Source organism: Balaenoptera physalus (assembly GCF_965194825.1).
Source record: "Balaenoptera physalus genome assembly, chromosome: 13".
Taxonomy (NCBI): Eukaryota; Metazoa; Chordata; class Mammalia; order Artiodactyla; family Balaenopteridae; genus Balaenoptera; species Balaenoptera physalus.
Genome location: NC_138892.1, coordinates 11,444,928 through 11,516,606, shown reverse-complemented (window position 1 = coordinate 11,516,606; position 71,679 = coordinate 11,444,928). Strand labels below are relative to the sequence as shown.

Here is a 71,679-nt window from a genome sequence, read left to right as displayed (position 1 = left end):
AAGTGAGGCTTTACCAGGGGATGAGGGAGAGGGATAAATTGGGAGATTAGGACTGACATATACACACTACTATATATAAAATAGATAACTAATAAGAGCATGCTGTATAGCACAGGGAACTCTACTCAATACTCTGTAATGGCCTATATGGGAAAAGGATCGGAAAAAGAGTGGATATATGTATATATATAACAGATTCACTTTGCTGTACATCTGACACTAACACAACATTGTAAATCAACTATACTCCAATAAAAATTTTTAAAAAATTAAGTGAGTCTTTCTTGGCCATAACCACATATGTGCAGAGTTTGGTGGTCCAGGTGGAATTTAATGGTGGAATTTGGGGCTTAACAATGGAATCATGGGGGTGATTCTTGGGCCTGGGAGCCCTCGCTCTGCAAAAATAGACGAGGGGCCTTCCCTGGTGGCGCAGTGGTTGAGAGTCTGCCTGCCGATGCAGGGGACACGGGTTCGAGCCCTGGTCTGGGAGGATCCCACATGCTGCGGAGCAACTGGGCCCGTGGGCCACAATTACTGAGCCTGCGCGTCTGGAGCCTGTGCTCCGCAACAAGAGAGGCCGCGACAGTGAGAGGCCCGCGCACCGCGATGAAGAGTGGCCCCCACTTGCCGCAGCTAGAGAAAGCCCTCGCACAGAAACGAAGACCCAACACAGTCATAAATAAACCCAAAGTTTAAGAAAAAAAAGAAAAGCAAGAGCAGCCATTTGAGAAGATAACATACCCAGATTTAGGGGTTTGGAATACAAGGTAAAAAAAAAAAAAAAAAAATAGATGAGGGAGCCTTTTCATATGGAGCTGACACTATGTGAGTGTGAGAGTGTGTGTGTATGTGTGTGTGTGTGTGTGTGTTTGTATGGTTGATATCAAGTCAGGAACCTGTGGTTGGGCTCCTCCTGGGCTGGTCCTGACACTCCTAACTCAACCACCCCCCCTGGAGGTGACCATGCATCTCACCGGCCAAGATTGGAGAGGGAGCTGGGGAGGGAGCTATATTTACCCAGGCCTTGCTGTCTACCAGGTGTGCTATGGTGCTTTATAACTGTTCCTCCTAGGAACCTAGCAAGCTGGCACAGGGCTGCACGTCTGACTCAGCTCTGGCTGCATTGGTCAATTCAACTCTGGAACCTTCAACACCGAGCGCCAGACCCAGCCTGTGGTGTCTGCGCAGGACGGTCGCCCCCCTGCCACTCCCGCCCCATCCTCAGAGGCTAGGCTGAGCAGCTGGTGTCTGGCACCCGGATGCAGGATCACAGCTGGGCCCATGTACAGAACTTGCTGGGCCTGAGTCTCCAGTGATGGAGGGGCCTCTTCCCTCCAGGGGGGAAGGATGCTGCTTTGGGCCAGGTGGACCTCGCTGCCTGGGACTCTGCCCAGAGCAGGAAGGGCCTCGTGCACATCCCCAAGATGGAACAGGAGTGGTGGTGGTACCAGAAACACCGCCATTGGAGCTCACATGTAGCTACCAGGTAGGCCTCTCTTAGTGGGAATCCATGTCTGGCCTTTCCATCATGTAGGCTGCCATAGAGGGGAAATGTAAACCAAATCCAGTAAAGATGGAAATTAGATCCCTTGACTCCCAATGCACACCCCTCCCATGACACCCCCATCACATGTGGAAGGAAATCCCAACTCCTTCCCAGGACCCATGACCTGCAACCTCTGGGTGCTTCCACCCGCCCTCCCTCGGACTTCATCTCCCACCCTGCCCTTCCTTCTTCACTGTGTATTCCAGGGACTCTGGTGACCCTGCTGGTCTCGGGACACAATGCCACGTGTGTTCTTACCTTGGGGCCTTTACCCTAGCTCCTCCCTCCTCCTGGAACCTTCTTCCCCCAGATATCTTACCCTCATGGCACTCTCTAGAGCTTCATCAGGGTCTCTGCGCAAATGTTGCCTCATGCGAGAGGCCATCCCCGGCCACCAAGTCTACGGTGGCATCCAACCCTCCCCTCCACTTCCCTCTGTCTTCACTTGCTTTTGTTTCTTCAAGGCTCTTCGGCTGCTTGCCTGGGGATGGCCTATTCATTTTTCCATCATTTGTCTCCCCCACTAGAAAGAAAACCTCAGAGGTTTCCCCAGAACTGGTGCCTGGCAAAATGAAGCACTCGATAAATATGTATTGAATGAATGGATGGATCCTTGAGAGAGAGGTGGTAACTCAATATAAATGATGTCCTGGTGGCGGGACAATGGCATTTCTTTTTTTTTTTTTTTTTTTATTTAATGAAAAAAAAATTTTTTAACATCTTTATTGGAGTATAATTGCTTTACAGTGTTGTGTTAGTTTCTGCTGTATAACAAAGTGAACAAACCTCCCACCCTCCCTATCCCACCCCTGTAGGTGGTCGCAAAGCACCAAGCTGATCTCCCTGTGCTATGCAGCTGCTTCCCACTAGCTATTTTACATTTGGTAGTGTATATATGTCCATGCCACTCTCTCACTTTGTCCCAGCTTACCCTTCCCCCTCCCCGTGTCCTCAAGTCCATTCTCTATGTCTGCGACTTTATTCCTGTCCTGCCCCTAGGTTCTTCAGAACCTTTTTTTTTTTCCGATTCCATATATATGTGTTAGCATATGGTATTTGTTTTTCTCTTTCTGACTTACTTCACTCTGTATGACAGACTCTAGGTCCATCCACCTCACTACAAATAACTCAATTTCGTTTCTTTTTATGGCTGAGTAATATGCCATTGTATATATGTGCCACATCTTCTTTATCCATTCATCTGTCGATGGACACTTAGGTTGCTTCCATGTCCTGGTTATTGTAAATAGTGCTGCAATGAACACTGTGGTACATGACTCTTTTTGAATTATGGTTTCCTCAGGGTATATGCCCAGTAGTGAGATTGCTGGGTCATATGGCAGTTCTATTTTTAGTTTTTTAAGGAACCTTCATACTGTTCTCCATAGTGGCTGTATCAATTTACATTCCCACCAACAGTGCAAGAGGGTTCCCTTTTCTCCACACCCTCTCCAGCATTTATTGTTTGTAGATTTTTTGATAATGGCCATTCTGACTGGTGTGAGGTGATACCTCATTGTAGTTTTGATTTGCATTTCTCTAATGATTAGTGATGTTGAGCATCCTTTCATGTGTTTGTTGGCAATCTGTATATCTTCTATGGAGAAATGCCTATTTAGGTCTTCTGCCCATTTTTGGACTGGGTTGTTTGTTTTTTAAATATTGAGCTGCATGAGCTGCTTGTATAGTTTGGAGGTTAATCCTTTGTCATTTGCTTCATTTGCAAATATTTTCTCCCATTGCCTTTTCATCTTTTTTATGGTTTTCTTTGCTGTGCAAAAGCTTTTAAGTTTCATTAGGTCCCATTTGTTTACTTATTTTTGTTTCCCATTTCCCTAGGAGGTGGGTCAAAAAGGATCTTGCTGTGATTTATGTCATAGAGTGTTCTGCCTATGTTTTCCTCTAAGAGTTTTATAGTGTCTGGTCTTACATTTAGGTCTCAAATCCATTTTGAGTTTATTTTTGTGTATGGTGTTAGGGAGTATTCTAATTTCATTCTTTTACATGTAGCTGTCCAGTTTTCCCAGCACCACTTATTGAAGAGACTGTCTTTTCTCCATTGTATATCCTTGCCTCCTTTGTCATAGATTAGTTGACCATAGGTGCGTGGGTTTACCTCTGGGCTTTCTATCTTGTTCCATAGATCTATGTTTCTGTTTTTGTGCCAGTACCATAGTGTCTTGATTACTGTAGCTTCGTAGTATAGTCTGAAGTCAGGGAGTCTGATTCCTCCAGCTCCGTTTTTTTTCCCTCAAGACTGCTTTGGCTATTTGGGGTCTTTTGTGTCTCCATACAAATTAAATTTTTTGTTCTAGTTCCATAAAAAATGCCATTGGTAATTTGATAGGGATTGCATTGAATCTGTAGATTGCTTTGGGTAGTATAGTCATTTTCACAATGTTGAGTCTTCCAATCCAAGAACATGGTGTATCTCTCCATCTGTTGGTATCATCTTTAATTTCTTTCATCAGTGTCTTATAGTTTTCTGCATACACGTCTTTTGTCTCCCTAGGTAGGTTTATTCCTAGGTATTTTATTCTTTTTGTTGCAATGGTAAATGGGAGTGTTTCCTTAATTTCTCTTTCAGATTTTTCATCATTAGTGTATAGGAATGCAAGAGATTTCTGTGCATTAATTTTGTATCCTGCAACTTTACCAAATTCAATGATTAGCTCTAGTAGTTTTCTCATGGCATCTTTAGGATTCTCTTGTGTAGTATCATGTCATCTGCAAACAGTGACAGTTTTACTTCTTCTTTTCCAATTTGTATTCCTTTTATTTCTTTTTCTTCTCTGATTGCCGTGGCTAGGACTTCCAAAACTATGTTGAATAATAGCGGTGGGAGTGGACATCCTTGTCTTGTTCCTGATCTTAGAGGAAATGCTTTCAGTTTTTCACCATTGAGAATGTTGTTTGCTGTGGGTTTGTCGTATATGGTCATTATTATGTTGAGGTAGGTTCCCTCTATGCCCACTTTCTGGAGAGTTTTTATCATAAATTGGTGTTGAATTTTGTCAAAAGCTTTTTCTGCATCTATTGAGATGATCATATGGTTTTTATTCTTCAATTTGTTAATACGGTGTATCACATTGATTGATTTGCATATGTTGAAGAATCCTTGCATCCCTGGGATAAATCCCACTTGATCATGGTGTATGATCCTTTTAATGTGTTGTTGGATTCTGTTTGCTAGTATTATGTTGAGGATTTTTGCATCTATATTCATCAGTGATATTGGTCTATAATTTTTTTTTTTTTGTAGTATCTTTGTCTGGTTTTGGTATCAGGGTGATGGTGGCCTCATAGAATGAGTTTGGGAGTGTTCCTTCCTCTGCAATTTTTTGGAAGAGTTTGAGAAGGATGGGTGTTAGCTCTTCTCTAAATGTTTGATAGAATTCACCTGTGAAGCCATCTGGTCCTGGGCTTTTGTTTGTTGGAAGACTTTTAATCACAGTTTCAATTTCATTACTTGTGATTGGTCTGTTTATATTTTCTATTTCTTCCTGGTTCAGTATCGGAAGCTTGTGCTTTTCTCAGAATTTGTCCATTTCTTCCAGGTTGTCCATTTTATTGGCATATAGTTGCTTGTAGTAATCTCTCATGATCCTTTGTATTTCTGCAGTGTCAGTTGTTACTTCTCCTTTTTCATTTCTAATTCTGTTGATTTGAGTCTTCTCCCTTTTATTCTTTATGAGTCTGGCTAATGGTTTATCAATTTTGTTTATCTTCTCAAAGAACCAGCTTTTAGTTTTATTGATCTTTGCTATCATTTCCTTCATTTCTTTCTCATTTATTTTTGATATGATTTTTATGATTTCTTTCCTTCTGCTAACTTTGGGGGGGGGTTTGTTCTTCTTTCTCTAATTGCTTTAGGTGTAAGGTTAGGTTGTTTGAGATGTTTCCTGTTTCTTGAGGTAGGATTGTATTGCTATAAACTTCCCTCTTAGAACTACTTTTGCTGCATCCCATAGGTTTTGGGTCGTCGTGTTTTCATTGTCATTTGTTTCTAGGTATTTTTGATTTCCTCTCTGATTTCTTCAGTGATCTCTTGGTTATTAAGTAGTGTATTGTTTAGTCTCCATGTGTTTGTATTTTTTACAGTTTTTTTCCTGTAATTGATATCTAGTCTCATAGCGTTGTGGTTGGAAGAGATACTTGATATGATTTCAATTTTCTTAAATTTACCAAGGCTTGATTAGTGACCCAAGATATGATCTATCCTGGAGAATGTTCCATGGGCACTTGAGACGAAAGTGTATCCTGTTGTTTTTGGGTGGAATGTCCTATAAATATCAACTAAGTCCATCTTGTTTAATGTATCATTTAAAGCTTGCGTTTCCTTATTTATTTTCATTTTGGATGATCTGTCCATTGGTGAAAGTGGGGTGTTAAAGTCCCCTACTATTATTGTGTTACTGTCTATTTTCCCTTTTATGGCTGTTAACATTTGCCTTATGTATTGAGGTGCTCCTATGTTGGGTGCATAAATACTTACAATTGTTATATCTTCTTCTTGGATTGATCCCTTGATCATTATGTAGTGTCCTTCTTTGTCTTTTGTAATAGTCTTTATTTTGAAGTCTATTTTGTCCAATATGAGAATTGCTACTCCAGCTTTCTTTTGATTTCCATTTGCATGGAATATCTTTTTCCATCCCCTCACTTTCAGTCTGTATGTGTCCCTAGGTCTGAAGTGGGTCTCTTGTAGACAGCATATGTACGGGTCTTGTTTTTGTATCCATTCAGCCAGTCTATGTCTTTTGGTTGGAGCATTTAATCCATTTACATTTAAGGTAATTATCGATATACATGTTCTTAATACCATTTTCTTAATTGTTTTGGGTTTGTTATTGTAGATCTTTTCCTTCTCTTGTGTTTCGTGCCTAGAGAACTTCATTTAGCATTTGTTGTAAAGCTGGTTTTGTGGTGCTGAATGCCCTTAGCTTTTGCTTGTCTGTAAAGGTTTTAATTTCTCTGTTGAATCTGAATGAGATCCTTGCTGGGTAGAGTAATCTTGGTTGTAGTTTTTTCCCATTCATCACTTTAAATCTGTCCTGCCACTCCCTTCTGGCTTGCAGAGTTTCTGCTGAAGGATCAGCTGTTAACCTTATGGGGATTCCTTTATATGTTATTTGTTGCTTTTCCCTTGCTGCTTTTAATATTTTTCTTTGTATTTAATTTTTGATAGTTTGATTAATATGTGTCTTGGCATGTTTCTCCTTGGATTTATCCTGTATGGTACTCTCTGTGCTTCCTGGACTTGATTGACTATTTCCTTTCCCATATTAGGGAAGTTTTCAACTATAATCTCTTCAAATATTTTCTCAGTCCCTTTTTTTCTCTTCTTCTTCTGGGACCCCTATAATTCGAATGTTGGTGCATTTAATGTTGTCCCGGAGGTCTCAGAGATTGTCCTCAAGTCTTTTCATTCTTTTTTCTTTGTTCTGCTCTGCAGTAGTTATTTCCACTATTTTATCTTCAGGTCACTTATCCGTTCTTCTGCCTCAGTTATTCTGCTATTGATTCCTTGTAGAGAATTTTAAATTTCATTTATTGTGCTGTTCATCGCTGTTTGTTTGCTCTTTAGTTCTTCTAGGTCCTTGTTAAATGTTTCTTGTATTTTCTCCATTCTATTTCCAAGATTTTGGATCATCTTTACTACCTTTACTCTGAATTCTTTTTCAGGTAGACTGCCTATTTCCTCTTCATTTGTTTGGTCTGGTGGGTTTTTACTTTGCTCCTTCATCTGCTGCGTATTTCTTTGTCTTCTCATTTTGATTAACTTACTGTGTTTGGGGTCTCCTTTTTGCAGGCTGCAGGATTGTAGTTCCCGTTGTTTTTGGTGTCTGTCCCCAGTGGCTAAGGTTGGTTCCATGGCTTGTGTAGGCTTCCTGGTGGAGGGGACTGGTGCCTGTGTTCTGGTGGATTAGGCTGGATCTTGTCTTTCTGGTGGGCAGAACCGCATCCGGTGGTGTGTTTTGGGGTGTCTGTGAACTCATTATGATTTTAGGCAGCCTCTCTGCTAATGGGTGGTATTGTGTTCCTGTGTTGCTAGTTGTTTGGCATTGGGTGTCCAGCACTGGAGCTTGTTAGTCGTTGAGTGGAGCTGGGTCTTAGCATTGAGACGGAGATCTCAGGGAGAGCTCTTGCTGATTGATATTATGTAGTGCCAGGAAGTCTCTGGTGGTCCAAAGTCCTGAACTCGGCTCTCCCACCTCAGAGGCTCAGCCCTGATGCCCGGCCGGAGCACAAAGACCCTGTCAGCCACACGGCTTTTGGGAAGTCTGAGGTCTTCTGCCAGTGTTCAGTAGGTGTTCTACAGGAGTTGTTCCACATGTATATGTATTTTTGATGTATTTGTGGGGAGGAAGGTGATTTCCACATCTTACTCCTCCGCCATCTTGAAGGTCCTCCTCAAGATATTTTACATATGCCCATCTTTTGGGGCCGCCAACGTAGGTGAAAGTAAAGGTGGAGTCTAAGTATCTGAAATTGGGCAGGGCATGGTCATAGTTGGGCCAGGGGTGCTCAAGGTGGGGCGGGAGCCCGACCACAATTGCATTTCTGAGTGAAGGGAGATGCCAGGAGGCAGGGCTTGACCCCCAGCCCTCAGGACAGATGGGCCGTGGCTACTCTCATCACTCCTCACTGGGGTGCATCTGACACACTGTGTTCACGACTCCAAAGTTTAATTTAGCTGATGCCTTGGCTGCAAGCAAAAGCTGGTAAATTTAGTTGGAGGATTAAGGAACATATAAGATGCACAGCTCCTTAAAAGGAGCTGGATGTCAGGGGAGAAGCAAAGCCGATGCATCCCGAAGTTCGCCGTGAAAGTGGAGGCAGGAGGCCTCCCAGAGCAAAGCAGGCCAAGGGGCCGCAGTTGCTGAATCTTCTCAGGGGGAGCATCCCTGCGTAGGGGTGCTGCAGGGTGAGCACAGGGATGGAGCCAGTCACCGAGTCACTGAGCAACGCAGAGCGACCTGCTGACAAGGAGAGGGGCAGCTCTAAAACCACCGGGCGGCCCGGAAACCATAAATAAATGGACGGAAAAATGTGACTGGAGGAAAATGTAGAACTTCTGCGAGGCAAAAAAAAAAAAACAAACAAAAAAATACAATCAAAAAGCAAACTACAAAATGGACAGAAAAATATTTGCAACACGCACAAGAGAAAAGGAGCTGATTGGTGCTGATTTACAAAGAGCTCATAATCAATGAGAAAATGATGAACAATCTGATAGGAAAAAAGGGTCCTGAGCACAAACAAGAGGGTAAAAGGGAAAGAAATACAGATGGCTAATAAATGTATTAAATTCTGCTCAGTCTCATCAACCATAAAGGAAACACAAATCAAAAATGAAATACTTTTTTTTTTTTTTTATCAGATTGGCAAGAACTTTAAAGTATGAGCCTATCCAGCAATGGCAATGAGGAGAGGAAATGTAAATTTCCCTTTTAGGAGGGAAATTTGGTGATTTCTATCCAAATTAAAAATGCACAAGCCCCTTGATCCAGAAATCCCACCGTGAGGTAGTTATCCTGCGGATACTTATGATGGTTCTCTCAAAGGAATGTTTGTTTCAGAAGGTTTTGGTGATAGCAAAAATAAACTATAAACAATTTAAATTTCCATCAATGGGAGATACCTATGGATTAGCCATACAATGAAATATACTGTGGAGGTTTGTTTTGTTTCTGTTTTTTTACCATATGCATCATTTATTTTTATTTAAAAAAATGTTTCAGGGTATATTCTGGATCACAGGGTGATGAACCCATGTATATTTTCTGACTTGAAAAAAAACCCTATTATGTATATAATATAAGACAAAATAGAAAAACCTGCAACTCGTTTCCAGCAAGCCGGATTCCAGACATGCAGTCTGAAAATTGCATCTGAATGGCTTTGTCATTTATTAGGCTATGGGATGACTCTGGGTAAGTCGTTTCATTTTTTTTGGACCTCACTGGTTTCATTTGTAAAAGGGGAGGGATACTTCCTATTTTGTACTGTGACTTTGGGCAAATGATTTTACTTCTCGGGGACTCAGGCTGTCTATAAGATACGGATAATAATATTACTCACTTTATAGGATGGTTGTGAGGAGTAAATAAAATAATGCATGCAGTATCTAAGTGAGAGGGGCCAATTGCGGGTGATGATGGTGATGATGATGGTGGTGGTGGTGGTCGTGGTGGTGGAACAGGAAAAAAAGAAGGCCAGGAGCAGAGGAGGGACCAAGATGAGGTGAATGAAAAGGAGGGAAAAAAGGAAGGCTAATCTGAGGCTCCTGAGTGTGGGCACTTTACCTTTCTTAGCTCATGCAATTCTCCTAATTATGCCATAAGGTCTACACATAAGGTGATCACTCCATCTGCCTTGGATGATCAAGAAAATAGAGGTCAATGTTGTGACTCGTCCAGCAGCTCCTAGTAGAGCCAGCTTTTGCCTTGTAATTTTTCTTGATAAAGAGTCAGCACGTGAGCATTCAACCCTGAAGATCTTTTTGGTTCCAAGCCTCCCCAGAGCACCCAGCACCGTGCTTGGCACATAGTAGGTGATCAATAAATGTTAGATAAATCAGAATTTATTTCTAAGAGAGTTTTTATCCCTCTAAATGGTGTTTTGGGAGTTGCTCCGAGGCCTGTGGCCCATTTCTTTGCAAGTCCCCAGTGGTGAAGGTAGTCTCGTTATTAAGCTATCATCTCAGGCCCAAACCCACCCTTTTCTATGTCCCACTCTGTGGTGCTGGGGCTGGGATTCTGCAAATCCAGTTCTGTGTTGCCAGCTGCCTCGTGTAGGCCTCTGCCACTAGTGGGCGCTAGAGGGAGGCTGCGGGCTCGTGGAGGTAGAAGGGCCTTGGGTTTTCCCTTCTGCTTGCCGTTCTCGTGAGCATCACCTGGCCTCACATCTGCAGCTTAGCAATGGCCCTTCCTCTCCGTGGCAGCACTTGTTACCATCTCCGGTTTTTCCCAGCACCCAAAACTAGCCCTACTGCATTTCCTTCAGATCCCAGAGCCAGCTGGCTAGTGTCCCTTCTCAGTGCTTCAGATCTCAGTTCTCCAGGGTCCCTTCTCTGAACCTCTAGGTTGTAAGACCTGTCTAAACGATTCCCTCTAGTAAATTCTCTCTATTAAAATAACTGGTGTGATTTCTCCTGTTTGGCTGGACCCTGGGTGATGCACCAGGTAGATTTGATTGGGGGCAGTAGCCATTCTTTAGACCCCAGTCTTGGGAAAAAAGAAGAAGAAGAAGAAGAGGAAGGAGAAGAAGGAGGAGGAGCAAGAGGGTCGAGCTGTCTTTTTTGCATTTTTGTCCATTTTGCGTGAGAAAGAATTCTTCACAATGAAGATATGAGACGGATCTTCTCATAGGACTTACTGAGCTGTCTCCTTCCTCCTGGTTTTGGTTTTCTACTTTTACAACCCTGACAGGAAGAGTGTGAACATAAGGAGATGAAGGTGGAGCCCAGAAAGTCCAATTTCCTCACAGGCATTGGACAGGGTCTTCCCTGGAGTCTGGATCTGTCCTCACCTTCACTCTGGCCTCAAGGGCTGGGAAGGGGATGCTGTGATCCCTTAATGTTCCAACACAACCAGGGACACAAACTCCTTCCTACATTTATCCTTGGAATTCAGACAGAATCATCCTGAAACTGTCAAAAGACTTCCCTGAACCCTAAGGGAGAGCAGTTGAGAAGTAAACACAAAGAGGACATGAATTTAGGCACGTCTTGCTCAGCTCATTATCTGGTGTTTGGAACCTGCTTGCAGCCTGTCACTCAAGAGAATCCAGAGAAAGCTTGCTTTTCTTGGGTCCCTCACTAACTAGCTCTTGGCCTACTTCCCTGGGCTCAGTGCCATTTGCCACCCCGCAACCCTGGGGTGTGGATACCAAGCAAGGGCTCTTGTGCCCGAGATGCAGAAAGCCAAACACTGACAGTGGGTGTTTGTAGCAAAGTAAGGGTTTATTGCAGGGCGCCAAGCAAAGGAGTAAGAGACAAGTCTCAGATCCCCTCCAACTTGGTCTTTGAGTTGGGGGTATTTTTAAAGGAGAAGAACAAAGAAGCTGGGATGAATCGTCATCTTCTGACAGTTCTTTTTTTTTTTTTTTTTTTTTTTAGAAATTCACGTTCTTTTTTATTTATTTTATTTATTTATTTATTTATGACTGTGTTGAGTCTTCATTTCTGTGTGAGGGCTTTCTCTAGTTGCGGCAAGTGGAGACCACTCTTCATCGCGGTGTGCGGGCCTCTCACCATCGCGGCCTCTCTTGTTGCAGAACACAGGCTCCAGACGCGCAGGCTCAGTAGTTGTGGCTCACGGGCCCAGTTGCTCCGTGGCATGTGGGATCTTCCCAGACCAGGGCTCGAACCCGTGTCCCCTGCATTGGCAGGCAGATTCTCAACCACTGCGCCACCAGGGAAGCCCTTTCTGACATTTCTTAATCATAGTCTCGGGAGTCAGGATGTCTCCAGTTTACGATTCTCTGGCCAGGTGGTCCATGGCTCAGGGCCTGTTAACCCATCTTTCCCTGGACAAACAACCTGAGTTTGTATGTTAATGATGATGTCTACAACAGCAATTTTAGTACATCGACGATGTTATCAACAACAACAGTTTTAGTCATTAATGATCTTAACAACAGCAATTTTAGTCATCTGACTCTGGTTGATTGGTGTTCAGTTTGCATAAGATTGAGGTCAGAGGGAGCAAGAAAGGGTTTGGATAGAGACAGCAATCATAAACTCGGGAAGGGAAGTTGGTTTTAGAGGTGCTCGTTTTCAGGTGATGAGGGTGCTGATAATGGTGAGTTAATTCATGTATTAACTCATTTAACCACCCTAGGAGACAGATACTACTCTTAGCCCCATTTTATAGATGATGAAACTGAGTCACAATGAGGCTAAGTAACTTTCTAAAGTCACTCAGCTGGAAGGTAGCATGCTAGGATTTGAACCCAGTTCATCTGGATCCAGAGCCCCCTCTTAGGATGTCCCTCTGCTCCAGGTGTTTCTCCCTACAGGGACCCCCCACTGCACTAGCAGACTGCCATTGACCAAAAGCTTACTGCTTCACAAGGCAGCCTGGCCTGTTAGAAAATGTTTTATATGGAGCTGGCATCTCCTTCTATCCTACCTGGAATTTCCTTTTAACGACACACAGAATGAATTTACGTCTCTTCAAAGCCAGCATGAGTCTCTTTCTGAGTTTTCTCCTCTTCTCACATTGCCTCCTAGCAGCATGACCTTGAACCAGTTACTGACTCTTTGCCTTGGTTTCCTCATCTGTAAAATGGGAATCATAGGAATATATACCTTATTGGTACTTTACATGTAAAGCCCCTAGAGCAGTGCTAGAACACACAGTAAGCACTCAATATAGGTGGGCTACTTTTATTGTTCTGCAGCTTCAACATTCCCAACCTTTCAAATGGGGATGATATTGAACCTTGCTCCATACACAGTGTGGCTGTATGGAATCAGCCAAGGATCTTGTGATCCTGCCTTCTGTCTGTCCTTCTCCTCAGACCCTCCCCTAGATACAGACTCAGTCTACGGCCCAGTCTTCCAGCTTCTCGTCTTGCCCTGCTCCCACACATCTTTCCCTTGGCTTCCTTGATGTTCTAGGTAAAACGCAAATCCCATCCGGTCCCTTCCCTGCTCAGATCCCTCCCCAGCTGTTCCTGGGCTGCTGGATAAAGTTCAGTCTCCTTCGTTTGGCTTTTAAAGCCCTCCTTGGTCTGTCCCCTGCTGCCCTCTCCGCCTCGCCTCTCCTCTCTCTCCGCTTCTGCTCTATTTGCAGCCAAATGAACCAACTCCCAGGTCTCTGAGCTTCACTTGACTTTGAGCTGCACCTGCATCCTGCCTGATTCCCCAGGGCCCAGCACAGGGCCTGGCACACAGCAGAGGCTCCTTGGTCCATGGATGTGCCCGTGGGCTAACGCAGAGAGTGAATGCCCTAAGCCAGCGTGGCATTCGTGTCAGTTAATGTCATTATTTTTTCAGGGGTCCTCTTCAAAATCTGTCACCACAATTGTCTGGTCCGAAGCAGTGTCCTGGAGGCCACCTGATATACCAGGCATTAACCCTTTAGTTGCTGCATTGTGAAGAGGCTCCAGAAGTCCGGGGGGAGTGTTGGGAAGGGGGGCGGTGCACAGGCACCAAGGAGCAGTGCTTTTTAACTGACTGGTGTAGAAGCATATCAATATTTTGACAGTGGCACAGCTGTGCCTGCTTCTCTGGAAAGCTCCTTCCCCATCCCTGGCCCTGTTTCCTCCCCTCTCCCCAGTTTCCTTGCCTAATTGCTCTGTGGCCACCTCCAGCCGATTACTATTTGGAGACTTCTATTTTGAAGACTGTGCAGCATTAGGGTGACCCATTTTTTTCCCAGAGTTTGTCCGCAGGGCTTGGAAATCCTCCCTCCCCACATGGCACTGTGGACACCCATCTGGCCTGGTTCTTTAGCCTAAAAGTCCCTCGGCCCTGGGGCCACACACTCAGGATGGGCGCCAGGGAGCTCCCAGCCTGCTCCCCTCACCCTTCCCCAGCACATGCTACACAAACAGCAGGGGGGCATGCAAAATAATGATTCACCACCTGAGACCTCCATCCAAATAGGTCTGCAAATTGGATTAGCTTTTGAGACACAGTTTAGTCACCACATTTAAGAAGGAAGGGTGTTTTCTCTCATATGGTGAGAATTGAGAGCTCTTGGACGGATGGGAGCCAGTGACCTTGTACCAGGTACTCAGCCTCTCCAGGCCTCTGGGTCTCCTCGGGCCAGGGCAGATGACAGTCTCAAAAGGGAAAACCCTCTCCTATGGTTCTGTTGCTTCACGGTCTCCATGGCACCCGATGCTTGGTGGATGCCTAAGCTAGGTTTGTCGGGAAACCATCTTTGAATTTGTGACAAAGTTAGAAATGTCTGCAAGAGAAGCATCAGAAAATGGTTGAAGTTAGCCCTTCGTGGAGGGGAACTGCCCTTTGGGGATGTGAAGTGTGTCACTCTGGCGAGTCTCTGTTTCCTTGTGTATAAACGGGGACCGTTGCAGCCAGCAGTGCTGAATGAGCCAGGTAAAGCACCTGGTCTGTGTGTGGCCCCTGCATCTGTGTTCTCCATCAAGGAGCGCTCTGGGCCCCAGGCCGTGTGGTGTAGGGGAAGCAGCAGGTACTCTGAAATGAGAAGGATGGAACTCAAGTCCCAGCTCAGCTCTGTGACCTGGGCAATTCATTCCCCTCTCCAAACTGCAGTTTCCTCATCTATGAAATGAGAAAAATAATGCAAATGAAAGAAAAAAATATGCATTGCCAATTTTTAAAATACCTGTTATGCTTCATTCCTGGAGGAGTTGGTAGCAGATGATGACTTCTTAGTTCAGGAAAATACCTTGATTAATTTTTGTGTTGTTACTAGAGAGGCCCCCTGGGCAAAGTCTGGATGAAAGATGTTTATAAACACAAAAAGCCATAAACTACTTTGTAGAAAAAAGGTAGCAGTGTTGGATTCTCCTCCCTCCTGAGTACGAGCTGTCATTATAGAGAAAAAAATATTAACAGTATAATCCCACAAGGACAAAGGGAATAGAAAGGGTGCATTAAGAGATGAGAGATTGCAACACACTTTTAGAAGAGGGATTTGTTTGGAATGATGGTAACATATTTAGAAGGCAGCAGAAACCAGAGCGCACAGAAGGGGACTCTAGTGAGAAGAAAACGAGTGAACCTCCAGAACCCCAACAAGGACCGGGACTTTAGGGGCGCAGGTGGAGGGGATGATGGGGCGAGTTGAGAGCCAGTAGGCAGGGGCTTACCCTTGAGCCTCCTGCAAGAGGTTTATTCTCTGGAGATGGTGGAGGGGAGACTCTCAGGACACCAAAGCCACCAGCATGACAGAGGACAGGGACAAGACCCAGGGCTGAAAATGGTATTAATCGGAAATTTACATTCTGAATGGTCAGGACATCCTTCCGAAACTCTCACCCCCAGTCCACACTTGCCCACTCCTACATTGCAATCGTAGAAGGTCAGCTGCAAGACAAGTACTGGAAAATTGACTAGAGAAACAGACCTATACAGGCTATCTTTGTGAGGGTTCCCAACAACATAGCTGCCTCCCTGCCCCGGCACCCAAATAGACACCTGTCAATCCACATGCCATCACCCACCCTTGCAGAGCTTCTGAGCAGCCTTATTAGTGCATTTGTCTTAAATACTAATGAATAACCAAAGAGCATTAGACACATGAGGAAAACCACCCATGTGAAACAGAGACACCAAACTAAAATGATAAAAGAAAAAGAAACTGGAAGAAACACTGTCCCACTAGATGGGACTCAAGAACAAATCATTGGGGAATTCCCTGGAAGTCCAGCGGTTAGGACTTCACACTTTCACTGCTGAGGCCCAGGCTTGATCCCTGGTTGAGGAACTAAGATCCCACAAGCGTGGCCAAAAAAAAAAAAAAAAGAATGATTCATTGGATCAGAATGACTCCAGTCAAGCCACAGATGTATAAGCAAAAATAAATTGCTTATTGTTATGTGCCACGGAGATTTTTGTGGTTGTTTGTTACACAGCAAAAGCTGATGGATACAATTCATAAAACAAGAATAGGAAACCACTGAACAATCAGAGAACAAGAGAGAGATCTTGAAATTTAACATAAGGTAGCCAAAATAAATATTTCAGTAGCAACTTTGGAAGATAAGTCACAGAAATATCTTTTGGGTATAACAGGAAGAAATGGAGATGGAAAATATGAGGGGGAAAAACAGATTTAGAAAAACAACTCAGGAGGTCTAACATTTGACTTAGAAGAATTAAAGACAGAGAGAGCAAAGAAAATTATCAAAGAAACAAAATTTCCACAAACTGAAGATCGTGAGTTTCCAGATTGAGAAGGTTTACTGGGAACTAGTAAAATGAACGAGAAATAATCCACACCACAAACATCACCATGTAACCTCAGAAGACCAGAGATAAAGAGATGGTCCCAAAAGCTTCCAAAATTTAAAAAAAGTTTTAACACATTGAAACCAAAATAAGAATGGAGTTGGTATTTCTGTTTTTCCCGAGACCTACACAGGATGCTAGAAAACAATGGAAAACTGCCTTTGATATTCTGTTGAAAATGATTTTCAACAAACAAGTCTATACCCAGCTAAGCCCAATCAAGCATGAGGATGGGATGAAGACCTTTTCAGGTATGCAAGGACTCAGAGCATTAACCTCCAATGCATCCTTCAAAATCTTCCTCCTTGTTGTGAAATAAGTGTCTGCATCTTTTGTTCAAATGGTGACACATCAGTGAAAAGAAGTAACAGGTGCAGTCAGAGCCACTGGGTAGGGAGGAGAGTCGGAAAGGAAGGATCATACAAGGGAGAAGATTCCTGCAGTGGGCCATGCATCTGGCCCAAGACAGAGAGCCAGCGAGGAGCCTCTCACCCCTCTGGTCAAGCCCACACCTTCCACCCTTCCATGGAAGCTTGTAAATGCGGTTTGGGGGGAATGAGGGGCAGATCCATGCCCCACATGGGACACTGCAGGGCCCAAGGGGGCAGGGGTAGGGGTGGAAGGGTATGGCTGCAGAGTAGTAGAGATAAGGCCCCTCTTCCTCCTCTTTCTAGGAGATGTGGACTCTTGGAAAGAATCAGGGTTGGGGGCTGGAGAAGGTCTAGATCCTGCTATTAAGTGAAATGGGGAAAGGGTGACCCCTTCTCTCACCACTGCACTGGTTGGAGTGGTCAGAGCATCAGATGTCATTATGAAGGGAATGCCCATGCTGGGATCTGATGAAAGCAGTAACCATGCTTGGTGTCAGCACCCCCAGGGCTCTAGGGTACCCCACACATAACAATCCTAACCTCCTCATCTCAAGCACCTACTGTGTGCCAGGAGATACCACGTTTCTAATCCTTGCGACACCTTTCCTGTAGATGGTACATAGAGTTTTTCAGGAGAAGTGGGAGTTGGTCAAGCAGAGAAGCTGTATACATGCTCAGGGACCAACCTGCAGTGTGGGCTGGAGTTGGGAGAGGAGGGGAATGAGGCCGGGGAGTGGATGGAACCCACAGCCAGAGACAGTGTGAAGGGTGAGAAGGGGGCTGAGGAAGCAGATGGTGAGGAGTCTGGGATGGAGCCCCCAGACGAGGAGGAGATGCTGGAGAGGCGGTGCCAGGGAACCAAGGCTGCTTCATGGGCATCAGAAGAGGCCCAGGATGGAGAAGGGGCCCTATGTAAGGCCTGGAGTGGATGCACCGAGAGCAGCTCCGGCCACCCTGGCAGGAGGTCCCAGGGACTCAGGGGTGGGAGCAGATTGCCAAAGGGGGAGAAGATGGAAGGGCGGCTACAGAATTTCTAGGACCTCATGTTGCAAAGCTGTCCGATTCCTGTGTGTACATTTCCAGGGCAGCGGGGCACTCTGGGAAGCTCTTGCATGTTGTGGGCTAGGAGAGAGGAAGCGCTTCCTTTAACACAGAAGGCAGAGCCATGAGGCAGAGGAAATGCATTACCTCGGTCACCAGGGTCCCAGCCTGGCCCAGGGAGAGGGGAGTTCCTGGGACTGGAAGCCCAGTCCCATCCGGCTGCAAGCCCCTCACCTGCTGTGCCCCCTTCTTCACCTCCTCTCTCCCACCAACTCCTGTTGGCCCTGCTTTGGACATTGGAGATTCATAGATGAATATGACACAGTCCTTGACCTGAATGTGCTCATGGTACATAATCCTCAGCAGGAAGAGGTGGAAAGTCTAGAAGACGATCTGATAGAGACCCCCAACTCCCAGGAGCTAGAGAGAGAGGCCGCCCAGCCTTCAGGGAAAGTCTTTGACCAGCTTAGGTGATACAGAGAGTTAAAAGGATGAGGTAAAGCGCTAGAATCACAACAGTGGGAGGAAAGTGGGGAGAAGGCATGGAGAGAAGCCAAGTTGATCTGTAGGATACAGAAAAGGCAGGAAACAGGAGGAAAACATGCCCTGGGTGCTGGGGCTGGAGGGAGAGCCTGGGCGAGGGAGGCTCCCCTTTTGGTGCCTTCAAGAAAGTCAAGTTAGAGGGAAGGGGGAGGGGCAAGATACGGATAGAGTATGAAGAGGTACATACTACTATGTATAAAATAAATAAGCTACAAAAGTATATTGTACAGCACAGGGAATATAGCCAATGATTTATAATAACTATAAATGGAAGATAACCTTTAAAAATCACGGATCACTATGTTGTACACCTGAAACTTATATAATATTATAAATCAACTCTACCTCAAAAAAAATGTGAAAAAATAAATGGAATCATTAAAAAACATCAATTACCAACATCGCTAGGCTGTACAGACCACAGTCAGAGGAGCCCTTCTTTCCTGGGGCAGAGTTTTAATTAAAGGCAGTGGCATCATAGTGGCACCAAGAAGCAGAAGTAGATCCCCAGGAAGGAGGCGACTTTGGGTGGGGGGCAGGGCAAGCACTTGGGCAGCTGCTCGGCCTCATCCCCACCTGAGCTCTCCTCAGCTCTTAGTAGAATCTCTGTGAACTGTTATCAGGGAGACTCTTGGCTCTTAAGTCTGGTGCAGGGATCTGCAAAGTACGGACCAAGGGCCGCATCTGTGGCCTATTTTTGTAAATAAAGTTGTATTGGAAGCCAGCCACACCCATTCAATTATTTATTGTTTATGACAGCAGAATCCAGTAGTTATGACTGACCGAGAACGGCGCCCTGCAAAGCTTAAAATATTTACTACCTGGCCCTTCACAAATCACGTTTGCCAGCACTGCTCTAATGCATGAAGTAGGACACAGGCTCAGCTGCTGTAAACAAAGGTCAAAATATCAGTGGCTTGAACACAATAGAGATTTCTTTCTTTCTCATGAACAGGCTGAATGTGAGTTGTGCAGCATTGGTCAAAGACCCAAGCTCCCTCGCCTTTGTTGTTCAACCATTTGCTACCGTGGGCCTCTCCAGCCAGCAGGAAGGGAAGGAGGGAAGTGGAGGATACGCCTTCTTCCTGTGAGGGCACAGCCCAGAAGTTGTGCCCATAGCTTCCCCTCCTATCCCACTGACCAGCCCTTGGTCACGTGGTCACGTGTAGCTACAAGGTAGATTGGGAAATGGTACCTTTACCAGGGGGACATGAGTCCAGCCCAACTTCCTTTGGACTGTATTACCAAAGGAAGAAGGGGAACATGGATTCTAGAGCATTCTCTAGTCAAGAACAAAAGCACAGAGTGAAGAGGGAGAGGAATTTGCATTCCCTGTAAGATATTGGAATAAAATTTGTAACATGCCCAAACTGAGCAGGCGTCTGTAACTACTATAAAATGCCTCCTTCCCCCACTTCCTTCCTCAAATACTTATTGAGCCCTCAATTAGATCAGGCTCTAGCTCGGTGCTTTTTACAGATAAAGAAACTGATGGTCAGAGTGGTTAGGTGAGTTGTCCAAGGGCCCGTCCTTCTGTTCCCTGCACAAGGCTCCTCCTGCCTGACCATCTTGCTTCCCTGGGGACATTCTAGCTGGGAGCTAGACTTGTGGCCTGCGAGGCTGGCTGGGTGTTGGGGAAACAGCAGACAAATTATTTTAGCAGTGAGGATTTAATATAGGGGATTGGTTGAACAGATCTCAGAAGACTGAAAAGGCAAAAGGGGACACTGAGGTGACCAGACAGTAACTGCTTCCTACGACCGTGGGAACAGGAGAAAGAGAGTAGGGTTGTCACAACCTAGAAGCTTGGAGGAGGGAGATGGTGGAGGGGGTGTTTTTGCCCAGCTGGTGCTGGTGCCTTAGAAACTTGGAGGAGAGACCTCAGGGAGCTGGGACTCAGAACTTCAGATCGCTGAGGAAGGGGTGAGGTGAGCCTCACACTGGGAATGTGGAAAAAACTAGAAACTAGAATCGATTGTTACTGGGACCACCTACGGCTTCCAGGACAGCACCGCTGGGTACAGTGAACGAATATAAAGGAGTAAATACCTTCCTACTCTCCATCCTTCCGGCCTCCCTCTAGTGCCCCCTAGTGGCAGAGACTACTGGGAATCAGTTGGCAAAGCAGAAATGTGGTTTGGAGACCCAACCTCAGCTCAAGAAAGCTGAGCATAGAATGGTAAGTTTGGAGCTAAGAGGAGATAATAACTAGCCCACAGGCTATGGATGCATTTAGACCCCTAGTCTTTACAGACCCTGTGCCCCTGTCTCTGAGCCACGGCGGATCTGGAACGTTGAACATATATGCCTCCTGTTGGCTGGCTGCCGGGAATGCAAAATGCTGCAACCACTTTCTAAAATGGTTTTCTTAGAAGGTTAAATATGCACCTACCATATGACCCAGCATCTCCCTTTTAGATATTTACCCAAGAGAGATGAAAACTCATGTCCACACAAGCCTTTGTACGTGAATGTTTGTAGCGGCTTTGTTTAAATAACCCCAAACTTGGAAACAGCACTGATGTCCATCAACTTGTGAATGGATACCAAATTGTGGTATATTCGTACAACAGACTGCTACTTGGCGATAAAAAGAATAAATTACTGATGTACACACCAACTCTGATGAATTACACCATGTGAAAAAAGCCAGACACAAAAGACTACATACTCTATAATTAATTCCATTTGTATGAAATTTGAGAAATGGCAAAATAGAATGATAGAAAACAGATCAGTGGTTGCCGGGGCCTGGGGTGGGGAAAGGAGGAGATTGATGGCAAAGGGGCACGATCTTTTAGGGGACCTTTTAGGAATAATGGAAATCTCCTATATTGTGACGTGGTGGTTACATAATTGTCAAAACCCATTGAATTACACTTTAAGTTGGTGAGTTTTATCGTATGTAAATTATACCTCGATAAAGCCAATTCTTAAAAACAATGCTGTTAGAAGGGGGCACATAGTCTGTTTACTTCCAAGGCCACCTCCCGTGAGCCACCGTCCAAGTAGCAGACAAAGGGATCTTTTAAACATTAAGCAGGGCTTCCCTGGTGGAGCAGTGGTTGGGAGTCGCCTGCCAATGCAGGGGACACGGGTTCGAACCCTGATCCGGGGAAGATACCACATGCCGTGGAGCAACTAAGCCCGTGCGCTACAACTATTGAGCCTGCGAGCCACAACTCCTGAGCCCATGTGCCACAACTACTGAAGCCCGCGTGCCTAGAGCCCATGAGGCCACTGCAATGAGAGGCCCTTGCACCGCAAGGAAGAGTGGCCCCCGCTCGCCACAGCTGGAGAGAGCCCGCACGCAGCAACGAAGACCCAATGCAGCCATAAATAAATACATTTTTTAAAAAAGTTAATCAGATTACATCACTCTTTTTTTTTTAAACACTCTCATGGATTCTCTCTCCCCTTTGAATGAAATCCAGAGGATTACTGTGGCCTACAAGTCCCTCTGCCCTACTTACTGACCCCAACACTACGGGCACTGGAGCAGTAGGACAAATGGAGGCCCAGGTACCATGTGTCTAAATACATAAAGCTGCAGAATGAGCCAACAAACTGCAAATAAAACAATTCTGCCCTTCTACCTTGACAAGTAAACCTTCATGGCAAGCTGGAAGGCCAGGTTCAAATTTAGAATTCTTGGAGTCTTTTGGAGTTCTGTGCCAGAAGGTGATGGCATGGAAGGCAGACCCTAAGCCACAGCTTGCCCACCCCCTTGCCTTTCCATCCTGGCTCCATCAGAAACTGAGGATACCTGCCAGGTCCCTGGAGACATTTGTGTTTGCAACCCCCTGGGGGCTGAAGACAGCATTGGGCATGGAATCAGGGAAACTGGATTCTTAACGTGTATCTCCTGATTTCTCCCCATATTGTGCTTTGTTCTGTATGCACGTGTTAATGTGTGGGCATGCATGCATGTGTGTGTGTATGTCTCCATGTGTGCGTGTGCACACACGTCTGTGTATGTTCATGTGTGTGCAGGTGCATGCATGCCCGTGCATATGCATGCGTGTGCGTGCATGTGCACATGTGTATGCATGCATGCATATTTACATGTGTACTTCAACAGGCGTGTGAGCTCCCTGAAGGCAGCACCTGTGCCAGATTCATCTCCGTATCCTTTCTACCTGTGAAGAGTGGACGCTAAATGATTGTGGAATGAATAAATGAATGAATGGGCCAGTAGAGCACAGTTATTAACAGTGTGGGTTTGGAGTCAGCCAGATTTAAGGTCAAAATCTTACTTTGCCACTCACCCACTAGGTCACTTTGGTTCAGTCTCCTAATCCCATAGAGCCTCGGTTTCCTCATTTTCAGAGTGGGGATAAAAATATGACCTATTTTATGGGAGTTGGTGTGAGGATTAAGTAACAATAATCAGAGCCAACATGTACAGAGCTGGGCTATGAGCCAGACGCTGTTGGAAAGGCTTTGCAAGTGCTAACTCATATACTCCTGTAATTTTTCCTGTACTGCAATTTTTTTTTTTGGCTGTGTGGGGTCTTCGTTGCTGCACGTGGGCTTTCTCTAGTGGCGGCGAGCGGGGGGCCACTCTTCACTGGGTGCACGGGCTTCTCACCGCCGTGGCTTCTCTTGCTGCAGAGCACGTGCTCTAGGTGCACAGGCTTCAGTAGCTGTGGCATGTGGGCTCAGTAGTTGTGGCTCACAGGCTCTAGAGCGCAGGCTCAGTAGCTGTGGTGCACGGGCCTAGACACTTCGCGGCATGCGGGATCCTCCCAGACCAGGGCTCGAACCGGTGTGCCCTGCATTGGCAGGCGGATTCTTAACCACTGCACCACCAGGGAAGCCCCACTCCTGCAATTTTATGGTGGAGGGTTAAACAGTAAACTCAGAGCGTCTTGGCCGTTATCATACTTATGATCAAAGGAGAGGAGATTCAGGATCCTTAAGCCTCAGGGAGCATCTTCTTATGAATCCTGCTCAGATTCTGACTGATGAGGCCGTCTGGAGAGGGCTGTGAGATCCAGCAGGCAGCGCTCTGCCAGGCTATCTCACACATTTGACCCTCTGGTCGGACCGGTCCTTCTCTTGCGGTTTACGACATTCTTCCTCTAGGTAGCGCTGCAGAGTGGGAACTGGGCTTCTCGGTCGCAGCGCCCCCTGGTGGTCTATTTCCGTAAATATTTTGATTAGGTGCAGAGCCGTTTCCACAACTCAAGTGCAGTGATAGTGGATAACATATATGGGGAAAAAATAGAATTTGATGTGATAAGTTTTAAGTCAGAGGAGGGTAAGGTGTGCAGGGAGAGATAGACCAAGAAGGGACCAAGACATACTAAGGAAATGATCATCAATAATAACATCAACATCAATGATTTACTGCCCACCTTCCACGGGCCAGGCATTGTACTGAGTACTTGGCGTTCACCACCTTATCTAACACACTTCCAGAAGGTATTTATCACAAGAACAATGGAACTTAGCACACAGTAGGTGTCTGGGATGTAGAAGGTGCTCACTACATTTTGAACAAATGAATAAGGCAATAATCCTATGAAGCAAATATTATCTCCATTTAGAAAAATGAACAAGGAAACTGATGGTCAGAGAGGTCACAGAGCTCATGTGTGCCAGAGCCAGGGCACCTGAGTTCCAGACCCAGCTCTGCTGCTGGTGCGTCACAGAGGAGGGCAGGGCACCCTGCCTTCAGGGAGCTTGCTGTTTAATTGGCCTCACCCACACACTCTCTGTCCTCAAATACTGCTCTTGAGGGCCTGCCAGGGTGGCTCTTTATGGCTCAGGGAGGAGGTCCAGTGAAGCTCCCCTCATAAACTATAAAGAGACACATGTGGGTCAGGGTTGGGGAATTCAGGGCATGAGGGATCCCCAGGAATCTTGTTCAGTCTGATCTGAGATTTTTCTTCTCTTCCCCAGGAGAGTCACTGATTCAGGCAGCAGGCAGTTACTGAGTTCCCATGATGAGCTTCTGGGAGCATCTCCTGGTCCTGCAGAAGCTGCTTACCTCCTCCCCAGCCCCTGACCATTACCATGCTCCCTTTCCTGCAGCTGGAGCTCTTAGCCCTGACAAATGGCTACTCAGAGGTAGGTTTCCTCATTTTATCTTGCATACCCACAGCACCCGAATGAGTAAGGTTTGAAAAAGGCTGTGCATTTTGTGACATTTAGATCCAGCCCTCATTCAGGCTCTGGCAGTCCCTCAGGTATGTTCTGAGTGTATTGAAACTTTCCTTGGAGACGTGGTTATGAATGGACATTAGTAAACCTTCATAATGCAGCGATGCCCCTTCTCTGGGTGGCCCCCGGCATTTGGTCCTTGAGCCTATTTATTTTTCATATTCCATCCTCTCTGCCACTGTCAAAATGTCACTTTACTGTCATTTGCTTCCGACTGCCCCTAGCAGTCTTCTTCCTCCTGATTCTCTGCTTCAAACCTCTGAGCTGTTAGGTTTGGGTGTACCTTCAAAGTAACCTGGCGGGAAGGGAGGGCCGGCGTGCATGCTTCTGTGAATAAAATATGTGAGCTTTGCTGCCTGGACCGGGAGGTACCAATTTGGACAGCTAGATGACTTGTGTGTGAGTTTTACTCACAGGCTGTGGCGGGGGGAGGGGGAGGGGGAAGTTATCACAAGTCAGTTCTCGAGATGCAGGAGGTCACTTCAGGCATTTCTTTGTATCTACCCAGAAAGGCTGGATACAGATGTGCTTGCTGGAATGTGTGAAAGGTTTGGCTCCCCTTCCTGGCTATTCCTCTGCCTCGTTCTCCCCCTACAGCAGTAGGAGCAGCAGAAGACCAACGGTAGGGGTGGAGGGACACGGGAACCGCAGCAGCAGCAGGGCCGGAGCCCGCTGCTGACGATGTCTGGCCTCAAATAACACAGTGTCAGAGCTCGGGCATAAAATTAGCAGCAGTGTGGGCTTCCCTGGTGGCGCAGTGGTTGAGAATCCGCCTGCCAATGCAGGGGACACGGGTTCGAGCCCTGGTCTGGGAGGACCCCACATGCCGCGGAGCAGCTGGGCCCGTGAGCCACAATTGCTGAGCCTGCGCGTCTGGAGCCTGTGCTCCGCAACAAGAGAGGCTGCGATAGTGAGAGGCCCGCGCACCGCGATGAAGAGTGGCCCCCACTTGCCACAACTAGAGAAAGCCCTCGCACAGAAATGAAGACCCAACACAGCCATAAGTTAAAAAAAAAAAAAAATTAGCAGCAGTGTTCTGTATGTGAGGAGCCCGGGAAAATACCCATATTCAGCAGACCCACGGGCAGGGACAGAAGAAAGGGAGAGAAGGAGTTGGGGAGGGAAAGAGCTGGCCCACCGCAGGCCCCTGGCCCTTCCCCGGACATCCTTGTCCCCGCCCCCCACCCGCCGAGGCAGAGGCAGCTGCCCAGTGGCTGAGTCAGGGCCACGGGAGGCTTCTGGGGGTGGAGGGGGCCGGGGATGGGGAGGGAAGACCTTGAGAAACCTGGGAAGGTGAATTTGAGGGCTTGTTCTACCCTACACACACATACACACACACACACGTACACATACACACACACACACACACGTACACATTGAAAACTTTGAATAAGATTGAGAAATTCCCACATCTAGGTACTTTTCACACATTTTTTCTTGTTAATTATTACTACAACCCCATTCGGTAAGCCTATTTTACAGATGAGTAAAGAAAGGATGAAAAAGGACATATTAGCTCACCCAGGTTCACATGCTGTAAATGTATTCATGTTTATGGTCATTTTGTGCCCACTTAGATTCCAGCATTTAAATATATCCTCTCTGCAGCGGCTATGGAGGACAGTATGGAGGTTCCCTAAATGACTGAAAATAGAGTTACCATATGATCCAGCAATCCCACTCCTGGGCATATATCCGGAAAAGATGGAAACTCTAACTTGCAAAGATACATGCACCCCAGTGTTCATAGCAGCACTATTTACAATAGCCAAGACATGGCAGCAACCTAAATGTCCATCGACAGATGAACGGATAATGAAGATGTGGGATATATACACAATGGAATATTACTAAGCCATAAAAAGCATGAAATAATGCCATTTGCAGCAATATGGATGGACCTAGAGATTATCATGCTAAGCGAAGTAAGTCAGGCAAAGAAAGACAAATATCATATGATATCACTTATATGTGGACTCTAAAAAAATGGTACAAATGAACTTATTTCCAAAACAGAAATAGACTCACAGACACAGAAGACAAACTTATGGTTACCAAAGGGGAAGGGGAGGGTAAATTAGGAGCTTGGGATTAACATATATGCACTACTATATATAAAATAGATAAACAACAAGGTCCTACTGTATAGCACAGGGAACTATATTCAATACCTTGTAATAGCCTATAATGGAAAAGAATCTGAAAAAGAATATATATGTATATATATAAAATGGAATCACTTTGCTGTATACCAGAAACTAACACAACATTGTAAATCAACCGCAATAAAAATTTTTTTAGTAAATAAATAAATATATCCTCTCAGACTCACAATGTCACTACTCCACACATCGCATGCTTGGATAGACACAGCACAAACACACACTTGTCTACACAGACTCGTATGTGTTTATAAACACGTTTATATACAATATGTGTTTTTAAGTATACACATATGATGATACACACAATCACATGCCAGTGCTGGATCAAACTTTCTGGCTAAAATTGTTGTCACTTCCTGTCTTTCCTGACCAACTCTAGGCCAATGTCCTCCTGGTCCCCAGCCACGGCTCAGCGCTTGCACCTCTTGGAACTCACAGACAATGGCCACATCCTTCACAAGTAACCCTGTCCTGTTACTGCTCATTTAGTTGTTTCATCCTCCAGATGAGCAGAACGCTGAGACACCAGTGACTGGGTCGGAGTCATTGTTTGTATTATTTCTAGCTCTTTGGGTGTGAATTCTTCTGTACGTTCGGTCTATAAGCTATCTTTCATAGTGGAGAGGTTCTTTCCACAATTTGTAATTTTGGTCTGTGAGCCCACAGGGCAGTTTTGTTATTGCTTTGCAGGCTCACAGACTCCAAAGTATTTTTTTTTAAATAAAATTATTTATTTATTTTTGGCTGTGTTGGGTCTTCGTTTCTATGCGAGAGCTTTCTCCAGTTGCAGTGAGCGGGGGCCACTCTTCATCGCGGTGCGCGGGCCTCTCACTATCGCGGCCTCTCTTGTTGTGGAGCACAGGCTCCAGACGCGCAGGCTCAGTAGTTGTGGCTCACGGGTCCAGTTGCTCCGTGGCATGTGGGATCTTCCCAGACCAGGGCTCGAACCCGTGTCCCCTGCATTGGCAGGCAGATTCTTAACCACTGCGCCACCAGGGAAGCCCCTCCAAAGTATTTTGATGTAATGCTTCAGCTTGGGAATTCTATACCGTGTGGGCAGCTTAGATCTTAGATCAGTGCACGTTTCAGGCTTGAGGCTCTGATCTGGTGTATGTCTCTCTCATTCCACCCATGGCCTGGGAGAGTATCTCAATTCCTGCAGTGACCCCAGGCTGATAGCTGAGATGTTCTATTCCTTTAATCGGTTCTGATACTCAGTTTCACACTGGGAACACAGATTTGACTTCCTGCCAACAGAGCAGGACCTATAGCCTGGACCTAGTCCCAGATTAGGCATTAAAATCTCAGCCTTATGAACCCATTTCCACCCTTGGTTTTCCCATGGGGTGTGGCGTGCCTCTCACTGGTATAGGTCTCCCCTCTCTTAAAATCTGAAAATTACACTTTCTTGCTTTTGAGCTGGACTCTCTATGTTTAAAATACTTAAAAATATATTATCTAGCAGTTTTTATATGCCTGGAGTAGGATGGGAAACTTCAACTTGTGTTCACCCTGCGATGTTAGTTTATATCTATATTCTAAATGCCTTTCTTGGTAAATAGTTGTTGATTGGGTATCTCTCTCCATTTTTCTCCTTTCTTGTCTTCTCTTCTGTCCTTCTCCAAAGCAGTCCCTGCCTCCCAAGGAGTCCATAAAGGATCTTGGTTTCAGAAGAGCCCTTGGCCCTGAAGAGAGGGAGGGAGATCCTCACTGGGTCAGGACTGTAGTACTGGGCCCAGAGCATATTTCCTCCTGGGGACTCTGCCTCCACCCTGAACTCTATTTGGGGCAGAAGTTCCCTTGGGGCGGCTAGGTAGAGCGGGATGAGGTTCAGAGGAAGGGTTTGAGACTCCCAGCTGCCCTGCATTCTTGGAGCCAGCCAGCCCTTGGGATCCTGAGAATGGCTCGTATTACCAGTCCCTGTGTCTGGGAAATAACAAAGGAACTGCAGTGGGAAATCCTGGTTCCAGGCTCCACCCAGCCGGCTTTGAACCCGCAGAACCCTGTCCCAGTCCTGGGGGGTCTTAATTCAGCATGGGTTTGGGGCAGAGGGAGTCAGAAGGGCCCATTCTGTGATTGCACAAGGCACGGTTTCCCCATCATCTATATCCTCTTCCTGCTGCCTTTCTACTTTGCATCTGTGATGCATGAGTTTATATGAATGTAAATATGATTGTGTGTGTGTGTGTGTGTGTGTGTGTGTGTGTGTGTGACCAGTTGGGGGTTCCTGGGTGTGGCTGTGAACTTCTAGGGTGAGCTCCCTTGGAATCCAATAGCCAGACATGTTAGAGGGGCCACAGAATCACCAACTAGAAGCATTGTGTTCATTTCCTGAATATTGGGTAAGCACTTGCAATGTGCTAGGCACTGCGTTAGCTGGGAAGACAGTGGTCAAACATATAAATACACAAACAAATATGAAGTTACAATAGTTCCAAATGCTCTAAAGCGAAAGTACAGGGATCTGGGAGAGAATACATCAGAGAGTGTTGCATATTTAGGGTGAGGGTTCAGGAAAGGTCTCCCTAAAGAGGTGACTTCCAAGTCGAGCCCTAAATGAGACAGGGAAGAGCATTCTAGCAGGGGAACAGCATGCACAAAGGCCCAGAGGAGAAGACATCTTGGAACATTCTAGAAATGGACTAGAGGCCAGTGTGGGAAGGAAACAGCCCGGGAGAGGGGGCTGGGGAAGCCAGTAGGGTGTTCAGAACTTTGGAGGCAGACAGGACTAGAAGTTTGGACTTTCTCCTAAGTGCAGGGTGAAGCAGTTAAAGTTTAAGCAGGGAATGGTGTGATCAGGTTTGTACTGTGAAGCTCACTCTGGATGGCAGCCCTGTAGGGAGGACTGGCTATGGCAGGCCCATGTAGGCCTTTGGAGCTAGGGATGAGGAAAGTACAGCCCAGAGCTCCAGGAAAAGGGGAAGACGGAAGCATAAACCAACCTTCACACTCTAATATGACACAAGCACCTGTGAGCACTAACTTCGTTGGGGGAACCAGGGAGGCTTCCTGGAGGAGGTGGCTTCTGAGCTGGGCCTTTGGGAAGGCAGGCAAGGTGGAGGTCAGCACTCCAGGCCTAGGGAATAGGTTGGGTAAAGTCTCAACAGTGAAGGGGTGCAGGTTGGATTTGATGAGTCAGTGGATGTGAAGTGACTCCCCAAGGTTATAAGTCCCCATGGTGGCTGAGCCAGCACTGGGACTCGATCTCTGATGGAGAGGGGGTCTCTGATGCCCAACTGAGGCCTGGCCCCAAGAACTGACATCGAGGAAGTCCCCGACACCCTCCATATCAGTGCACTCCTGCATACCCAGCATCAGCGTGTGCGCACTTCCCCACTTGTGGTACAGCTGGGAGGTGGGGAAGAGGAAGTGTGGGCCACGGGCCAGCCCCAGAGGGCCTGGGGGAGGAGCCTCTTCTAGAGTTGAGAGAAGCCAGGCTGGGGCCTCCCTAAAGGCGGCTCCTGAGGACTCCTGGGACCACAGCCGAGACGCAAGGTGGCTGGAGGGAAGTGAGGGGCAAACTCAGCCTGGGCCTGGCTGGGAGAGAACCTCCGCCACCCCCGCCCCTGGACCACTGACAGCCATGGCTGTGGCCCAGCAGCTGCGGGCTGAGAGGTGAGTGCAGGGGCGCTGCCCTCCCGGGGGCTCCTCACTCTTCCTGGCAGGCTTTGGGGGATGGAGGCCTGCCCTCCTGCAGCCCCTTATCAACGTCGAAAGTTGAGAGGCTGGAGTTGAGTCAGAACCCAAATACTCAGAAATGCAGACTCTGAGAATTGTTTTAAGGAAACTCCAAGTCATGGCTCACCTCCCTCAGGCACGGATGAAGACACTGAGGCTCAGAGAGGGGGAGTGACTTTCCCAGGGTCACGCAGGAGTGGGTGGTCTGGACGGGAACTCAGGTGTCCTGGGGCCCAGGCTGGGCCTTGCTGCTCCACACTGTTCAGTAATGGCTTTTCATTTTCTGTTCAGACAGAGGCATAGAATCTGGCTCTTTTCCAGGGCTTATCTCAAATATCACCTCCTCCGAGAAGCTTTCCTTGATAGCCCCCTCTGAACACTTGCCCTGTTTCCTTTTCCTGTGTAGTCCTTACATTACAGGCATAATAGTCTATACTCACTCGTTGGTTTTCTTTATCACTGGCTCCCCAATTAGAAGCAAGTTCCATAGGGTATTTATCTCTTTTGATCACTGCTATATCCCCAGGATTTGAACAATGCCAGCACAGACTAAGTGCTCAGTAAATGCTGGTGAGTGAATGAATGAAGGAATAAAGGGATGAATGGACCACTGAGCTGGAAAATGTTCTTAGAGCCTTCTGGTCCAATCCTGTCACTGTATGGGTGAGAAAACTGAGCCCCAAGGAGAATAAAGTACTTACTCGGGGTCACATGGAATGAATGGCAAGGCTGGGGCTCAGAGCACAGCCTTGTCAGGGCCTCGCCTCGTTTCTCAGGAGGCACTTTCTGAATGTTTCCTCAGTAGCCAGGCCTGTGCTCCAAGCTCTGGGGGGACCTCAGGACACAGGGCTTGGCTCCTGCCCTCCTGGATTGGAACAGCAGGTGACATCAGAAAAAGAGTGTGGTAACAGTGTAGAGGTGGCTCCAAGGGTCACTGGAGATGGGTCAGGCTGGTCTGGGCAGCAGAAGTGGGCAGCAGAGGGCCTGTGGTGGTGTCTGTGGCTAGAAGTGGAACCCAGGATGGAATTCCCAAAGGTTGAGAATGTCAGAAGGAAGGCTTGTGTGTATGGCGGGAGGGGCAGCAGAAGCAAATGCTTGGAGGGTGGTTCAAGAATGGCCTTTGAGAGCCACAGAGGTTGGTGCTCGGGGCTGGGGTGAGGTTCTCCCGCCAGATCCCAGCCCTTCCAGCCCACGAGTCCTCACTGGAGACTGGGCCTGGCACGCAAACCCAAACCTTCGGAAAACAGCTGCTGTTTGAGGCTGGTGGCACTTCCTATTTCTCGGAGCATGTGGGTCAGAGAGAGGATGCCCAGAGCTGGCCAGCCGGACAGTGTGTCCCCCCCCTCCCACTCCCCGTCCCTTTGCAGATGTCCTTGGCCCTCCATGGAGGAAAAGCTCCCTGCTCCCCTCCTTCATGGGGCTGTAGAGCCAGGCCCCGGGGTCTCTCAGCCTCCCTGCACCTGGATGCCTGTTTGAAAGTGAGTCCCTGATGCTTGAGGCCGAAGCGGAGGATGTGATGGGAGGCCAGTAGATTTCTGGCAGCAGGACTTTCTAAGACCCAAGACGTCTAAAGATGGAAAGGACTGCCATGGGGGGAGGGAGTTTGCTTCCCACAGACATGTTTTGAGCACCTGCTGTGTGCAGGCAGCACAAAACCTGAACTAGTTGCCGCCTCAGGTCTTTCCACCCCTTACTCAGCCCTCCCCGTGCAGGCCCCCAAAATGGACTTCTCATGAACGATATGAATCTAGGGGCCCTGAGTTGACTTCAGCTCAGAGGGGTCCTGGCTGAGGTGTCTAGGGGGCAGCTATTCTAGTGGGACTTGCAGCCGGGTTTGTTGCACCCCTGGTGTCGCCCTGATGCAGCAACTTCCAGGCTCAGCTCCCCGCACCGAACCCCCTGGCAGCCAGGCTATTTCCATGTGGCCCAAAGCGGACTTGCTGAAAGACAGACACAGGGAGTGGCCTTGCGTCTCCCTGAGCACCTACTATGTGCCGGGGCTGTTCTGGGCCCTGGGGATGCAGCAGTGAGCAGGGTCCCTGCTGTCATGGGGATTCTCCAGCTGTGCTTGTTACAGATGTGACCTCTGAACCCTCCAGGGATGTAAATACTTCCGTGGTCCGCATTTTGGAGTCGGGGAGAGGCCAGAGTGCGGAGAGGAGTCTCCCCAAGCCTGCTGACCTTGGTGACAGCAGAGCGGGAATTCAGGTCTTCATCTTTCACCTGTGCTCTCTCACCCCATGACACACAGGTCTCCCGATGTAACCCCTTCCTTGCCCCACCACCAAAGGGTGAGGCTCAAGGGCCCTTCATGAGCAGGCCCTGCCTGTCTCGCTGGCTTCGTCCCTCATAACTTGCCTCCTCTTGCATGGCTGGGGTCTTTGCACTCGCTCTTTCCCTTGCCTGTCATCCTGGGGCCAGGTCCTCTTTACTTCTCCCCCTGACCTGGTGCCACTTCTTCTGGGAAGCCCTCCCTGACCATCCTCGATCTGAGCACACCTTGCCCTCCTACATACACAGGACCCCTGCTTCTCTCTCTCTGATAAACGTCACCCTCATCTTAGAATTGTCTGCTTGCCAAGCTTTTTTGCCCACTACTACCAATTCGTTGAGGGAATATAATAATGGCCAGGCCCCTGCTGCAGCTCGAAACATCATGGGCTTTTCCTTCACAGCTTCTAGGACCACTGAAATTATGTAATTATTTGTCCAGCTCCTCCACTCAACTATGAGACCCAGGAAGGCAAAGGCCATGTCCTAATGTTCTTAGAACAGGGTCTGAGCTACAGTAGGTTCTAACAGTGTTATTATTATTATTTTGGATGGGGTGACTGAGGCTGGGAGGGGCTGGGGTTTATCTGAGTTCACACAACAAGCTGCTGGGAGCTTTCAGACCAGGGCCAGTGCAGCAGTGTTTGGGACCAAAATTCTGGAGCCAAATCCCAGCTTCTTTACTTACTTGGGCAAGTTCGTTAACCTCTCTGTGCCCCAGTTTCCTTGTCTGGAAAAAGGTGACGCTGGCTTAGAAGGGCACCTGGTGGTCGGTGTGCTCAGGAAATCGTTAGCTGTAGTTACTATTACCCAACCCTCCTGATTCCCCGCAAAGGGCCATTTCTACCTCTCGGGTTTCTTCCTGCCCCACTCCCATCCTATTGCAGGTGAAATACCCAGGAAGTGCACAGTCTCAGGGGAGAAAGTGGAGGAGGAAGCTTCTCCCATGGGTGTTACCACAGGACCGTGTGTGGAAAGTGAGTGGGGAGGTTGCCAGCCGCCACCAAATTGCTCTGGGAGTGCTGGGGATTTCCTCTTCCCGCCCTCTGCCACCCTGAGTCACCTCCCCGCCAGCCTCCAGAGTCCTGAGGTAGCCTGAGATCCCAAGCAGCCCAGGTCACGTGGGGACCAGCAAGGGCCGGGACTGGGTGTGTAGACTTTGAAACCAATATCGACTGAGGTCCCAGCCAGCTCTGAGGCTCGGACAGGGCAGCCCTGCCCCCAACTCCCATTCTGTTTCCCAATCGCCGCAACAGGAACAGGATTGCTGATTACTTCTTATTTCCTCATCTGTCCACAAGCGGCTGGACTCAGCGACACCTAGCTGTTCCTTCTCCATCTCCTTGGCGGTCCCTTTTCTCTTCCTCCATCTGTCCCTCTCAGCCCCCTCCTCTGCTCAGTGATTGCTCTTCCCTGGGGGTCTTAACCACCAGTCACAGGGCAGATGGTTTTTACCACTCCCGCTCCAGTGGAGAAGCCCCCAGCCCCACCCCCCGCTGAACTCCAGAGCCACACACCACCTTTTGCCAGACCTTGACCTGTGTGCCCAAGGGACCTCTCAGATTAGCATGCCCCAAACTGAGCCCATCAACCAGGCTCCCCCCGTCCCACCCATCCTGGTCAGAATATGGGTGACATGTGGGTGTCAATCCTGACACTGCCTTTTCTTTCACCTCCGCATCCAAACGGTCTCCAAAACCTGCTGGTCGTAACTCTGGAATGACTCACAAAGTAGTAGTGTGTCTGTCGGATATGCAAAAGGCTGCAGAGAACAGAGGAACTGATAGTGGCTGAAACAAACAGGGGTTTATGTTTTCACATAATGAGAAGTCCAGACGAGGGCCACAGCTGGTTCTGCAGCTCAGTGACTTCAGTACCAGCGTTCCAGAGATTCCTGTGATCAGTCTCATGTTTTTGCCTCAGGGATGCAATGTAGCTGCTGCAGGTCCAGATGTCTCACCTGCTTTCCAGGCAGGCAGAGGGGGAAAGGGGAGGAGACCATGTTAGCCTTGTCCAATCCTCTGGATCTTGAAGCAAACACCCTCCTAGAGGCTCCTACAGTCTCTAGGTTTCCTCTTAGGTTTCATTGGCCAGAACTGCTCATATGGCTGCTCCTAGCTGCAAGGGGGTCTGGGAAACAGCAACGGGATTAGCATGCTTGGCTCAGACCGGTAGTGATCTATCACCTTGGGGCTAGGCATTGCCACCCTGAAAAAAATTGGAGCTCGATTAGCAGGAAGAAGCAGGGGACACAAAAAGGGAACAGTGTCTGCCAAGGGTGGTGTCCCTTGTGTCTGTCCTCTCCTCCTGTCCCCACTGTCTGGCTCAGGGCCACATTATCTCTCAGCTAGACCACTTCAGGGCGTCCCAGTGGTGCTCTGTCCCTTCAGTCTCGGCCCTCCTTTTCCTCTCCATGCAGCTACCCCAGTTGCTCTCCTAAAGCCAGGGTCCTATTGTGTTTTCACTCTCTTCTGAAGCTTTACATGGCTCCCTGTTGCCTATAAAACTCCTTAGCTCAGCACTGGAGACCCTCCTCAACCTGGCCTCATCCGCCTATTCAGTCTCTGATCACACCAGACTCCAGCCACACTAGACCTGGAACCACTCCTCGGGCCTCAGACCCTTAGCATGTGCTGTTCCTTCTGCCTGGAAGGCCCTTCCCCCTCCCCGGTCCTACCTGGTGGACTCTTATTCAGCCTTCTAGACCTGGCTCCAATGTCACCTCCTCTGTGAGGATTTTCCCAACCTGGGTATAATGAGCCATTCTCTCTGGGAGGTGTGTGTTGACTTTGTTTACCCCTGTGATCCAGGGCCTAGAACAGGGTCTGATAGGCAGGGGTGCTTGATTCCCTGTTCCCGGATGGATAACGCAGCCCCAAAGCGATTTGCTAGACTCTACTATGGCTGCTGATATATGGCTCCGATTCCAAATGCCTTCACTGTCAAGGTCTGGTCTGTGTCGCTGCCTGGCACAGGAGGGGTGTTGAACGGGGGAATGCGGGTACACGGGTTCACTTTGCACAGGGCCTCACCCCCAGGGGCCACCCAACACAGCAGGGTGATAACCAGGATTTCTCCTCCTCCCGCCTCCCTCAGCGACTTCGACCAGCTTCCTGACGACATTGCCACCTCAGCCAACATCGCCGACATCGAGGAGAAGAAAGGCTTCACCAGCCACTTTGTAAGAGAGACCCCTGGACCTTCACCCCCTGACCTCTGAGCCTCCAGCGCTCTCCTCTCTTCACCTCTATCCCAGGGCTTCTCAACAGGGCGATTCTGCCCTCCAAGGGACGCTTGGCAGTAAATATCTTGAGACAGGTTTGATTATCACAGCCTGGGGCAGAGCGTCTACTGCCTGGAGTCCGGGGATGCTGCTTCACGCAGTGCGGTGCACCGGCCAGTCGCCACGACAGAGAATTACCTGGCCTCACATGTGATACCAAGTCGAGAAATTCTGCTCTAACCCTAGGACCTGTGGACCTCTCCCCGGCTCTGGCCCTGGCCTGCGATGCCCCACCCCCTGGTCTTCGAAGCCCCACCCCCTGGGCTGCAAAGGCCCACCCCCTGGCCTGCGAGGCCCCACCCCCTGGCCTGCGAGGCCCCACCCCCTGGCCTGCGAGTCCCCACTCCCTGGCCTCTTTCTTCCTTAGGTTTTTGTCATCGAGGTGAAGACGAAAGGGGGGTCTAAGTACCTCATCTACCGCCGCTACCGCCAGTTCTACGCCTTGCAGAGCAAGCTGGAGGAGCGCTTCGGGCCGGAGAGCAAGGCCAGCCCCTACACCTGCGTCCTCCCCACGCTCCCAGGTAGGCCACCAACGGGCTGCCCCAGGATGGAGCGGCGCCCGCCAGCCTCTCCTCCCCGCTCTGTGGGCGCTGTTCGGTGCTTCTATTTTAGCACAAACCGTTCTATTTTAGTGAAAACCGTTCACTTAGTCCACGGCCCCCCTCCTGCCAGCCACGGGCTGCCACCTGTAGCTCTCCGGGCTCATAGCCCTTGACCTCCGGCTCTCCGATGACCCTTACGGCCGCCCTGCTTCAGCTATCCACCACCAGCTTCGGAGCGCATCAGCCCGGGGCCTCTCCTCTGCGAGAGAGGAATCCCCGTGTCTCCCACGTGAAACAGAGGCTCATCTTCCAGCCCTCCCTCTGTCCCCTGTGGGGGAACTGCCCGCTAACTCCCCAGTTCCCCGTGGCTCCCCCTCCTTCCCTGCTCTGCTGGGACGCTGTGGGTGTGCACCTCTGCTTTCGGACAGTCCCCTCACCCCTTGTCTCCTGACCTTCCTCCCCTGCTCGGTCCTCACCTTGGACAGGCCCAAACCTCTGGCTTCTCAAGGCCAGCCTGCATGAGCCCAGCAGGAGAAAACCCCATCAGAGTGGGGTTTCGGGTACACGGAGTGGTCTTGGCTGTGCCCTGCACACCCTGCAGGCTGCATCCAAGCACCGTTCCCCTAAACAGCAAAGATACTACTTCCTGACCTTCCCTTCCTCAAGCTCCAAACCCTGCCTCCAGCTTGCTTTCCTCTCTGCCTCAGCCAGGGCCCGAGGTTCCCTGCATCCAGTGTCCAGCATCCAGCCCCAGGGAGGAAACTGTCTCCCAGGGGTTCGCCCACTCCCTGGCCCCGCCCCGCCCCCTCCCCATCTCTGAGCAGCAGGGAGGAGGGGTCCCTTTTGCTCTCGGCTGACCTCTCCTCCCTGACACCTTGTCCCATGCGTTCCCTGTAGACTCACCTTCTCCTTTATCTTCTGATTCTCTGCCAAGCTTCACCATGGGAGGGCTCGGTTCTCTTCCATCTTTAAACAAACACGTGCCCTAAGTGGGCATTCTGGCCACAAGCCTCCTTGAGCCCCGAGGGCCCTCAAAGATCTCTCCTTCCTTTGGTGATAAATCTTCACTTGCTGTCTCACCTTCTCATCTTCCATCCTCCGCTCAACCCAATAGCCTGGTTTCAGCTCTTTCTGCTGCACTGAATTCCCCTCGGGACAGTGGCCCGTGACCCATTAACTCTGATCTGTGGGTACAGCTCAGGCCTCATCTTCCCTGTCCCTCTTTTTCTCCAGGAAGCTCTTTCCACACTCCTGTGCTGCCAGCATCTCCCAACTCCCTTCCTACCTCATTGCTGCTCCTCCATCTCCGTAGAGAATCTGCCTCCTCTGGTGCTCCTTGGAAAGCGGGCATCCTCTGTACCGTCATCCTCAGTTTTGTCTTCTCACTCCCCCCTAGGCAACCTGACCCGTGCCTGTGATTTTAACTGCCCTTTTCTTGCTACTAATTCCCCAATGTCTCTCTCTACCCCAGACCTCAGACGCTACCCTCCTTACACCGCCAGACACCAGCCAGTGTGTCTCACAGGCAGTGGGCAGCAGGAAGCAGACCCGTCTCACATTCGCTTTCTGGGGGGCTCTCTGGGTGGGCAGTTCTCCCAGGACCCCCACCTGAGGCTCCTGGAGAGGACATTTGTCTTTGGTCAGCTGTCGTCGCTTTCCCTTTCCCCACAAACGCTCTGCCTTGCTTGTGAGGCATGATTCCCCCATCCACTGCGCAAATATTTATTGATTTGGCCATGATTCTGCACCATGGTTCTTAACCTTGGTGGCATATTGGAAGTACCTTGAGATTTAAAGAATCCTGATGCCCGAGTCCCACTCCCAGAGATTCTGATTTAATTGTTCTGAAGTGAGTCCTATGCAAGGAGATTTTAAATGCTTCTCAGGTGACACGAACGTGCAGGCAGGGTGATGAGAATACAGCTGTGAGCGTTGCAAAGATCCTGTTCTCTCAGAGCGAAGAATTGTGTGTGTGTGTGTGTGTGTGTGTGTGTGTGTGTGTGTGTGTGTGTGTAGGAACAGCCAATACATAAACAATTAAAACAAGAAAAATATCAGCTGGTGATAGTACAACTCAGAGAACGCACGTTGGATGGTGGCCACCGCAGCGCCGTGGGAAGAGGAGGGGGAAAAGTGCTGAGCCAGTGTGGAGGGTTCCTGGCCCGGGTGGGCAGCTCTGGGCCCAGAGACCACACTCTTGGGTCAGATTCCCAGGACAGCTTTTTGTGTTTCCTCAGCCAAAGTCTACATGGGTGTGAAACAGGAGATCGCCGAGATGCGGATACCTGCCCTCAACGCCTATATGAAGGTAACAGAGGGGCCAGGCCAGGTGGCCCCTGGGAGGGCCCAGGATGCTGAGGACTGGGCGGGGCCCAGGTACCATCCCTGGGCATGGCTTTGGGAACTAGGGCTGGCTCTCCTGCTCCGATGGTCCCCATCTTCAATCCTTAAAGGCCAAGCCTAGGGAGAGAAACAGGATGTGTTCTCAGGGTTCCGGGGGATGGGACAGGAGCAATGGAGAAAGTTCAGAGAGCCACACTTTGAACTGACAAATCTAATGGCTGTGCCGGGTGTCCTGGTACAGAGGAGAATAGGATCCAGTGCCTGCCCCAGGGTCCCCGCTGTCCAGGGGGAATACAGACAGGTGGGTCATGAAACCATAAAGGGATACGGTCTGTATAACAAGGGCACGGCGGACCAAGGCCCCGGCTTTCTCACGTAGCACCTTTGTATGAACAGGCCACAGGCTGGATTTTAGTTGCATCTAGGGGCCTTGGATGGATGCCCTTGTGTATTCCCCAACCCGTGAACTGTCTACCTCCTTAGAAGACGGGAGCACAGAGGAAGGAACATCTTAAAGGCAGAGAGCCAGGCTGGTCAGGAAAGGCCTTCCACCAATTAGAGCTGGGCAAGAGAGGGATAGTTTTCCTCATGAGGTAGTGAGCACCCTGTCACTAGAGGCATGCAAACCTTGGCTTGATGGCAACCTTAGGAAACTGGGGAGAGAAGCCCTCTTCATAGCCCAGAGGCATCCTCACAGACAGTGAGGCCTCCCTGTTCTACTCTTATGGGAAAAGAGCACCGAGCTAAGTGCTCTGGTCTTTGCTCTGACACTGAGTGGGTGATTTAGGGCTATTTGCTCATTCTGTCTAGGACTTGGTTTTCTCACCTATGAAATGGAGCCGTGCCCCCAGCTCTCCAGTCTCACAGGAGGGGAGTGATGTTGGGATCTATTGAGAAAAGGACAGGAAGGTGCTTTGTAAACTGTGAACCTGCTTCCAGAATGTGAGAGAGCATGACTCCTAGTGGAATGAGGGGGCAGGAGGAGTATAAAGGGGGTGGGGGAGGGAGGAGGTGGCCGGCCTGCCCTCCCCAGTGGCTGCAGGAATCCTGGGCTCTGGGCAGAGGAGAGGTAGGGTGGGAAAGCCCTGGGCTCCAGTACTGGAGGCATCTCCCCTCCAGGGGGCGCTGTGACAGCTGCTCCTTCTGGGCAGCTGGCGGCTCCACTCTACTCCAGCGGGGCTGGAAGGAGGGAGGAGGGGCTGTGGATCTGGAGCTCTTCCATCCACACCTGGTCTTGGCAACCAGCAGCCTGAAGGATCTCATCTCTGCCTGTCTGTGTCTGAGTGGGTTCCTCAAAGCTCAGAGGTCAGTCAGTGCTATGGTAACCTCACCCTGGGCTTGAAACATTCAGAGATGGGGAGCTCACTACCACTCTCCCCTGACCCAGGCTGCTCTTCCATTGTTGGACAGCTGTTAGAAAAGCCCGACTCCCTGTGACTTCTACCCACCGGTCTCACCTCTGTCCTCATGAAGAATAGGGCTCACGTGGTAATGACAATTGCCTAGAACTATGTGGAGAGCTCTGACTGGCAACAAGGAGGCTCTTGATATACATTTACTGGATAAATAAATAGGCTTATTTAATTCCCTCAATAACCTATGAGTTCAATACTCTTATCCCTATTTTAAAGTGAGGAAGTAGAGGCACAGAGAGGTAGAGTCGCTCACTCAGTGTCACAGAGCAGTTAGGTAGGTAGGATGGGATTTGAACCCACATCTCTGTGACTCCAGTGTTGTGCTCTTACCCACTGTGCTGTATTGTAATAAAAGTAACAGCAACAATAATAATATCCGACTTGGGTAGGGCCCTTGCTAGATGCCCGATGCTGTTCTAAGTGTTCTGCACGTATTCACTTATTGAATCTTTACACAATTCCACGGGGGAAATAATATCACCTCCATTGTATTAATGAACATACAGAGGCACCCTTGCTCCAGGTCACCCAGATGAGCGGGATTCTATCCCGGGCATCGCCTGGCTCTCTCTCTCTGTGCCCTTGAACCCGTCTCTGGGCTGGCCCTCTGCCCTCCCTATAGGACAACCGTGTCTTTTCCAGGCTCTGCGTTCCCAGTTCCTCTGGAGTGGAGTTCCCGGCCCCTCCCCAAACCGCTGCCCCCACGGAATTCTCTGAGGGGGTCTGGGTGCCTCTGGAGCTGTAGCACTCCAAACCAATCACAGTGCTCCTGGGTACCCGTGCAGTGGGCAGCTTGGGGGGATGACCCTGGCAGGTCCTGGGCGCTCTGCATCCTCACAGCCTGAGGGTCGTTGCATTGTGGTGGGTGTAACCAGCATCTGATTGAGAGTCCCGACCCCACCACTTCCTAGCTCTGCCCACCGGCCCGGGCACTTTCTCACTCTGAGCCTCAGTTTCCCCAACTGTGATAAGAGATGAAGTATCAGGAAGCATCTTTTTAGGCTGTAATTCCACTAACTGTTGTTAATTTGGGTTATCTGGGGAATACTTCCCCCACCGTTGTCTCGTTTTGATCTAAGGGATGAGACTTGGTGGCAGATGGCTCTGGGTGTCACTCGCTAGGCTGCGTGGCCCTGGGCAGGTCCCTTCACCTTTCTGACCCTCGCTCCCAGGTTACTGTTAGGTGGAGCGAGGTCATGCCGTGGGGCACTCAGTACAGTGCCAGGACAGTCACCACCACATCACGTTACCTGTCGTCACCATTACCGTCGTGTCTGAAGGCCTTTGGGTCTTTTCCAAATGAACTGTTCTCGAGCAAGTTGGCCCCCTCCTGATCTTGAACCCAGGGGCAAATCTTGTGACGTGTTACCCTCAGCCTATTGAGATTTTAAAATATGTCTTACTTGTTATCAGGCAGAGAACGCATTAGTGGGGAGAGGCGGGCGCAGCATGGGGGGCGGGGATGGGGCAGCTGGGCTGGGATGTCGAGAGCTTTCTGCTGACCACCCCGCCTGTCCTGCACCCTCCCCAAACGCAGCACCTCCTCAGCCTGCCCATCTGGGTGCTGATGGATGAGGACGTCCGGATCTTCTTCTACCAGTCGTCCTATGACGCGGAGCAGGTGCCCCAGGCGCTCCGCCGGCTCCGCCCGCGCACCCGGAAAGTGTAAGTGACCGGTCCCTGCGCCCCCATCAGCTAGAGCCCTGGGCCGCTTGCTCCTAATCAGGCGCTCTGTCCCAGAGGCCTCTGCTGCAAAGGCCCTTATTTTCCCTGAAAGAAACAAGGAGTAGAGACCAGGTCTACACCTAAGCACTCCAGGATGGTTTGGCTTGTTAGGTGAGCTTGGAAAATCAAGCGTAGTGCCTAGAGGACAGAAAGTGTGTTTGACAGTAAGGGCTGGAGGGCAGGGGCTGGTGGGCCATTGATGGGGGAGAGCTTGGCGCCTCAGCAACCACTGGGGATGGTCCGAGGGCTTTGGGTGCCTGGGGAGAGTAGGGAGTGGGGAAAGGAGGAGGAATCGTTCTGTCTGCAAACACTCCTCCCAGGATCTCCTGGGATGCCTTGTCCCTGGTTAGTTTTAGTTCCATGGGGCCGGCTGTGGCTCCTGGTGTATCACACTGGCCCCCAGGGGGCGCTGCTGCTCACTCCCTTATTCCAAAGGGCCCGCAGCTCCCTCCAGCCCCTCCTAAGCTGGAAAAAGTCTTCAAAAATCCAAGCCACCGAAATAGGGCTGGACTTCCAAACAAGAGGCTGCTGCTGCTGCTTTGGCTGCTGCTGCTAAGAATTCCAGGACAGGGCTCCTGAGCCCCGCCCTCCCACACATCTCCGCCCTCCTCCCTCTGGCCAGTATCTCTGAGCGTCCTCTCTGTGTGGTGCCTGGCCATCTCCCCTGTGCACCCAGGCAGGTGTGCTCTGAATTCCAGCTGTGCCCCACAGCAGCCCTGTGTCCTGGAGTGGAGCTCAGCACTTCTTGAAGCCCATTTCCTCAGCTGGAAAATTAGGGGTTGAGTGTGGGAGTAATGTGAAAGGGTTGGCAAGCTATGGCACTAAGCAAATGTATATCTGAGCCTATGCCTCCTGGTCCACAGAGGGGGATGCAATCCCTCCTCCAGGGCGGTGAAAGCTGTGGGGAGTGTGCTGGTCCAGAGGAGCAATTGTAGCTGCATCTTTAACACCCTCTCCCTCCCCTACCTTTCCTGCCTCTGCTGAGGGTCTCCTCCGGGCACAGAAGCAGGAGAGGTGACAAGCCCCTCTTCTCTCTCCGCAGAAAGAGCGCCTCCCCACAAGGCGCCGGCTTTGACCGTATGGCAGCTCCACGAGCAGAGGTACCTCACCACTGGGCAGCAACCTCGCTCCACCCTTCAGCCACTGAGTCCGTCCTGCTGGCGCCCGCTGTGTGCCCAGGATGGGGCTGGGTATTGGGGGGGGTGGAAGGACCCACAGCCGGGGCCTTGGACACCTGAGGACTCCCAGCCAGCTGAGGGGAGGGCATGTGAGGAGCACACAGAGGCAAAGGGGAATCCATCCATCCATCATTCATTCAGCAAGCTCTTCTGGGTCAGCCCTGCCTTGGGGACTGAAGCTTCAGAGATGACTCAGACCAGGCCCTGTCCTCAAGGGGCTCACAGCTCCCCAGGGACGCACCCTTAGAAATGGGCATTTCAAAACCAGTGTGGTCAATGCCCTGGGGGTTACGGGGGCACTGGAGTCCCCAGTGAGGCCTGGGGGATGGGGAGTTGCCCAGTCCACGGAGTTTGGCCCCTTCCCTCTCATGCTTACCCTGGCAGACCTGGAGGAAGCACCATTCTGGAGTCAGGAGGACATGGGTTCTAAACCCGGCTCCTCCGCTAACAAATAGAGTGGCCTCAGACAAGTCACTTATCCTCCCTGAGCCTCAGTTTCCTCATCTGTTAAATGGGACACTGAAGTATGTAAAGCACTTTAGTAGGAACTCAGTGAATGTTTCCTCCCTCCCTCCTTACTCCACCTTCTCCCCAGGCCCTGTTTGACTTCACTGGGAACAGCAAACTGGAGCTGAATTTCAAAGTTGGAGATGTGATCTTCCTTCTCAGTCGGATCAATAAAGACTGGCTGGAGGTAAGATTGGAAGTGAGGATGGAGGTGAGGATGGAGGTGAGGCTGGAGGTGAGGTGGAAGTTAAGTTGGAGGTGAGGTCACTTCAAGTCTGTGAGGGGATCAGAGAACACGGAGGGATCTGCGAAGGCCCTAGGGAAGAGATGCTGTCCAAAGATAGTCCTGGAGATCTGGGCAGGTGGATCGGGGAAGCCTGAGGAAATACAGTTGTGTGTGGCTGCAGCAGCAGATTCTGAGCCTACACTTGCCTTTGGTACTGACCCCAACCAACGGTCTCTTTAAGCAAGTCAGTTAACCTTCTGAGTTGAATTTCTTGGTCTATAACAGGGTATCTCAGCCTGTTCACTATTGGCATTTGGGGCCAGGCAGTTCTCTGTTGGGGGGCTGACCTGTGCACTGCAGGGTGTCTAGCGGCGTCCTTGGCCTCCATCCACTAGATGCCAGTCGCACCCCTCCAGCTGCAACAATCAAATGTGTCCCCAGACCTCTGGCCCTGGGGGGCAGAATCACGCCCAGTTGAGACGCACTGTCCGTAATCTGGGGTAACGTTACTCACCACGCAGGGAGCGAGTGAAGGTGATGAGGGAGACTTGAGCTCCAGAGTCTGGCGTGACATCCTAGCTCTGTTTTTAACTAGCTTTGCAACTTTGGGAAACTTACTCAACCCTGTGGTTTCTTTTCCCATAAATGGAGATAACTAACAGTGGCCGTTTCTTCACAGGTTTCCGGGAAGGGTTGAAGGAGGCGCAGTTGTTCAGGGCTCGGCCCATAGGGAGCCTGGGTGTGTGGCATCTTGGCCATGCTTTGTCCCTGCACGCGGCAAGCGTGATCTATACAAGGGTTCATAGCACGATGGGAGATGGGGGGTGGGGGTCACCGCGTGGGAGGCCCTGGCCTGGTGCCAGCCTTTTGGATTAAGTCCTATAGTTATGAAAGACTCTCTTTTCTCGGGGCTCCTGGGGGGTGGGGTGTGAAGGAGGTCATGGCACAGGAGGCAGGGCCAGCCCCCGGGGGTCCTGGAACCATTGCGGGAAGGGGAGGGTCCCTGCCATCCAGGGGCTGGAGAGGAGTGTAGACCAACCGTTGGTCTCGCAACTTGGCGGTTTTGATTTTACGCCAGTCCCGGAGCTCTGTCTCAGGCAGTCTACAAGCTGTTACAGCTGAGGAGTATTGCTGGGTCATTCTCCAGAAACAGGAAATGTTTGTTGACTTCTTGTTTTCTAGAAAGTTCTATGAGTCAGTATGCTGGCCGACTTCTGGCCTCAGATGGAAGGGAGGGTTAGGGGAAGAGCGAGGGTAGTACTTCAGCCTCAGTTTATATGTCTGTAAAAGGGGACGGAAACAATATGTCTTTCATAGTGTTGCGAAGATTAAGAGAACAGGTGACAAAGCACAGGCAGTGGCTGGGTCTTGGATGGAGTTTAGGAGAGAGGCCTGGCTGGAGGGAGATTTCTGGCTGTCTGTTCTAGAGCAGGTGGAATCCGTGGACAAATGAGTGAATGGGCCCCACCCTTCCCTCCTCCCCACCCCCCCCAGTTTTCTTCCTGAACACCTACCACCACCTGAGTCCCCGTGAGGTTCACCTGTTTACCTGTGCATTGTCTGTCGCCCTCCATCACAGTGGAAGCTCCAGGAGGGAGGGCAGGGATTTTCATCTCTTCTGAGTGCCCAGAGCCTGTTCCGTAGCTGGCACTCAAGAAGCCTTTGAATGAATGACTGAGTGAATAAATGAATGAGGTGAAAGCAGCTTTCCAGATAAATTCAGGTCTTAACTTGTTCTAAAATGGATGCCTTGGGGTGAACAGCTTGGTGACCTTACCCACTTTTTCTCCTCCCTCTGCCTAAGGGGACCCAGAGCTCGTCCGCCTGTCCTGTCATTATAAAGGGGCGGGTCCCCGGGGCATGGCCCCGCTGCCTCTGCTGGTACCGGACAGGGCAGTGCCTTCTCCCCCTCCCCCCTCGCAGGGCACTGTCCGGGGAACCACAGGCATCTTCCCGGTATCCTTTGTGAAGATCCTCAAGGACTTCCCGGAGGAGGATGACCCCACCAACTGGCTACGCTGCTACTACTATGAGGACACCATCAGCACCATCAAGTTAGTGGCCCTGCTGGGAGGGAGGGGCCTGTCCAGCCTCCCTGCCCCTCCCCCCTCCCCCACCTCCATATCACACTGTGGGCTCTAAGACCCAAACCAGATCGCATGTCCCCCCACCAAACACACACACTTAAAAGCCCGCAGGGGCTCCCAGCGCCCTCCAGATAAGCCAAAAGTCTGTCACAGGATGTCAAGGTCCACCGTGACCTGGCCAGCCTCATCCCTCTGTCCCCCTTCCAGCCTGCTGCCTCCCCACGCCTGCCCCTTGTCCCCTTAGGGACATTGCAGTGGAGGAAGACCTCAAGAGCACTCCGCTCTTCAAGGACTTGCTGGAGCTCATGAGGTGAGGGGCTGGGGTGGGAGGCACTGGGGGCGTCAGACACCCTGGAGGAGAGAACAGAAGGGGAAACAGTGCATTCAGGGGCTGGGCGTTTTGCATCTATTTCGCCTTCTTGTTTTATCCACAGCCCAGCCCTGAAGGGTGGGTATCGCCTGTCCACATTAGAGATGAGTGGGGGGCTGCAGAGAGGTAAAGAAAGGGGCTTACAGTTTGTGGGCCTGGATTTGCTCAAGTCTCTCTAGGTTCAAAACCTTGAACTTGGACCCTCCACCCTCAGGGAACCACCACCTCCCAAGATCCAGTTGAGTTATGAACAGTCATTTTACAGAATGGAAATAACATTGTTATATTCCTGACTGTAAAAGCAATGTCAATTCATTATTTTTTTTAAAAGAATGTCAGAAATCCCAGAAAATATAAAGAGGTGAAATCCCCTCATATTTTCCTCCTCTCATTATCTGATATGCATTCAGATGTCTTCAGCGCACACCCCACCTGCACCCCACTCCCCCTTAAATATTATTTAATTGGCTACACAGCGTCATTCTGTGGATGCACTATAACTAACGTAGCCATCCCCTTCTGTTGGCCATTTAAGTTATCTTCCACTTTTTTACTACCGTGAATAGTGCTGGGATTCACATATTTGGTGACTTGCCTGATTATTTCCTTAGGATGATTTTCTAGACGTGAGATTTGGAGATCAAGGTGTTTGCAAGTCTGATAGGGCTTCTGACCCATTTTATCAGATTACCTATGGAAAACTGGATGGCTTTTCGCCCATCTACCTGCACCCCAGGTCAGACGGTTCCAATCCTTAAAAGGTTCATAGCCACACACAGGGGCTGTCGCAGGGGCTTTTTTCTGCTCTACTCTGCACCCGGCAAAACCCACTCCTCTTCCCTATGACAGTTCTTAAGTCTTCAGCACATTTATGCACAAGACATTTCAAGCTGTGCCACTAATTTGTTGTGAAAGTCCCATTCTCCCCTCGAGATCTCAGTTTCCCCATCTGTATAGTAGGAGGTTGGACCACTCGGATGATAGGGCTGGTGTCCAGCTCTGACCTCTTCTGATTTTTTAGATCCTGGCCCTAAAACTCCTTCTGTCTCCTCTCCCTGCCCCCACGCTTAGGCCTAAGGCCACTGGACCTTTCCTGAACCCTGATCTCTCCCACCCAGGAGGGAGTTCCGGAGGGAGGACATCGCCCTCAATTATCAGGATGCCGAGGGCGATCTGGTTCGGCTGCTATCAGACGAGGATGTGAGGCTCATGGTGAAGTGGGCCCAAGGTCTCCCCTCCCAGAAGCACCTCTTCCCCTGGAAGCTGCATATCACCCAGCAGGACAACTACAAGGTCTACAACACGGTCCCCTGAGCCAGCGGCATCCCTGGGGCAGTGAGGGGACACCTAGCAAAGAGCCCTCGGAGAGGATTAGGACCAAGAAAGGCTGGGAGCACGGGACAGATTCCTGGTTCTGAATCAGATGGACCCGCTGGTCTTGGCTTGTACCATCTCTACATTTGGTCTCTGAATTAAATAAACCATTTCATCTCAAAGTGCTGGACTGAGGAAGACAGTGTCTTTTGAGGAAAGAGAGGAGAGGGAGGAAAATACCCATTCATGAGCATCACTGAGGGGTCATTTATATACGGAAGGGGGCCCTGGCTTTGGGCCGCTGACCCAGCTGCCCCGTTCCCTCGCCCTGTGCCCAGGTGTGGAGAAACCCAGCAACACTCGCGTCCCTTCTGGTCACTCCCTTTTACGCCCTTTCCCAGGAGTGGCCGCCTGCCTCACGGAAGTCATACTCCCCCGGGAACCCTCTGGGTCAGTCCAACACCAAGCCCTCTGCATGACCAGGGTCGAGGGCTTCCTCTGCCCTCTTATTCCTGCTGCTCTGCAGAGGGGGCAGAGACCTGGGTCGTGGTGTTGGTGGTCTCCATTGTAAGTTGGGGGTGAGCGGAGAGAAGACCCTGGCCCCACTAGGGAGGAAGAGGAAGCAGAATCACGGGCTCTTCCTCTGTGAGCTGGATAAGCTTTTTCTCTCCTAAGCAGCTAAAATGGCAATAGCTATCACCTCCAGAATGGCTGCAGGAGGAGCTTGGTGGACACCCCTCCCCAGTGAAACAAACACTGAACTGATGAAAAATACTAAAAACCAACCATTGAAAGTTTCTAGAAATTGTTCTGAGGGCATACAGCAAGTGGAGAAGCATTTATTCTAGAAAAGCCTGCTAAATCTCAGTAAGAACGAGTGAGTCTGTGGCATTTGAGCCTCAATGTGATCCCCTCCCTTCCCCATCCCCTGGTCCATGTGATGGAAACTCTGCTCCAGATGCACGATTCTGAGTGGATGCAGCCAAGAAGATGGGGGACCCCTCTCCCCTCAGCTCCCCGTCTTTTGCCATTTCAGCCCTGGAAAGGGCAGGCTGCCAGCGCCTCTCATCCCCACAGCCCTGTGTTGTGGAAGCGCTATTCCAGGCCATCATGGCCCCATACATCTGTGTGCTGGGGCCGCCATAACAAAGTACCACAGCGACTTCCCTGGTGGTCCAGTGGTTAAGACTCCACGCTTCCACTGCAGGGGGCACAGGTTCGATCCCTGGTCGGGGAACTAAGATCCCACATGCCGCCCAGCGAGGCCAAAAATAAAATAAGTAAATACATAAATAACAACACACGGATGGCTTTCACAACAGAAATTTATTGTCTCACAGTTCTAGAGGCTAGAAGACTGAAATCAAGGTGTCTGCAGGGCCATGCTTCCAATGAAGGCTGTTGGGAAATCCTTCTTTGCCTCTTCTTAGCTGCTGGTAGTTTTCTGGTGTTCTTTGCCATCCCTTAGCGTGTAGACACCTCGCTCTAATCCTCCATCTTCATGTGTGTCTTCGCATTTTTCTTCCCTCTGTGAGTGACTGTCTCTGTGTCCAAATTTCCCCTTTTTATAAGGACAACAGTCATATTGGATTACAGCCTACCCTGATCATTTTATTTTGACTTAATAACCTCTGTCCAGACCCTATCTCCATGTAAGGTCACATTCTGAGTCACTGGGGGTTCATATCTTTTGGGGGAGTACAATTCAACCATAAGAATGCACTAGAAAATATCTGTTTAAGAATCATTAAACAGACCATGCAAAGTATGTACTGGAAAATTCAATTGTTTGACTTCTAACATGTTGCCTGACCAGACTCGCTGAGGGGCCCTGCTGCTGCAAAGCATCGAGACCCTAGATAGCACACACTCTTCAAAGAATCATTCTTCCTGGAAAACTGCTATGCACACCCCCTTCCTGAACTTCTAATGAAAAGCAGTGTTTCAGTTTTTATTTCTCCCTAGTGGGATTTGTGTATTACAGCCCGTGTACAAAGAATTTTTGAGCAAGGTTAAACATATTTTTTTCCGACTCTGTGCTTGCTACAATCACAGAGCCTAAGACTCCTTCACTCTTGAAAGTGTTCAGTCTTCAGAATGTCATTTACATAATTGCCAAGGTTTAGAATGTTGCTGGTAAATCAACATTCACAAATGCTGAAGCAGGCTCTGTCTGCAGTGATGTCAGTTCTCCCCACTCACCCACAGGGATCCACGAGTTTAATCCAATGAGAAAATACACTCCAATAATTTTTTTGGTTTTGTTTTTTTGTTTAGAGTTTCATAAACTTATTCCAGAATTGATATGAGAAGAGTAAAGGACTTGGAATAGTCAATGTACTCCTGAAGAAAATAAAGTGACGAGGCATGCCCTCTGGAGAGCAAGACTTATTGTAAAGCAATGGAAAAGAAAATGGTGTGATATTGGGACAGGGATTGACAATCTAGCAACGGAGCAGAACAGAGAGCCCAGGAACACCATGAATACATGGTATTTGATATGTGATAGAAGTAGCTTTGCAGATCTGTAGGGGAAAGGAGGAAGAAAATCAAAGAATGGTACTTGGGCAAATTGCTCAACCGTATGGAACTCCCAAAAAATGAGACTGAATCCCTAAGTCAAACAATTCCCAAAGGCAGTTTTGGATATATTAGGTCGTAGGAAAGAAAAGCAATGCTTTGAGAAGATGTATAGAATACTACCTATCTAATCTTGGAGTAGGGAAGAAATTCTTAAATAAAACAAAAATAAATATTAATACATTTGACTACGTTAAACATACAAAGTTCTGTTCATCAAAAGATACATGGGAAAAGATAAGCCAAAAACTAAAAGATAATTGCAAGATATATAAATGACAAAAGATTAGTATCTAAAATATTAAAGAATTCCCACATCTAGAAAAGAAAAATACAAACAATTCTATAATATTTAAAATGAGCAACAAACATGAATATGTATTCCACCAGGGAGAAGAAAATAAAGGGCGAATGAATATATGAAAAGGTGCTCAGTAATAATAAGAGTAAAATAAAGTAAATTATAATTCAGTTTCTTTGGAAAACCATTTTCCATTATTTTGGAGAGTTGAACATTTGTGTATTTTATGACCCAAGAATGAACTCTTGCATGGGACCAGGAGACGGCAGCTCTGTTTGCAATAACCCCCAACAAAGGTTATCCATCCAAACACTCGTCCAGAGAATAGTAGGTTCATTCATTGATTAGAGCACAATGGTGAAACACACAAGAACACAAATGATTTTTAGAAGCATAACTGAATGAAAAAAATCAAGTCTCAGAAGATAGGATTCTATTTTTATAAAGCTCAAAAACTATGAAGAAAAAATAGCAAACACAAAATTCAGGATAGCAGTTGCTTCCGGGAGGGAGGCAGGGAATACATAGGGGAGGAAGACAGTTGGGTACAGGTGGTGGGTAGTGTGTTGTAGTGCTCAGGGTGTGAGTGGTAGGTTCACAGCTGTTTGTTATACTTTGTAGCTTACATACATGTTACACGTGTTCTTTTCTATGTATCACTAAGACATTAAGGATATACTAGAGGTTAAAAATTTAAGAGGGGGAGGGATAAATTAGGAGGTTGGGATTAACATATACACACTACTATATATAAAATAGGGAACCAACAAGGACCTACTGTAGAGCACAGGGAACAATACTCAATATTTTGAAATAACCTCTAAGGGAAACAAATCTGAAAAAGAATATATATATTCACCTGAAACTTTGCTGTACACCTGAAACTCACACAACATTGTAAATCAACTATACTTCAATTTAAAAAAAGTTTAAAAGTCAGTTTCCATGGGAGATTCATATTCTCCAGTCTTCAGAACTTTGGGTTCATTTTGTGTTAATTAATTATTTGATCTATTATGCTAAGAGAGCATTGGCTCCCTCCCTTGGGTCATTTTGTACATTTTTGGACACGAAGTGACACTGATCAATTCTTTCTCTGCCGGCTCCAGAATGGGCATGGCAGGACTGAGGGCTGACATTTCCTGTCTCTATAATAATTAGAGGATGCTGATTTTCTGGGAGGGAGTGACTTCTATTCTTTGCAGTGCCCAAGGCTGCAGTCCGTGAATGTGACCTTAATATGTTTTCTCGACTCTTCTGGCTGACGGACGTGATAGAAATGGGGTTTTCCGGGATGAGGTTGTGGATTGGTGAGCCTGGCCTTGGAGAAGAAAGACCAAGGCAGGAATCCAAGTAAGCACTGTTGTGGTGAGAGACTTGGAACCCTCTTCCCAGGCTGTAGACTTTGGGACTTTCCTCTGAAATTCTGGCTAATGTTCCATTTCCCCGGAAGCTGGTGCAGTAAACCCTCAAAATAGCCTTGGTTTGGAGCTTTGTCTTTAGGAGCAACAAGGAATGGACAAAAGGAAGGCAGGGGGGCCAACTGGGAAGGGCAGAGGGGGAGGGGGAAGAAAGTGAAGCAGCTGCCGGCTGGGGGGAGGCTGTGAAGAGAGTGAAAGCAGGGGAGGCGCCTGGCTCAGTGAGTGAAAACATGGGTCCTGCCTCCATCACTTCCTAGCTGGGTAACTTGGGTAAGAGACTCAGTTTCCTCCTGTATAAAATGGGCTCACGATAATAGTACCTCCCTTTGTCATAGGGTTTGTGAAAATAAGGAAATATATCTTCTACATTCCCTGGCATACAGCACCCACCCAAAAAATGCAGACTTAATAAAAAGAAGACCACCTAAAAAGAAGTCACTGAGCTTTAACACAAACTCTGAGCATTTGAGCTGGGACCCATGGTCCAGCGGGGAATTGGGGTGCAGTGCAGGCTGGCTGGAGTCTGGAGGGAATCGCAGATACTTTGATCATATTTTCCCACCCCACTCCACCTACCTCGTCCTATGACAATTCCCTCAAGGAAGAAAGATGCCCTTATAAACACGAAACCATCCAAGCACTGTGCTGGTGACATGGTTATTACTGTTAAGTGGACTTTTATGAGCCATGTCCTTTTCCTCTCATGCCTGTCCAGAATACATCAGGAGGTTTCCGGTAAGGCTGGTTTGACTTTTTCACCCATTTGACATTAAACAGTGTACACTTGGACCCAAATAACACCCGTTGGGGTGTTTGGTGACGTTGGTCCGGGTCTTATGTCCTTCCTGTTTGGAAACTGGTACCTTTCAGAAGCAACGTTAGCGCTTGTGGATGCTGAAGTCTTATAACCTCAGAAACCTGGGCGACTGGAATCCTGGAATCCCCATGACTGAGTCACAGAACCTCTGAAGATCAGGGTGGTGTTTGGAAGAGGCGGGTGGGGCAGAGGCTTCCCAAAAGCAAACCAACGTGGGACGGATGAGATCAAAGTCGTACAAAAAGGACAAAACATTTCTGCAACCTGAAGCCAAAAGATACCTGGTGATGGCCCATCATTGGTGCTACCTGCCCCTTTGTCCCAGGGAAAGCAGAGGTCATCTGGTAGAAGCCACTGCTGCCAGCCTTCTGTGAATGGGTGGCCAGAGGATGAAGCCAGATGAAGCCAGACTTTCCTCTGAATATCTCGTCAAGGCTGTTGGCACCTGTCCTGCAGAGTTAAGGAAAGATGTAAAGGAAGTCAACGAAAGTCTGCAAGTCAGAAAATATCAACAGCTGGAAAGTGTTAAGATCTCTTGCCAAAGGGGAAAAGTAAAGTTCTTTTGGAAAAATATAATTTTTTTTTGGTAATAAGTAAATAAAAATTAGTAAAATATTTTTTCTATGCACTGAAAGCATCCACTTCTATCAGGTGAATGGTTCAAAGATTAAAATATACTTGAGGAATAGCAAATGATTTGCTTGACTTAATTAATCTGACCATATAGAAGAGGTAAAATTGCTCCCAGTCAAAAACATCCAGGATTTGGACCTAGAGATTATCACACTAAGTGAAGTAAATCAGACAGAGAAAGACAAATACCATTTGATATCACTTATATGCGGAATCTAAAATATGATACAAATGAACTTATTTACAAAACAGAAGCAGACTCACAGACATAGAAAACAAATTTACGGTTACCAAAGGGGAAAAGGAGTGGGGGAGGGATAAATTAGGAGTTTCGGACTAGCAGATACAAACTACCGTATATAAAATAGATAAACAACAAGGTCCTACTGTATAGCACAGGGAACTATATTCAATATCCTATAATAAACCACAATGGAAAAGAATATGAAAAAGAATATATATATGTGTATATATATATATATATATATATATATATGTATATGTAACTGAATCACTTTGCTGTACACCAGAAACTAAAACAACATTGTAAATCAACTATACTTCAATTTTAAAAAGGCTGTACTAAGATATACACTCAAAAACAGTATAGACAAATCAAAATTAAATTAGAGAAAATTCTAGAATGTGACCTACAGAAAAGGAAGGAAGAAAAAAGACAGAGAAACAAAAAATAGAATAAAACAAAAACAAAGACATCCAGGATCATATATTGAGCACGTACTTCTGCCCAGGGCCAGCTCTAAGCACATTCCTTGGATTATCCCACTGAACTTTCAAAGTGGTCCTGTGTAAAAAGGAAAATAGCATCCCCAGTTCGGAAACGAGGAAACAGAGGTATGGAGAGACTGAGTAACTTGTCTGAAGTCCCGCTGACAGTAGGATTTGGACCCAGGCAGTCTGTCTCATTCCTTTAAACACTCCTGATCGTACCACGAGAGCATCTGCCTTTATTTTTGGAATCCAATTCTTTGAATGCTTCAGTTCCTTCCAATATTTTCCCTTAATTTTTGAAACATCATATTTTCTCCCATCAGACTCAAGGACTGCACCATTCCTGGGTTTCTTGACATCATGATGGGGTTAGAGAGAGGTCCACTGTAATTCCTCTAATGTTGAGTTGTGGATGTTTGCCGTGTTTGGAACAAGTTCGAGATTTTGTTTTTACCTCTGGTCTAGTGTCAGAATCTCCTTGGTCAGGTAGATGAGGCTACTGACTTCAAATCCACACCAAATGTGCTCTCATGGGGAATGACATCGCAAAAGGGCTTCCTCCAATTGTTCCTTGGAGTTGCTGCATTTGAAGATCATGAAATTTAAAGAATATCTCGACCCCTGGGCTTTCAGTAGTGTGTCAGAGAATAAACTTATCTCCAAATACTTTTCCTGATCTCTGCATGCAGACACCCAGAAGCCAGGTGGCCCTTCTGGTGGCACATGGGTCTGTTGTAGGAACAGAAAGAAACTGGAGAAATAATGATCACAATGAGCATTTATTGAACTTTTACTATGCGCCTGACGCTGATCTAAGTGCTTACCATCCATCAGCACCTTCCCTCTTTGTGACACCCCATGAAGTTCAAGAATTGGAGATATAGGGGGCTGTTAGGAGTTTTGCCCCCAGTCTCAAGCTGGGGAACAAATGGCTCCAGGGGAAGAACGTTTCTCCTTTGTGATCCAGTGTTTCTTTCTGTCTTAGAGTTCTGAGAATTTGTTCTTTTGCTTAGAGGATGAGGTTACATTACCTTGGGGAATAAACTTGTCTTTGATGACAGCTCCAGGCAGTGGCTGGAACTCGCTGCTTCCTAGGGACCTGAGGTCGTCCATTAACTAGCCCACGTGGTGGCCTCACAGGTCAGGGCAGAGAGCAGTGGCCCTGAGAGCCAGAAGCTTCAGGCCAGACCACACTCCCTTCCCCCTCCTCGTCACCTCGGCTTATCAATTTACAGCAAGAAATAAAATTGCAGGGGCACGAAACACTTGCAATCTCTATCCCCAGTTTGGAAACGAGGAAACAGAGGTATGGAGAGACTCTCTCCGAGCCATCCTGGGGAGATGAATTCTAATCCTCAAGGCCTGGAATGGGCAGATAAGTGGGTGATCAGCATGTTTAATGATTTAGCGTGATGGCTGATGGTGTTCATCTCACAGGAGAGATCTGTGCCTTAGTTTCCCCAGGGTCCCATCCTCTGAATAGGACTTGAATGGTTTTGGACTCCATAGCTGCCCTTGTCTGTCTGCCCTGCCAAGGGCTCTATACCTCCTTCCTGATGGGCCCAGCTGTCTTTAGATACATTAGCAGTTTCAGTGACCAGTAAACTTTTGCTTCTCTTTTCCTGCCCTGTTCATAAATAATACATGTTGAGGGCTTCCCTGGTGGCGCAGTGGTTAAGAATCTGCCTGCCGAAAAAAACCACAGTTACAGAAAGATAGAGAAGATGAAAAGGCAGAGGGCTATGTACCAGATGAAGGACCAAGAAAAAACCCCAGAAAAACAACTAAATGAAGTGGAGATAGGCAACCTTCCAGAGAAAGAATTCAGAATAATGATAGTGAAGATGATCCAGGACCTCGGAATAAGAATGGAGGCAAAGATTGAGAAGATGCAAGAAATGATTAACAAAGACCTAGAAGAATTAAAGAACAAACAAACAGAGATGACCAATACAATAACTGAAATGAAAACTACACTAGAAGGAATCAATAGCAGAATAACTGAGGCAGAAGAACGGATAAGTGACCTGGAAGACAGAATGGTGGAATTCACTGCTGCGGAACAGACTAAAGAAAAAAGAATGAAAAGAAATGAAGACAGCCTAAGAGACCTCTGGGACAACATTAAACGCAACAACATTCGCATTATAGGGGTCCCAGAAGGAGAAGAGAGAGAGAAAGGACCAGAGAAAATATTTGAAGAGATTATAGTCGAAAACTTCCCTAACATGGGAAAGGAAATAGCCACCCAAGTCCAGGAAGCGCAGAGAGTCCCATACAGAATAAACCCAAGGAGAAACACGCCGAGACACATAGTAATCAAAGTGGCAAAAATTAAAGACAAAGAAAAATTATTGAAAGCAGCAAGGGAAAAACGACAAATAACATACAAGGGAACTCCCATAAGGTTAACAGCTGATTTCTCAGCAGAAACTCTGCAAGCCAGAAGGGAGTGGCATGATATACTTAAAGTGATGAAAGGGAAGAACCTACAACCAAGATTACTCTACCCGGCAAGGATCTCATTTAGATTTGATGGAGAAATCAAAAGTTTTACAGACAAGCAAAAGCTAAGAGAATTCAGCACCACCAAACCAGCTCTACAACAAATGCTAAAGGAACTTCTCTAAGTGGGAAACACAAGAGAAGAAAAGGACCTACAAAAACAAACCCAAAACAATTAAGAAAATGGTCATAGGAACATACATATCGATAATTACCTTAAACGTGAATGGATTAAACGCCCCAACCAAAAGACATAGACTGGCTGAATGGATACAAAAACAAGACCCATATATATGCTGTCTACAAGAGACCCACTTTAGACCTAGGGACACATACAGACTGAAAGTGAGGGGATGGAAAAAGATATTCCATGCAAATGGAAATCAAAAGAAAGCTGGAGTAGCTATACTCATATCAGATAAAATAGACTTTAAAATAAAGAATGTTACAAGAGACAAGGAAGGACACTACATAATGATCCAGGGATCAATCCAAGAAGAAGATATAACAATTATAAATATATATGCACCCAACATAGGAGCACCTCAATACTTAAGGCAACTGCTAACAGCTATAAAAGAGGAAATCGACAGTAACACAATAATAGTGGGGGACTTTAACACCTCACTTACACCAATGGACAGATCATCCAAAATGAAAATAAATAAGGAAACAGAAGCTTTAAATGACACAATAGACCAGATAGATTTAATTGATATATATAGGACATTCCATCCAAAAACAGCAGATTACACGTTCTTCTCAAGTGCGCACGGAACATTCTCCAGGATAGATCACATCTTGGGTCACAAATCAAGCCTCAGTAAATTTAAGAAAATTGAAATCATACCAAGCATCTTTTCTGACCACAACGCTATGAGATTAGAAATGAATTACAGGGAAAAAAACGTAAAAAAGACAAACACATGGAGGCTAAACAATACGTTACTAAATAACCAAGAGATCACTGAAGAAATCAAAGAGGAAATAAAAAAATACCTAGAGACAAATGACAATGAAAACACGACGACCCAAAACCTACGGGATGCAGCAAAAGCGGTTCTAAGAGGGAAGTTTATAGCTATACAAGCCTACCTAAAGAAACAAGAAAAATCTCAAGTAAACAATCTAACCTTACACCTAAAGAAACTAGAGAAAGAAGAACAAACAAAACCCAAAGTTAGCAGAAGGAAAGAAATCATAAAGATCAGAGCAGAAATAAATGAAATAGAAACAAAGAAAACAATAGCAAAGATCAATAAAACTAAAAGTTGGTTCTTTGAGAAGATAAACAAAATTGATAAGCCATTAGCCAGACTCATCAAGAAAAAGAGGGAGAGGACTCAAATCAATAAAATCAGAAATGAAAAAGGAGAAGTTACAACAGACACCGCAGAAATACAAAACATCCTAAGAGACTACTATAAGCAACTTTATGCCAATAAAATGGACAACCTGGAAGAAATGGACAAATTCTTAGAAAGGTATAACCTTCCAAGACTGAATCAGGAAGAAACAGAAAATATGAACAGACCAATCACAAGTAATGAAATTGAAACTGTGATTAAAAATCTTCCAACAAACAAAAGTCCAGGACCAGATGGCTTCACAGGTGAATTCTATCAAACATTTAGAGAAGAGCTAACACCCATCCTTCTCAAACTCTTCCAAAAAATTGCAGAGGAAGGAACACTCCCAAACTCATTCTATGAGGCCACCATCACCCTGATACCAAAACCAGACAAAGACACTACAAAAAAAGAAAATTACAGACCAATATCACTGATGAATATAGATGCAAAAATCCTCAACAAAATACTAGCAAACAGAATCCAACAACACATTAAAAGGATCATACACCACGATCAAGTGGGATTTATCCCAGGGATGCAAGGATTCTTCAATATACGCAAATCAATCAATGTGATACACCATATTAACAAATTGAAGAATAAAAACCATATGATCATCTCAATAGATGCAGAAAAAGCTTTTGACAAAATTCAACACCCATTTCTGATAAAAACTCTCCAGAAAGTGGGCATAGAGGGAACCTACCTCAACATAATAAAGGCCATATATGACAAACCCACAGCAAACATCATTCTCAATGGTGAAAAACTGAAAGCATTTCCTCTAAGATCAGGAACGAGACAAGGATGTCCACTCTCACCACTATTATTCAACATAGTTCTGGAAGTCCTAGCCACGGCAATCAGAGAAGAAAAAGAAATAAAAGGAATACAAATTGGAAAAGAGGAAGTAAAACTGTCACTGTTTGCGGATGACATGATACTATACATAGAGAATCCTAAAACTGCCACCAGAAAACTGCTAGAGCTAATTAATGAATATGGTAAATTGCAGGATACAAAATTAATGCACAGAAATCTCTTGCATTCCTATACACTAATGATGAAAAATCTGAAAGAGAAATTATGGAAACACTCCCATTTACCATTGCAACAAAAAGAATAAAATACCTAGGAATAAACCTACCTAGGGAGACAAAAGACCTGTATGCAGAAAACTATAAGACACTGATGAAAGAAATTAAAGATGATACCAACAGATGGAGAGATATACCATGTTCTTGGATTGGAAGACTCAACATTGTGAAAATGACTATACTACCCAAAGCAATCTACAGATTCAATGCAATCCCTATCAAATTACCAATGGCATTTTTTACGGAGCTAGAACAAATCATCTTAAAATTTGTATGGAGACACAAAAGACCCCGAATAGCCAAAGCAGTCTTGAGGCAAAAAAATGGAGCTGGAGGAATCAGACTCCCTGACTTCAGACTATACTACAAAGCTACAGTAATCAAGACAATATGGTACTGGCACAAAAACAGAAACATAGATCAATGGAACAAGATAGAAAGCCCAGAGATTAACCCATGCACCTATGGTCAACTAATCTATGACAAAGGAGGCAAAGATAGACAATGGAGAAAAGACAATCTCTTCAATAAGTGGTGCTGGGAAAACTGGACAACTACATGTAAAAGAATGAAATTAGAATACTCCCTAACACCATACACAAAAATAAACTCAAAATGGATTAGAGACCTAAATGTAAGACTGGACGCTATAAAACTCTTAGAGGAAAACATAGGAAGAACACTCTTTGACATAAATCACAGCAAGATCTTTTTTGATCCACCTCCTAGAGTAATGGAAATTAAAACAAAAATAAACAAGTGGGACCTAATGAAACTTCAAAGCTTTTGCACAGCAAAGGAAACCATAAACAAGACGAAAAGACAACCCTCAGAATGGGAGAAAATATTTGCAAATGAATCAACGGACAAAGGATTAATCTCCAAAATATATAAACAGCTCATTCAGCTCAATATCAAAGAAACAAACACCCCAATCCAAAAATGGGCAGAAGACCTAAATAGACATTTCTCCAAAGAAGACATACAGACGGCCACGAAGCACATGAAAAGATGCTCAACATCACTAATTATTAGAGAAATGCAAATCAAAACTACAATGAGGTATCACCTCACTCCTGTTAGAATGGGCATCATCAGAAAATCTACAAACAACAAATGCTGGAGAGGGTGTGGAGAAAAGGGAACCCTCTTGCACTGTTGGTGGGAATGTAAATTGATACAGCCACTATGGAGAACAATATGGAGGTTCCTTAAAAAACTAAAAATAGAATTACCATATGACCCAGCAATCCCACTACTGGGCATATACCCAGAGAAAACCGTAATTCAAAAAGACACATGCACCCGAATGTTCATTGCAGCACTATTTACAATAGCCAGGTCATGGAAGCAACCTAAATGCCCATCAGCAGACGAATGGATAAAGAAGATGTGGTACATATATACAATGGAATATTACTCGGCCATAAAAAGGAACGAAATTGAGTCATTTGTTGAGACATGGATGGATCTAGAGACTGTCATACAGAGTGAAGTAAGTCAGAAAGAGAAAAACAAATATCATATATTAATGCATGTATGTGGAACCTAGAAAAATGGTACAGATGAGCCAGTTTGCAGGGCAGAAGTTGAGACACAGATGTAGAGAATGGACATATGGACACCAAGGGGGGAAAACTGCGGTGAGGTGGGGATGGTGGTGTGCTGAATTGGGCGATTGGGATTGACATGTATACACTGATGTGTATAAAATTGATGCCTAATAAGAACCTGCATTATAAAAAAACAAACAAAACAACTAATACTAAACTTTCATTGGGTTATTTGTATGGAAATATGTTAATATAAATGTTTCAGACATTACATGAAATTCCTAAAAATCTTATATTTGTATTTGTATGGCAATATGTATGGAAATATGTTAATATAAATGTTTCAGACATTACATGAAATTTCTAAAAATCTTATATTTGTATTTGTATGGAAATATGTATGGAAATATGTTAATATAAATGTTTCAGACATTACATGAAATTTCTAAAAATCTTATATGTTCTGGTATAATGTTATAAGTAATAATCCTAGTTATTACTTTAAAATGTATATCTCAGAAATAACTAATTTGCTTGTCAACCGCATTATTATGAACTTTCATCAAATCTTTTACCGTGGTCATTTTTAAGTCTTTTGTCATTTACAGACAGTTCTGGGTGTACTCTGATGATTTTGCAAATATGTTCCTATAAAAGGGTTTCATCTTCAAGAAATTCATGGAAAAGACTCTGACAAGTACAGGTTTCTGGTAACTGACTGTACTGCTGAACTGAATGAATAAGCATTTTCAGAACTCTGATGAAAAACTGATGAACTCATAAAAGTGCTAACAAAAGATCAAGATGAAAAAAAACAATTAATTACATGGGACTGAGTGATCTGATGAGGATGAGTATAATTTTTGTGACTTTCTGTCTGAATTTAATAAAAAAAAAAAAAAATCCCACAAGGACTCAGAGGCAAAGAATATACAAATCAATTTTCACTGCAAAGTAAAGGAGCTGTTACAGTGGAGGATTACTGGACTGAATGTCAATATTATGACATAGTATGAGTGTGTTTCATGTTTGGTAATTGCAATCATTGTTGCTTTTGTTGTGGTCATCCATGTACAATGCTTGGTGTCAGTCTATTTATCTCTTGTAAAAATAAAATACAGTGTGTGTGTGTGTGAAAAAAAAAAAAAAAAAAAAAAAGAATCTGCCTGCCAATGCAGAGGACATGGGTTCGAGCCCTGGTCGGGGAAGATCCCACATGCTGCGGAGCAACTAAGCCCGTGTGCCACAGTGACTGAGTCTGCGCTCTAGAGCCCTCGAGCCACAACCACTGAAGCCCATGCGCCTAGATCCCGTGCTCTGCAACAAGAGAAGCCACCGCAATGAGAAGCCCATGCACTGCAAGGAAGGGTAGCCCCTGCTCTTGTGCAGCAACGAAGACCCAACGCAGCCAAAAATAAATAATAAAAACAAAAAATTAAAAAAAAATACATGTTGAAAAATTAGAAACTACAGGTAAGCAAAAGAAGTAAACAAAAATCACCCATAGTCCTAGCCAGAGAAAAAAACTTTTGACATTTTTTGATGTATGCCCTTCCAGTCTTTTCCTTTTATATTTTTATATTTATATTTCCTTTTATGTTTGCAAAAATACATGATTTATAATTTGAGGACAAAAAGTATTATTTTTCAACCAGCATTTTCACTTAACAGTACATTGAGAACATATTTTTATGGATGAGTAGGCACCATAATTGATTGACCTAATATTCTCATTTAATATTTAGGTGGTTTACTTTTTTTTTCTTTTTTTTGCTATAAAAAGCACTTTAAAGAACTTCTTGGTACAGATCCATGCACTTCTCTCTAAGTAGCTCCTTCAAATAAATTCCCCATTGAAAGTTTAAAACAATTTACACTCTCACCAATAGTGTGTGAGAATTTGAGTTCCTCTTCTTTTACCGACTTTTGCAAACACCGTATGTTACTATTCCGTTCAATCTTTGTCATTCTTATCGAGAAAATGGTATGGAGTTGCATCTTCTTGGTTAAACATTTTTTCACATTTATGGGGTATTTGCATTTCTTCCTTTATGAATTATTGTTAGTTGGTATGCTCATATTTTTCTTAGGTATTTGTAATATCTCTCTTCCTATGGAGATCAGCTCTGTGTCTAGCATGTTTTGCAAACTTTTGCCCTCAGTTTGTCACTTTCTTGCTGTCTTGGAAGGTGGCTGGCCACATCTTATCACTGTGCAGTTGTACAGTTCAGCTCTGGGAGGTGTGATCTGCTTTTTAAATTCTGAACGAATGTCACTCAGCGGCTCTGAGAAAAAAACAAGGGCATAGATAACCAACAAGGACCTACTATCTAGCACAGGGAACTCTGCTCAATACTCTGTAATAACCTAAATGGGGAAAGAATTTGAAAAAGAATAGATACAGGTATATGTATAACTGAATCACTTTGCTGTACACCTGAAACTAACACAACATTGTTAATCAACTCTACTCCAATATAAAATAAAAATTTTAAAAATAAATAAAATTTAAAAAATAAAATAAAATAAAAAAACAAGGGATTCCCTGATCAACTTAGCCATAGGAATTCAGTGTTGGGTTTTTTTTGGCGGGGGGGGCAGGTAGGGAAGATTTTTAAAAATTGTATCTCCTTCAAATATACAATAAATATATAAAATATATAGGACATAACTTGCCATTATAAGTGCACAATTTATTGACATTAATATGAAATTCATCTTTTGATTGGACAACCCAGCCCCTTCCCAACCCACCCTGCCACACACATTTCCTTATTTTCCTCCCATATCGATAACCTGCCTGTGCTGGTTATTAAGCTATTGTCTCTCAGCTCCAGATCAGTCCTTCTGTTCTCTGCTTTGCTGCCATTTTGAGCCTGGGACTCCCCAACCGCATTTCTGCTTTTTCAGCTGGTACCCTCTTAGTGTCTGTTAACAGGGACCCAAGAGAGATGTTTTGAGGCTGGAGGAGGAAGAAAGGACTTGCTCCTTCCTGCCTCCTAGCTGTTCTAATGAGCCTCTCTGGGAACTCTGCCTCATCCCAGCAGTGGCAATTCTTTCCTCTCCATTTTGTGGTTTTTCCAGCACTGGCAGTCCCAGCTTCATTGGGCAACTCTGCCCCCCACCTCCCAAGACACTGGCACCAGCTGAACAATGTCCCGTCTTCAGACGTCTGAGCTTCACCTGAATGGGGTCCCTTCTCTCATTTTCTACGTTTTTATAATTCCAAGCTCTTCCCTTTTTTCCCCCAGCCCTTGGGCTGGTAGCTACATTCTGCAGTTGCTACCTCTATGATACCTTAAAGTTCTCGCTCTCTCTTTTTAACCTTTTAGTTACCAAGTTAACAACTTTATACTTAACAATTATTTATGTCAGATTCTCCCTGGTCAAATAAATCGTGTAATTTCTTTTCTTTAAATTTATTTTAAACATTGTAAAACAACTATACTCCAATAAAAATTAATTAAAAAGTAAGAAAAATAAATAAAAATAAAGTTTATTTTATCGACGTATAGTTGATTTACAATGTTGTGTTCGTTTCTGCTACACAGCAAAGTTAAATATGTAATTTCTGTCTCTGGATCGGACCTTGACTTATACAATAAATATAAATTAATTTTATTTATTGCATTGTCATTTTCTGGGACTTAGAAAGTCTGTATTCCAGACCTGATTCTACCATTAGTATATAAAGTAGCAAGTATATAAAGTATATAGCGTATAAAGTAATTAAGTAAACAGTTCCTCAGCTTGTCCTCTCACTCTGCTGTCATCCTCTTGGGATACAAAGTTCTACCTGCTAGACTGCTCTTATTTCCAGGCTATATTAATACTAATACTAATACTACTCATTTATTATGAGTTTTTTACGTGCCACATAGTTTCTTAGTTGAATGTTCTAATTTAGTCCTCAAAACAGCTTCATAAAGAAGACACTAGTCTTACCTTTACTTTATAAACAAAGACATTGATACACAGAGAGGTTAGAAGATGTGCCCAAGGACTCACAGCTCTAGGTGGCAGGGACAGAAATCAACCCCAGGTAGATGGACTCCAGAATCCAGGTACTTCACCTGTTGGCTGTGGGATTGTAGAAAGAAACAGGCTCTGAACCACAGCTCTGCCACTCATGTGATGAGTGACCAAGAGGCTGAGGTACTGGATGGATTGGATCTTGGAAATGATGCCCTAAGGAGTGGAGGGAAGGAGACAGCAAACCAGGTCCTCAAGCCATCAGTGATTGACAGGGGTCGACTGTAGCGCCAGCAGATACCAGCAACATGGAAGGAAGCTGAGTAGAGTCTGATGCCGTGAACTTCAAATGAGCTGGGGATTTTAGAAGACAGGAATGGGAGAAAAAATCCTCTGCTGGAGAGAGCTGTAGAGGAAGCAAATGTCCTCAGGGGAGGGCAGGCTTGTGTCAGAGCTAGACGGGTATCATAGTTTTCTGGGACTGCCTTAACACAGTAGCATAGATTGAGTGGCTCAACCAACAAAATCCGTCTTAGCTCTGGAGGCCAGAAGCCTAAAGTCAAGTTATTGGCAGGGCTGTTTCCTTCTAAGGACTGTGAAGGAAGGATCTGTCCCTGGCCTCTCTCCTTGGCTTGTCAATGGCAGTGTTTATATTCACAGAGTGTTCTTTCTGTATGCATGCCTGTTTCCAAATTTCCTCTTTTTATGAGGATACCAGTTCTATTGCCTTAGGGGTCCATTTTGACCTCCTTTGACCCCTAATGACCTCATTTTAACTTGATTACCTCTGTAAAGACTCTATCTCCAAATAAGGGGACATTCTGAGGTCCTGGTGGTTAGGACTTCAGCATATGAATGGGGGTGGGGGGTGGAGGATACAATTCAACCCTTAACAGGAATTAAGGGAACAGTCAGAGAAGAGAGCCTGAGCTGTTGCTAGACCAGGAGTTCCCAGGAGTGCAGGGTAGGGTTTGGAAAGGCTGAGGGATCAGACAAGGGGTTCAATTAGGAAGCATACAGAGAACTTGGGAATGAATTTCTGGGTCACAGGGGAAGCCTTGGGAGCCTGGAATTCTGGAAGTGACTGGGGTGAATCAGAAAGGCAATGTGCTGGGCCTGGCCCTGATGGTCTCTTGGGGAAGATGGTAAGCAGTTCCAGCTGGCGTGGGGCCACCAGACAGCTGACCTCTCTTCCATTCTTGATAGTTCAGGGCCAAGTTGGGAATGAAAGCCTCTTCAGGGCCCTCTCTCAGGCAGCGTTGAGGCTGGGTGGGGTTTCTCCTCCTAAAAACAAAAGGACAAGGGACCTTCCACAAGGCTATCAAAGCCGAGATAACATCACTGAGCACCACTGACAATTCTGTGCAGAGGAATGTCCATGGAAGTTCCAGAACCTTTGTGACTTCCCTCAGTGAGCCAGATTTATTACCCCTGTCAAGTTTTATCTTGTAATCAGCAGGGAAACAAAATCCTAAGAATGTGGAACGCCCTTATGGCAGTTTTGAGGCCTCCTGCCCTAGTGGGTGTTGAGGGAGAAGGAGGCTGCAGAGGGAGTGGCCCCTTGAAGAGAGACAGTGATGCAGAGAATTTCTGAAGCCTACAGGAGAACCACCTGCAGGGAAAGCCACCCCATTGGCCAGGCTGGGAGGAAGGATCAGAGCTAGGGGTCAGGTCTTGGGGCAGCACCCAGATGGGAGAGGCCCTGATGGCCTTGTACCCCAGGGCTGACGAGCCCATGCAGTCTGAATCTACTCAGCTCTCCTCATCTGCCTTCCCACCAAACTCCAACAGCTCCCCCCTTGCCTGAGACCGTCTGGTGTGAGGGAACCCATGTGTCCTGTCAGCTCCCCCATTCCCATGCTAATCACCCCAAAACACATGCTTACCATTTCCTCTGTCATACTGAAGAAACCATCAATTCAACAGAATCAAATTATGCAACAGAGAGAGCAATCTAGAGATAAGACTAACACCACAGTCTAGAGAGAAGCAGAATCTCATGCAGGACCCCGGGGAAGATGTGTCTGAATCTAGAAACAGAGTCTAAGCGCTCCCTGAGTCTTGGGCAGGTCCCTGCCAATGGTGGGGTTGGATGGCGGCCCCCAGGATGGGAAAAGGAGGCCATGTGAGCCTTGAACTCCCTCCCATTCCTCTGTTGGCTCCCTCAACCAGTGCCAGTGGCCCATGTTCCCCAAGGCTGTGCAGGATCCCAGCCTAGGCTGCCATCTCTGAGCCCAGCAGTCCACACCCACCTCTCCTGACTGTTCCATCAGACTTCTGCCTCCAGAATGCCCTCGATCAGAGGCAGCTTCATGCCTTGTGTCACACTCACAGGATCTGTTTGTCTAGGCCTCTCCCCAAGATGCCTCCCAGGGGTCCCTGCATTCTCACCTGGAGCACGGCCTTTAACCTCACAGGACAGTGGTCTCAGAGATAGTCCCAGTTCCTCCTTTCCCCAAGGCTGAACCTCTTCACTCCCCAGCTGGAGGTTCAGATCCATCCTCAGCCCTAGAACCATTCCTAACCCATAAGAGGAGGAATGAACAGGGTCACAGCTGTTCCCCAGCCCTCCTTGAGGCTCTGTTCTCACCTCTGGGTCCAGCCTTGTTTCTGAAATCCAGGGTTCACTTATGCCTGACAGCTGAATTCCTACATTCCTCCCCATGACAGAGTCTCTAACCTAAAAAGCTCAAGATGATCTTAAACTTGATAAAGAATATCTACCAAAAGCCTACCGCTAACATCACACTAATGGTGACAAACTCAAAGCTTTCCCACTAAGATCAGGTACAAGGAAAGGATATACCCTCTCACTACTTCTTTCCAACATTGCACTGGAAGTTCTAGGTTATGCAATAAGACAAGAAAAGGAAATAAAAAGGTATACAGCTTGGGAAGGAAGAAATAAAACTGTCTTTGTTCGCAAATGACATTATCATTTATGTAGAAAATCAAAAGAACTGACCAAAAAAAATCTCCTGAAAATAATAAGCAATTACAACAAGGTTGCAAGATACAAGGTTAATATACAAAAGTCAAAAGTCAATCACTCTCCTGTATATCAGCAATGAAAATGTGGACTTTGAAATTAAAAACACAATATCGTTTACATTAACACCCCCAAAATGAAATACTTAGATACAAATCTAACAAAATATGTACAAGATCTATATGAGGAAAACTCTGATTAATAAAATCAAAGAACAAAGTAAACAGAGAGATGTTCATGGATAGAAAGACTCAATATTGTCAAGATGTCAATTCTTCCCAACTTGATCTATAGAGTCAATGCAATCCCAATCAAAATCCCTGGAAGTTGTTTTGTGGATATCAACAAACTGATTCTAAAGCTAATATGGAGAAGCAAAAGACACAGAATAGTCAGCACAATATTGAAGGAGAAGAACAAATTGGAGGATCGACACTACCCAACTTCAACTCACTGTAAAAACTACAGTAATCAAGACAGCACAGCATTGCTGAAAGAACAGACAAATAGATTAATACAACAGAATAGAGAGCATAGAAATAGATCCATGGAAATATAGTCAATTGATCTCTGACAAAGGAGTAAATGCAATACAATGGAGCAAAGATAGTCTTTTCACAAATGGTGCTGCACAAATTGAATCTAGACACAGAACTTCATCCTTCACAAAAATTGACTCAAAGTGGATCATAGACCTAAATATAAAATGCAAAACTATAAAATTCCTGGAAGGTAACACAGGAGAAATTCTAGATGACCTTGGGTTTGGTGATGCCACCAAAGGCACAATCCATAAACGAAAAAATTGATAAGCTGGAAAATTAAAAAACATCTGCTCTGGGAAAGACAATGTCAAGAGGATGAAAAGACAAGCCACAGAGTGGGAGAAAATATTTGCAAAAGACACCCCTGATAAAGGACTATTATACAAAATACGCAAAGAACCCTTCAAACTCAACAATAAGAAAATGAACAACCTGATTAAAAAATGGGTCAAAGACCTTAACAGACACCTCATCAAAGAAGATATACGGACATCAAATAATACGTCATCGGGGAAATGCAAATTAAAAAAACAATGAGACATTATTACACACCTATTAGAATGGCCAAAATCCAGAACACTGACAACACCAAATGCTGGTGAAGATGTGGATCAGTAAGAATGTTTATTCGTTGCTAATGGGAATGCAACATGGTATAGCCACTTAGGGAGACAGTTTGGCGGTTTCTTCCAAAGGAGTTGAAACCTTACGTTTACACAGAAACCTGCATATAGATGTTTATAGCAGCTTCATTTAGAGCTGCCAAAACTTGAAAGCAATCAAGATGCTCTTCAGTAAGTGAATGAATAAGTAAACTGGGATACATCCAGACAATGGAGTATCATTCAGTACTAAAAGAAAAAATGAGCTATCAAGGTGTGAAAAGACATGGAAGAAACTTAAATGCATATTACTAAATGAAAGAAGCCAATCTGAAAAGGCTACATACTGTGTGATTCCAACTCTATGACATACTGGAAAAGGAAAAACTATGGAGACAGTAAAAAGATCAGTGATGGCCAGGGGTTAGGAGAGGGACGAATAGGTGGAGCACAGACGATTTTTCGGGCAGTGCAGCCGCTCTGTGTGACACTGTGATGATGGATACACATCTTTAGACATTTGTCCAAACCCAGAATGTACAACACCATGGACTTGGGTGATAATGATGTGTCAGTGTAGGTTCATCACTAGTGACTGAAGTCCCACTCTGATGCAGGAGGGTACCAGCAGAAAGGGCATGGCAGTTGCACTGCAGTCCCATTGAGGAGTGGTCTTGAAAAACCAATGAAAAATCCTCCCAATGGGCATTTTTGAGCAGAGCATTTGGTTATTTACTTAGTATGGGAAGAGAAGTGGCCCAGGGTTAGAATAAATATAGACCCATGTGTAGGCTGTGGTTGGGTCAGCCTCAGAGCTCAACTTCTGCTGCTATCCTGCTTCCTCTCCTTCCCTCTTACAGGTTTTGATCCCAAGGACACATCTTAATAAACACCCCACAACACGCTAAACACCATCTCAGAGTCTGCCTAACAGGGAGCCCAGCCTAGGACATAGAGAGAGAAAGCAGGTGAGAGAGACCCTGCGATGGAAGAGCCCGTGGGAGCCATGAGTAATACAGGGAGTCGGGCTGAGGGTGCAAACAGGCAGGGACAGGAGGGAGGGGGCAGAAATAGAGGGGAGTGGTCACAGTGGTGGCAGGTGCTACTGCTGAACAGCTGACAGTGTAACCAGTCCCTAGAGCTGTCTCAAATTCTCAGCCACATGCAAGTCCCCATCTACTTTCCCAGTTCTGCAAAGCTTGGCTCTATGGGTTCCCGAGGATGCCCATCACCCTGCAGAGGGCAGAGACTGCACATTGTCCCCCAGTGTCTGTATTTCCCTTTTCCTAATAAAATAATTTGTGCTGGATACAGAGTGTAGTGGGTTCCCCAAAAGATATGTCTGCAACCCAACCCCCAAAACACGTGAATGTGACCTTATTTGGAAAAGGAGTCTTTGCAAATGTAATTAAGTTAAAGATCTTGAGATGAGACCATCCTGGAATATCCAAGTGGCCACTACATCCAATGACAAGTGTCTTTATAAGAAGAAGGCAGAGGATAGACACAGAGAGAAGGGAAGACCATATGAAGACAGAGGCAGAGATTGGAGTTTTGCAGCCACAAGCCATGGAGTGCCTGGAGCTGGAAGAGGCAAGGATGAATCCTCCCTAGAGCCTCCAGATGGAGAACAGCTCTATGACACAACAATTTTGGACTTTTGGCCTCTGAAATTGCAAGAGAAAGGACTTCTGTTATTGTAAACCACGAAGTTTGTGCTCATTTGTAACCGCAAACCTAGGAAACTAACATACATAGTTGCCATGAATAAAGACTGAGTTTCCCAGTTTCCCTTGCAGCTGAGTGTGGCCATGAGGCAAAGCCCCATCTGTGGGAATAAGCAGAAGCAATGTGTGCCTCTCCCAAGCTCTGTTTCTACCAGACGAGGCAGCTTTGAGAAACTTAGAATCCAGGAATAGAACAAAACTTACCTGAAGAGATACCCTCACAGGAAGAGCAATAAACAAACTGTTCCCAAATTTGTGGCCCAGATCAAGCTTTCACCTGTCTGAAGTGTAATGGGGAAAATTAAAACAATTGTATTTAAAATTTATGACTATTTATTCTGAGATTATATCCTTTCCTTAAAAAAAACAAAAACAAAAAAACATTCTTTCTCTAGTGAAATCAACAGTGGTAGGTGGTGTGGTGAGTGGTTTTGACTTTTTTAAATTCCATAGTTCCTTTTATTTACCTAACATTCCAGGAAGGGAACTAGAAAAAAGATGAACACCCCCAATGTAAGAATCAGGAATTGATGGCAAGCTACACGAGCAGCCTTGAACAAAAAGGGAACTGACTGACCCGTGGCTGCTTTTGAAAATGTCCGTACCTAGCACCGCCCTTCCACCCAAATACTGGCAACCCTACGGTGGTCACTATAATAATTTGGGGAAAACTGGGATGGGAAACTTTACCGGTGTGTAACTTTTCAAAGTCTGAGACGTCTGAGGTAGAGCACAATGTAGGACAGATGTCAAGGGCCTGACAACATCTTATTCAAAGAATCCATGCCCAAAGAATCCATGTTTCTGTGAGGGTTAAAGATGGGGAAAGCTGTCTGGGTGGGGAATTAAGGAAAGTTTCATGGAGAAATGGAATGAGTTTGAAATGGGTTTGAAATGAGCTTTAAGGATGAATAGAATTTATATTTTTTGTAAATATTTTGAATAGGTAATACAATCAAAAATTAAAATTATAAAATTATATTCAGTGAAGGTTCTCACTTGACCTCATAACAATCTCCTTCCCATCCGAGGTGATATTTAAAAATTGAGTTTTATTGTAATTTTTAAGTGATTATAAAAGTAGTACATCCCCACAGAAAAATTTGGAAAAGTCCATCTAGTTT

At 46.6% G+C, this 71,679-nt stretch overlaps 1 protein-coding gene across 2 annotated transcripts; it reads left to right on the top strand.

Annotated features, from left to right (window-relative positions):
• Positions 1-28,984: 28,984 nt before the first annotated feature.
• On the top strand, positions 28,985-48,394 carry NCF4 (neutrophil cytosolic factor 4). 2 transcript variants are annotated; one of them, XM_082419185.1, is made up of 10 exons: positions 28,985-30,405; positions 35,836-35,920; positions 36,390-36,543; positions 38,802-38,872; positions 41,860-41,987; positions 43,090-43,147; positions 43,821-43,919; positions 45,882-46,012; positions 46,290-46,355; positions 47,534-48,394. In XM_082419185.1, exons 1-10 carry the CDS (start codon positions 30,374-30,376, stop codon positions 47,727-47,729), a joined length of 1,020 nt encoding a protein of 339 aa, XP_082275311.1. In that variant the 5' UTR covers positions 28,985-30,373; the 3' UTR covers positions 47,730-48,394. The 2 variants fall into 2 exon arrangements, with proteins under 2 accessions (XP_082275311.1, XP_082275312.1); XM_082419186.1 differs by lacking the exon at positions 46,290-46,355.
• Positions 48,395-71,679: the final 23,285 nt, after the last annotated feature.

What these genes read in the sequence shown, in the direction of transcription:
- NCF4 (XM_082419185.1), top strand. Translation starts at nt 30,374, where the DNA reads ATGGCTGTGGCCCAGCAGCTGCGGGCTGAGAG. An exon ending in CAGCAGCTGCGGGCTGAGAG is followed by an intron (nt 30,406 to 35,835) that starts GTGAGTGCAGGG and finishes CGCCTCCCTCAG; the next exon opens with CGACTTCGACCAGCTTCCTG. An exon ending in CGTCCTCCCCACGCTCCCAG is followed by an intron (nt 36,544 to 38,801) that starts GTAGGCCACCAA and finishes GTGTTTCCTCAG; the next exon opens with CCAAAGTCTACATGGGTGTG.